Source organism: Salarias fasciatus, chromosome 16 (assembly GCF_902148845.1).
Source record: "Salarias fasciatus chromosome 16, fSalaFa1.1, whole genome shotgun sequence".
In the NCBI taxonomy this organism is placed as follows: Eukaryota; Metazoa; Chordata; class Actinopteri; order Blenniiformes; family Blenniidae; genus Salarias; species Salarias fasciatus.
The window spans coordinates 33,058,247-33,130,335 of NC_043760.1; the positions used below are offsets into that span (position 1 = coordinate 33,058,247).

Here is a 72,089-nt window from a genome sequence, read left to right on the forward strand (position 1 = left end):
ACTATTCGGACAGACCTAAAGCCATACCTACAAGATCCAAAGATTACAGATGAAACCTTGCTTGAAAAAATGACAGCAATTTACACTCTAGAATTGGAACGAAGAAACAAATTGGCAACAAATGCAAAAATGCGCACATTCAAAGTGGCAGCAGTAAGTGAGGGGCGTGAAACAGATGATCTGGAGAGTGACGTACACACAAAAAACCCCAAAGCTAAACAAAATGAGACACAAAAACGTGACACACTGATGGAAAAAGTGGACCAGGGTAACAAAGCAATATGTGAAGCTATTCAGAGTCTGACTTCCCAAATTGCTGGTCTCAGTCGTGCACACCATCCCCAGACACAGGGAGTAAATGATAGAAACAACAGGAGACCAAGACCAACATCTGGAACGGCATCAGCCAGACGGTGTCAGCAGTGTGAGTTGTCCAATCCAGAAGGAAAATGTTCTCATTGTTATAAATGTGGCAGTTCAGAACATTGGGCAGCGGGTTGCCGCAAGAGAACAACTCCAGCTAATGTCAACAAAATTGAACTCATTTCAGAAGAACATTCAGCTGGGTTGGGTCACCTCCAAACACAACTCACCGGCAAACAGCAGAAGACAGCCAAACTGGTGGGAAAAAGATGTCTGGTCCGAGCTTCTCTGGGTGGTGTGAGTACAACTGTATTATGGGACACAGGTTCACAGGTGTCAATTGTGGGAGCAGACTGGAAGAGGAAATACCTACCTGATGTGGAAGTGAGACCTGTAAAAGAGTTACTTGAGGAGGAAAATCTTGACCTGTCAGCTGCCAACGGAACCCATATCCCTTATGAGGGATGGATTGGAGTCGAATTCACTTTGTCCAAAAACGCTGTCTCCGGGATGAGTGAAAAGCCAGTCACAGTACCAATCCTGGTTGCCAGCACTGGATTTGACCGCCCTCTCATTGGGTTTAATGTTGTTGAAGAACTGGCACAAAGGGATGCGCCCCAAAGTACAGCCGCCTCAGGTTACATGATACAAAAACTATGCTCAGCTTTGGAAGTGGGCCGCAAGACTGCAAGAGCAGTTTTGTCTGTCTTAAAAATCCCGAAATCTGAGAATGACAACCACATCGCAAGAACAGGGAGACGACCAATCATCATCCCAAGAAACAAAGTCGTGAAGGTGGAGTGTGGACAACTGAATAAGCGAATGCTGAGTGGATCGCATGTGATGCTAGAACCAAATCAGGATGCACCATGGCCTGTGGGAATTACCATCAGAGAGCAGCTGATCAAACTTCCACAAGAAGACAATCAGAAAATAACACTCACTGTTGAAAACCTAAGTGACAGAGATCTCGCACTCCCTAGTCGCACAACACTAGGCTGGTTATACAACATTGAGGCAGTTCACCCACTGGAGATGAGACCGGTAGAGGACCAGCAGCATGAATCATCACCCCTCAGTGCTGAGCCTCCTGTGGAACAACCTCGCCCCATGCCCGATGGTGAGCTCTGGGACCCGCCAGTAAACCTGAGTCATCTCTCAGTGGAACAACAACGACAGGTACGTCAAATGCTCAGAGAAGAATGTGATGTTTTTGCAAAGGATGACTGGGACACTGGGTGCATCCAGGACCTAAACATGACAATTCAGCTGAAAGACAATATCCCTGTCCAAAAAACATATAATGCAATTCCCAGATATCTCTATCAGGAAGTTAAGACTCACATACAAGATCTGCTGAATAGAGGTTGGGTCCAGAAATCTCATTCTTCTTACTCTTCACCTGTGGTGTGTGTTAGAAAAAAAGATGGAAGCCTTCGTCTCTGCATAGACTACAGACAGCTGAATGAGAAAACCATACCTGATCGCCATCCAATACCCCGCATCCAAGAAATTCTAGAAAACCTGGGGGGAAATTCCTGGTTCACCGTGTTGGACCAGGGAAAAGCTTACCACCAGGGCTTCGTGAGTGAGGGAAGTAGGAAGTGCACAGCATTCATCACACCATGGGGGCTGTATGAGTGGGTGAGGATTCCATTTGGCCTGACAAATGCACCCGCCGCCTTTCAGCGCTACATGGAAAGTTGTCTGGGTGACCTACGAGATGAAATCTGCGTTCCTTATTTGGATGATGGGCTGGTGTTCAGTCATGACTTTGAGCAACACATACAGAATGTGCGGCAAGTGTTACAGCGTCAGAAGCAGTGTGGCATTAAGTTACGTCCAAAAAAATGTGACTTTTTCAAACAGGAGGTCTGTTATGTAGGTCGTGTGGTTTCAGCAGAGGGATACAAAATGAATCCAAAAGAAATAGAAGCAGATCAAGCCTTGCGACGTGATCCACCAAAAACTGTCAGAGAGGTGAGGAAGCTGATGGGATTCCTCAGTTACTACCGCCCTTACATCCCAGATTTCTCAAGAACGGCCAAACCTCTGTATGAGTTGTTAGCAAAACCAAAGTCTGAACAGAAAACAAACCACAAGACAAACAAAGTCAACAGAACGTCTGTTCAGTTAGCACCATCTCATCCAGTGACGTGGACAGAGGCACACCAAGAAATTCTGGATAACCTTGTCACACAGTTAACAAACCCACCCATCATGGCATACCCGGACTTGGAAAAACCCTTTGTACTCCATGTGGACGCCTCTGAGGAGGGCCTGGGTGCAGTGTTATACCAACGGCAGGACAGTATGCTCAGAGTGATCGCTTATGGCTCCCGAACTTTAACAGCTGCAGAGAGGAACTACAAGTTGCACTCTGGAAAGCTTGAATTTCTGTCACTGAAATGGGCAGTAACTGAGCGTTTTCGTGACTACCTTTTCCACGCACCCCATTTCACAGTGTACAGTGACAACAATCCCCTGACATACGTCACCAAAACAGCGAAACTCAATGCCACAGGGCACCGCTGGGTGGCAGAACTGGCTGATTACAGATTCACTCTCAAATACAGGCCTGGATCATCCAATGGGGATGCAGATTTTCTGTCGAGGAGACCAAAACCCATTGAAGAACTCATTCAGGAGTGCACGGAGGAGTGTCAACAGGAAGTCCTGGAATCTATTAGTCATGCCATGGGAGCGGAAGAAAGGGGAGAAATCAACTGGATCTCAGCGGTCACCTGCAATCCAGATGCAATACCTGAAGAGGGCACTGTTTCCACGCCAATTAAAGCAATGACAAAGGAGGACATCAGATCTGCTCAATCATCAGACCCAGTGATAAGAAGAGTCTTGACCCTGAAGAAAACACATGCCCAGTTACATCACAAACAGAAACTGGGAGAAAATGAGAAGGTCCGAGAGCTTCTCCGGGAATGGCCAAAACTGCAGATTGATGGAGATGGGATTCTGAGAAGAGAAACAATGTCCAGGAGTCAATTAGTTCTGCCTGAGTCTCTTAAACATCTGATCTACAAACATCTACACGAAGAGATGGGACATCTAGGAGCAGATCGAATGGTCGCACTGGCCAGGGAACGTTTTTTCTGGCCCAAGATGAGACAACAAATTGACCATCATGTCACCAGAGTTTGTTACTGCCTAAAAAGGAAAAAGCCAAACAGAACAACAAGAACACCAATCCAAACCATTGAGACTTCTGCACCTTTTGAGATGATCTCCATTGATTATCTACATTTGGAAAAATGCAGGGGAGGGGAGGAGTACATACTAGTGATTGTGGATCATTTCACCAAATATGCCCAAGCATACGCAACCAGAGATAAATCTGGAAAAACAGCTGCACGAAAAATCTTCGACGACTTCATCATGCGCTTTGGATTCCCATCAAAAATCCACCATGATCAGGGAAGAGAATTTGAAAATAGCCTGTTTCGCAAGCTCCAAAGTTATTCTGGGATCCACCACTCTCGTACCTCCCCATATCACCCGCAAGCAAACCCAGCAGAACATTTCAACAGAACCTTGCTGGGTATGCTACGCACACTTGAGGAGACTCAAAAATCAAAGTGGAAAGAACACCTCCAAAAAGTGGTTCATGCATACAACTCGACAGTGCACGAAGCAACAGGTTTCTCGCCATTTTTCCTCCTCTTTGGACGCGAACCAACTCTGCCAGTTGACCTACTCTTCCCCAAAAACGGTACAAAAGAAAGTCGCCAGTCATACAGTGGCTATGCAGAGAAATGGAGACAAACCATGGAAGAAGCCTACTCAATCGCCATGAAAAACATGAAAAAGAGTGCAAAAAGGGGACAAAGAAACTATAATCAGCGTGCATGGAGTTCCACACTCGAGCCTGGTGACAACGTCCTGGTAAGGAACCTGACACCTAGAGGAGGCCCTGGGAAATTGCGCAACTACTGGGAAGACATGATCTACGTGGTCAAAGAAAGAAAAGGCCCTGACAGCCCAGTGTATGTGGTCAAACCATCCCAGGGGGAAGGAAGAGTACGTGTGTTACACCGTAATCTCCTCCTGCCATGTCCTTACCTGGTTGAAAACCCGGTCGTCAGTAAACCAACCCTGAAAGAGAAGAGTGATCAGAACAATGCAGAGAGAAGGAGAAGCACTAACAGGAAACCAAACCTTGACACTGACCTGACAGACACCGATGAGTCCAGTGAAGATGAGTATCTTATATGGACTGCAGCAAAACAAAAAACCTCTTACCTTAATGCTGAAGCAGAAGAATTTCATCCCGAAATGAGGACACAGCAAGAAACATCTGAGGAAGTCTTCATGCCAGAGGAACACTCAGAAGAAGAGTTGACTGGACTGAGAAAATATGTGGGACCGCTTCTGGATGAACCTGCTGCTGAGCAAGAACCAGGGGAAGAACATGCAGATGCTGAAGCTGAGAGGGAAAGACCCGTGAGAGCAAGAAAGGCCAGGCGCATCTACACATATGATCAGCTTGGTCGGCCGACCTATAAGCTGCTGGAAGCCTGTGGGACTGAAGTGAGAAGCTCTCCAAACACGAGCCATGACCCCAACATCTCCTCCGTCATGTATCCTTTGACATAAGTATCATGATTTGGGAGGGAGATAAGCTCATGGGTGGCGTTTGAAGGGTTGAAAATGATCTAGTTAATGGTCATTGTTAGATGTAAGACAGTGTTATTCAGCATTATATGCATTTCAGGATTGCATAAGGTTAACACAGAGATTAAGAGAAAAGAAACTGTTATTTTGAGCATTTATTTTGAATAGAAATAGCACAGAAGTGGGTAAGACAGACTACTGAAGGAACTGTGATAAATCAGATCAAACTAGATGATCATTAAATTGTTGAGTGTGCGGATTTATACAGGAATGCAAGATGTATGGCATGAAAAAAATGTTGAATAATATGTTATAAGGATGGAAATGGTATTGTCCTTGTCCCTTTCTGAAGATTTGGGGGGCCCACCAATGCTTCGATGGACTGCTCATCCTTAAATACAAGTGGACTGTGATTTTGTGATCTTGTATTATTGCCATTTATTCTGTGTAATCGAATCAGAAGAGTCACACAACCCCATACAGTAACACTTAATCTCTGTAAAGATACAGTTTGTGTAATTGCAGCCTGAAAAGTTGTTCTATGCTCTAATGTGCAACAGTTTTATTATTTTTGGTGTGAAGAAAAATAAGAAATGTTTGGCAACATTTTTATTTTTTTTATTTTTTTAGTGGGGGAGGGTGTTGCGACCTGAAAAAATGTGTAAATTGTGCAGAAAATATTGTTCAATGCTGCGTTGTCGTTGGGTTGTTTTTGCTGGATATGCACGACACTGTTTTGCTTTATGCCTGCTGTCGGTTGCCTTGGAGATCGCAGAAAAAGGAGGGAACGCGACTCCTGTGTTGTGAAGCTGCGGTGTAGGAACGATGAATCAAATTACTGTTCCGGGGTGAATAAAAGTTGCAAGAAAGAAGAAACGGAGTCCGGGTTTTTTTCAAGAGTGCAACAGATTTTTAATAGATAGATTTTATTTTTGATTCCGAACAAGATTCATGACGTCTCCTCAGCTTCAACTGCTCTCCGACACTCTTAATGTGTAGTTCAAAGACGCTCGTTTTTCTGTGAGGCATTCAATGACATTCAGTGCCTTAAGAAACAATAAAATAAAATAAAATAAAATAAAAACACAGGATATGAATTAAACAAATATGGGGTGCCTACGAACAGCAAAAAACATTAACAATGGTTCACCCACTCTTGAAATAGCAAAAACTGTTCATATCTCTCACATATGCTTTTACTGTACAACCCTGATGAGCCACTTCCTCTTAAGAATCACCATGGACCCCTACAGATTGTGTGACCAATGACAAACTGAAATACTGTAACGTACTGATTAAAATGTGTTTCACATAATAATGACAAGACATGCAGACGTGCAAAACATCTTTATTTAATGTCTTCATTTTTCAGATACACCAATTCACCTTTTAAAGTTACCCAGCCCTGAAGATCACCCCTGTCTTTCCTTACTGTCTAACTATCCGGTACTTCCACTGCAACTACCGAGTACTTACCTGTAACTACTGCTCAACAACAGGGAACCGGGCCGTATTCTAAAGCGAACACTTGTCGGCTTCACTTACTGTGTAACTACTGAGTACTTTGCCAGTAACTACCTTCCCTACCTATGCAGGTACCGGGTACTTACACTCTAAGTACCCAAGACTTACCTGTACGGGTTCTGTGTTATTGCTTCCATTATTAAAGACATTTATTTTGAAAATGACCAATTCACAAATCAGAGTAAAATAATCAAAACATGATGCACTATTGATAACTTTTACTTTTAAGAAAAAATATTACATTTATTTAAACTAACAATTGGAAACTACTACAAAAGCTAAACCACTATATAAATGATATTCAACTACTATATATGAAAGTACTGCTAATTTTCACAAAAAACATTGTTGTGCCCAATTCAACAAAATAAAAGTGTCATACAAACTCCACTAAAACATAGAAAATTACAACTGCAACAATAGTTTTTCATTCACATAGATAGTCTACTTCTTAGACCTTTTCTTTTTTGATTTCTGCGTTTTCTTCTTTTTTTTTTCTCGGGCTTCTTCTTCTTGGCTTCTTCTTCTTCTTCCTTTTGTCCTCTGATGAGAAAGTTATTGACGACGATCTAGTTGAGATGTCTTTTGGTTTTGCTGTTGTGAGTAGAAATTGACCGATTTATCGGCCGGCCGATATATTAGGCCGATATTTGGACATTTTTCTCCATCGGCCATCGGCCGTATTTTCTTTTAAAAAGCCGATTTTTGATCCTTTGTATAAAATGACGCAATTTTTGATCAGGCACCGCTGCCGCTCAAGAAAGGACCCCTGTGGCACGCTGCTGCATTCAGTTACGTCAGAGCGGAGCGTGCCCGGTGGAATCCAAGCTGTGGGAAAAACCTGCATCTGTTGCATCTGCAATGAAGAATGGATTTGTTGAACATTTCAACGTTTTTGTGGCTCTATGGCTCCAGTCTGCAGCTTATCAGTGTTTACTGAAGAAAAAAAAGTTTAGCCGGGGAGCGCGTCGTGCCGCGGTGCTAACGCTGCTAATGCTGCCGTGTTCGACCGTCGGAGAGTTATTTTTTTCTTCTTTTTCTCCGTTGTCCGGTCGCCGCACAATTTAGCATGTGCAGGGAGCCCGGACTGAAAAGGTCTGGCAGAAACCCTGCATATTGTTAACTTCAGATGCTACTTTGTGATAAGTTTCAGCAGTAGAGATCAGCTGGTCTGAGCTGACTTTACTTGTGCGTGTTCAACCCTGTTGCTGAAAACACACCACAACTGTAGTTAACAACAGAACAAAGTAAATAGGAGGAAATGGCGAGAGTAAATAAAAGAGTAAATAATCAATCATGGGGCTTTTTCTGAAGCATGTATTAGCCACCTGCAAATTCCTCCACATAATGCATGACCGGAGTTATGTTTTTATTTGTATGTATGGCTTTTTTTACAGCCTTGTTTCTGACTGCTTTTGTTCAAATTACATTAAAGTTTAAATTTCTTTTTTGACACTTTAAGAAGAGTGTGAATTTTTACTACTGCTTGTTACATTGTGTGTTTACTCAGACAACATATTTCGTTGTTTTGAAAGCTGAATAAATGTTCAGAGGACTGGACACGACTTGTTGTAATAGATTTCTTTTAGTTGCCCAGAAATTGCTGCATTTCACAAAAATGTGATAAATATATATATTTTTATTAAAAAATCAGCCTAAATATCAAATTGGAAAAATCGGCTATCGGCTGCCCAAATTTGGGCAACATCGGCATCGGCCCCCAAAAAACCCATATCGGTCGACCTCTAGTTGTGAGTAGACTAAAATTGATATTTTCAGTACGGTATATGTAAATTTTAGCAGATGTAAAATGTCAGTCCATACGAAACACTCAGACTGTATAGTTTAAATTTGATTTAAGTCATTACAAAGATACTTTGGATATGACTGAAGAAGCAGCGTGTCTGTGTTTTTCCTTAACTATTCCTTTACAGGGTGTAACAGAAGCACACATACTTGTAAGCCTTAAACATGTGATGTGGTCATTGATCAAGTTGTAATACATTGATGACATTAATTAAGATGTATTGTTTTTTTCTACTCACAACTAGAGGTCGACCGATATGGGTTTTTTGGGGGCCGATGCCGATGTTGCCCAAATTTGGGCAGCCGATAGCCGATTTTTCCAATTTGATATTTAGGCTGATTTTTTAATAAAAATATATATATTTATCACATTTTTGTGAAATGCAGCAATTTCTGGGCAACTAAAAGAAATCTATTACAACAAGTCGTGTCCAGTCCTCTGAACATTTATTCAGCTTTCAAAACAACGAAATATGTTGTCTGAGTAAACACACAATGTAACAAGCAGTAGTAAAAATTCACACTCTTCTTAAAGTGTCAAAAAAGAAATTTAAACTTTAATGTAATTTGAACAAAAGCAGTCAGAAACAAGGCTGTAAAAAAAGCCATACATACAAATAAAAACATAACTCCGGTCATGCATTATGTGGAGGAATTTGCAGGTGGCTAATACATGCTTCAGAAAAAGCCCCATGATTGATTATTTACTCTTTTATTTACTCTCGCCATTTCCTCCTATTTACTTTGTTCTGTTGTTAACTACAGTTGTGGTGTGTTTTCAGCAACAGGGTTGAACACGCACAAGTAAAGTCAGCTCAGACCAGCTGATCTCTACTGCTGAAACTTATCACAAAGTAGCATCTGAAGTTAACAATATGCAGGGTTTCTGCCAGACCTTTTCAGTCCGGGCTCCCTGCACATGCTAAATTGTGCGGCGACCGGACAACGGAGAAAAAGAAGAAAAAAATAACTCTCCGACGGTCGAACACGGCAGCATTAGCAGCGTTAGCACCGCGGCACGACGCGCTCCCCGGCTAAACTTTTTTTTCTTCAGTAAACACTGATAAGCTGCAGACTGGAGCCATAGAGCCACAAAAACGTTGAAATGTTCAACAAATCCATTCTTCATTGCAGATGCAACAGATGCAGGTTTTTCCCACAGCTTGGATTCCACCGGGCACGCTCCGCTCTGACGTAACTGAATGCAGCAGCGTGCCACAGGGGTCCTTTCTTGAGCGGCAGCGGTGCCTGATCAAAAATTGCGTCATTTTATACAAAGGATCAAAAATCGGCTTTTTAAAAGAAAATACGGCCGATGGCCGATGGAGAAAAATGTCCAAATATCGGCCTAATATATCGGCCGGCCGATAAATCGGTCAATTTCTACTCACAACAGCAAAACCAAAAGACATCTCAACTAGATCGTCGTCAATAACTTTCTCATCAGAGGACAAAAGGAAGAAGAAGAAGAAGCCAAGAAGAAGAAGCCCGAGAAAAAAAAAAGAAGAAAACGCAGAAATCAAAAAAGAAAAGGTCTAAGAAGTAGACTATCTATGTGAATGAAAAACTATTGTTGCAGTTGTAATTTTCTATGTTTTAGTGGAGTTTGTATGACACTTTTATTTTGTTGAATTGGGCACAACAATGTTTTTTGTGAAAATTAGCAGTACTTTCATATATAGTAGTTGAATATCATTTATATAGTGGTTTAGCTTTTGTAGTAGTTTCCAATTGTTAGTTTAAATAAATGTAATATTTTTTCTTAAAAGTAAAAGTTATCAATAGTGCATCATGTTTTGATTATTTTACTCTGATTTGTGAATTGGTTATTTTCAAAATAAATGTCTTTAATAATGGAAGCAATAACACAGAACCCGTACAGGTAAGTCTTGGGTACTTAGAGTGTAAGTACCCGGTACCTGCATAGGTAGGGAAGGTAGTTACTGGCAAAGTACTCAGTAGTTACACAGTAAGTGAAGCCGACAAGTGTTCGCTTTAGAATACGGCCCGGTTCCCTGTTGTTGAGCAGTAGTTACAGGTAAGTACTCGGTAGTTGCAGTGGAAGTACCGGATAGTTAGACAGTAAGGAAAGACAGGGGTGATCTTCAGGGCTGGGTAACTTTAAAAGGTGAATTGGTGTATCTGAAAAATGAAGACATTAAATAAAGATGTTTTGCACGTCTGCATGTCTTGTCATTATTATGTGAAACACATTTTAATCAGTACGTTACAGTATTTCAGTTTGTCATTGGTCACACAATCTGTAGGGGTCCATGGTGATTCTTAAGAGGAAGTGGCTCATCAGGGTTGTACAGTAAAAGCATATGTGAGAGATATGAACAGTTTTTGCTATTTCAAGAGTGGGTGAACCATTGTTAATGTTTTTTGCTGTTCGTAGGCACCCCATATTTGTTTAATTCATATCCTGTGTTTTTATTTTATTTTATTTTATTGTTTCTGGAGGCACTGAATGTCATTGAATGCCTCACAGAAAAACGAGCGTCTTTGAACTACACATTAAGAGTGTCGGAGAGCAGTTGAAGCTGAGGAGACGTCATGAATCTTGTTCGGAATCGAAAATAAAATCTATCTATTAAAAATCCATCCTGTGGATCTTCATTGCCGGGGACTACAGGAGCAACACATATGTTCAGGAAAATTACACTGTCATGACAAGTAGCTATATGGCAAAACACAGGAAACTACCGTGTAAGACTTCAGAACTTACACTGTAAACACGAACGTAAGTACCCCATAAGAGTCTGTAAAATGTCATGCTACATTTATGAAAGTTACCCCCACACTTTAGGAAATTACCTATTAAGACACATCAAACTACACTGTAAGACAACCGCACTTACGCTGTCAGACACAAGTGTAAGTACTCCTCGGTTCCGCAAAATAACTTGTACATGTCCGACAGTTACCTTCACAGTTGAGGAAACTACACTGTAAGAGAAGGGAAGTTACTCTGTAGGATGCGGGCCGTATTATAAAGTGCTACCAAAGTGTCTTCTTTTTTTTCATTTTATTTATTTTTGTTCATTCATTTGTGTTTTAGGGAAGCAGTTCGTAGCTATGGATTATGGGATCAGCTGCGAACTGACTGTGGGAACGAGTTCCACCTGACCGTGTTCATGCAGGAGAAACTGGCAGCCTGCAGATACAGCACAGACCGACCACCATTTCTTCAGACACTGTCAACATTGGTAAGTTTGGTTTTGGAGTAAATGTACTGCGTTGTTGGGTAGAGCTGTTGTGATGTTTTGCTTCCATTCACGTTTATAAACTTAAACATAACTTTTCCTTGCTCAATTCCAGAACCATCGTATTGAGAGGATTTGGCCAGAGGTTTGTCTGTTCAAACAAAAGCTTTTTTCCATAGTGTAAAAACGTCTTTACCTTTTTCTACAGTTAGTAGTAGTTAGTAGTTAACAAGCACTACAGTGCAGGATTTTTTTTTATTTTAACTGGTAACATATAATAATACTGGTCATATCAATTCAGAAATTGATCTTTGACATCATGTATGCTTTCCTTCCTAGGTGAATAATAGGGTCAATTACCCTATTAAGGCCTGTCTGACTCATTTGGTGAATCAAGAGGTCATAAATATGGAAGACCAGACCATCAAATTCTGTGTCAGCTTTAGCGTGCCAGGTCGCTAGTGTCGGCCTGAACCGTTTTGTTGAGTCATGGAATGCCCACAGGGTGCCAGGTGCTCATATTCTCACACTCTCACTGTCAATCTTCCTCTCTGTACGTCTTTCTTTTTCTAATTTTGCATGCTGCATGTAGTTTTGGTATTGGAAATAATTAACTTGTAATTTGATACATACAGTATGTTTAATATTTTGCAGTTGCTTAATTGTTGTTATTCTCAGGAGTCTGGAATACAACTTAGTCTGAGGAAGGCTATCCCATTTTGAAATTTACCTACCTCCTATTTTTTTTAAGCTCTGGATCTTAATTTTTTTCCTTGTGCCAGTAATGTTTTGTGTTCAAATTTCTATCATATTGTAGGCAGAGGGATTCCTAATGCTTTGGCATCAGGTGGCTGTCCAGTCAGGATAGCTGGGGATCTCCTACCCTGCGCTTCAGATGCAGCTGATCTTTATGATGCGGAGAGAGGCTCATCATTGACCAGACAGTCCTCATTTGGGAGAGATCCTTTTGCATCTGACGAAGAGAGAGATCATGCACAGGGACGTTTCTCAGAAGCTTTTGGAGATCTCTCAGCATTGTTTGACCACACAGTCAACAATAATCCCGGGCCATTAGAAGATGCTCTGCAGCATCTTATCCGTGTTTCTATATAAAGTAAGTATGATACAGGACACAGCAATACAGATGTTTTACTGGAAGCAGTGGGGATTCATTCAATGACAGCTGAACCTCAACATTTCTTCTTCAAGGTTGTATTTTTCATTGTAATGTCGGAGCACCAAATCACAGTATATGATGTCTTTATTAATTTGAACTACATTGGCCGTCTTTGTTGTATTAATGTCATTTCAGCGGAGATGGAGGGCCCTACTCTCTCCCACCGCAGCCTGAAGAGCTGATGGTTGCCCAAAGTGCATGTCCCCTCTCAGCCAAGGCCAGACCGTTGCTGTGGCTGGCCTGTCAGAGGCCTTTGGCCATTGTTTGAGGCCTTGGCCACTGAGTGATGAAATCACTTGTTTTCCGTTTGTTCCTGTCACGTATTTTGTTTGGGTTTCTTATGCGCAGAAAGAAGAATTTCTAAAACAATAAACAATTACAAAAACAGCTGGAAAGGTCTCCGTTTACTTGGATCTGTTTGAGTTTATGAACATGTTTGATGTGAGCTATATTAGTAGTGATTGGGACACAAGGAGCAGTAACCCCCAAGCTGGGAGGATGGCTCCAGCAGATACCAGGAACAACATCTGAGATCTCTGTTCAAAAGAGTGCAATCCTAGGAACAGTTAAGATCCTGTGCAGAACCCTCAAGCTCCCAGGCCTCTGGTAGAGGACCCGAGCTTGAAGGAGACAGACACAATACAGCCGGGTGGGCGAGAACACTTTATATACAGTATATATATAGTCATTTTTTGATTTGTCTGATGCTGTAATTTCTTGCTGTAATGGGATCAATAAAGTAACACTCTACACTATCTGATTGCTCAGCAGAATTCTGAACATCATCAAGGACTGATCACATCCATTTCTTAACTTGTTGATCTGTTGCCCTCTGAGAGGCTTTACATATGTTTTAAAGTGAGGACGAACAGACTGCAAAACTGCTTCTTTCCAAGAGCCATCACCATCCTAAACTCTCACATGAAGCAACTGCTCAACAATATAATGCAACTCTGTCTCTGCTGCTGTTCACTTAGTCATATCCACTCAACCCCTGGAATACAGTCACACCTAAAGCATACAATCCACCTTTTTACATTGTTCTTTTTCTTTAAAATTCTTTCACATTTTTCCAAAAAATATTTATTCTTTGTGATATTTATATTCTATATTTGTAATATTGTTACATTTGTTGTGCCTGCACTGGAAAGGAGAAACTCTCTAATCTCCTAACAATAAGACCATTCTGACTGTAATGGCTCCAGTTTCAGTGTTCCTGTCATACGTGGAAATGATTTATGATGCATCTCTGTCAGAAGTACCGTTTGAAATATGTATTGAAACCTGCTTTTGTCCTGGATTTATTATATTTACATGGTAAAAACATGAAAATAATAATATAACAATCTGCATAGCGCCACTGTGTTTCTCCACTGATCACAGAAGATGAGGCTGCAGTGCAGTGAGGCTGGATTAATTAGAAAGAACCACATGAGATGTTTTTATTTTTCAGCATATCAACATTTCTATGGATTATTTTAGATTTAGATTTTAGATTTTAGATTTATTTAAAATTCGGAGTGATGAGGAGATCAATACAGGGCGACCCCTGCTGGTCATTTTTTTAACTACTTTCATGAAGTCGTGAATCGAAAAAACGCAGTTTTTGTCGACAATTAGAACCAAAGAGCAGTAAAGCACACAGTAATCATGTGTGCGCAGTGGTAGTATTACTACTATGAGATATTTACAGTCCGACAGGAGGTTGGAGCAGCAGTCACACAATTGCTGCTGTGTTGAGAACACTTTGAGCGGCGTAAGCCCCGCCCACCTGTCAAACAGGAAATGTGGAAAATCCGTTTTCGAAAAAAACGAGTTCAATTCTCGTTTTTTTTCTTCTTTTTTTCCATTAAACGAAAATACGTGAAAATGACCTATTTTATGGAATCTGATTATGTCAATTTAACAGGAAATCAAACTAACAAACGCCATGCTTTTACTTTGAAGGCTCGCTGAAGGCTTTTACTTCCTTTTTTTAATTTTCATTGTACAAGTTGGATAAGGGGAAAGCGGCCGCTTGGCGCCGCTGTGTTGTGCAGAATTGCAATTCACTTCATACGTCAGAGAAATAGGAAATACCCCTGAAAACGAGTGTTTTCTTTGTAGAGTGTGAACAACAACAATGAATTATACTTCATGCACGGACCGGGCGCCCTTGGCGGATTCCACGTGAAACTTTGAAACGGGCTGACATTCCGGGGTTGAGTGATACAGCACTAGAAATATCAAAATAAAACATCTTAATAGTTTCACAGAACCTCTTTCCAAAACCCATGAATTTTAAAGTTCGAAATAAGAGGGGATGTTCAATGGTGTCAAACGCTTTGTAGAAGTCCAGGAAATGCACCAAACTGTCTGAATCAATTAATTCACTATAATCCAGCATGTCTAATACTAATCTAATGTGATTGTGGATACTGCACCCTTTGACAAAAGCTGACTGACATTCATCAGTTTACAGTGGCAAAGCATTGTTCAGTCTGGTAGCAGACATGAGCCAAGATTTTATAGTCACTGCAAAGAAGAGTTATCGGACGCCAATTGTCCAAAATCAACTTGTCTCTGTTAGGTTTGGAGATTAATGTGAGAAGGCCTGATTTCATGGTAGGGGAGAGACTTTGTTCAGAGATACATTCCATCAAAGCAGAATAGAGTAGATTTCTAATGTCTTGCCAAAAAAATTTATAAAACTCAACAGTGAGACCGTCTACTCCAGGTGATTTTCCAAGTGGCACATTGCTTATTACTTTATCAAGCTCTTCAATTCGTAATTCTTCTTCCATGTTTTTGTGAAGGTTTTCATCAAAATCCTTTTGAAAATATTTGAGTTTTTCCATGAGGTAAGAACAGCTCTCTTGTGAAAAACATGAAGTGTAGAGTTTCTGGTAGAAGGTATGAATCTCTTTATCTACTGTCCCTTGATCCTCAGTAATGCCCGTACTGGTTTGGATTTTTTGAATTCTCTTTTTCATTTGACGCTGTTTCTCCGGATTAAAGAAAAATGAAGATTTTTTTTCCCCTTCTTCCATCCAGCGTGCTCTTGATTGGATAAATGCTCCTTTTGCTTTTTCTAGATACATGATATCAAGTTCAGATTGAAGGTTATTTAATTGGACAGATTCATCCTCTGATAAGTCAGATTTGCAATTTAAAATATTTATGCCCTTTACAATTTCAGATAGTTTGTGCTTTTTAGTATTTGATATTGGTTTACTGATCTTTACTGCTATGTGTTTCACCCTGAATTTAAACCATTCCCATTTTCCTGACTGTGATAATTCCATAGCTGTCACATCTACGACTAACTGTTTGACTTCATTGCAGAATTCAGCATTTTCCAAAAGATTATCATTAACTTTCTACATTAGATGACGAAAATTGTCTTGTTTTGACAGAGTTAACGTCAAAGAAATAGCACAATGATCCGTTAAAGGTGTTGCAGAAATTTCACTCTTAAGTACCCCATTCAAAATGCTGACTGAAATCATCCAGTAATCTATTCCAGAACTCAAACTGTTGGATGCATTGAACCAAGTATATTGTAGCTGCTTCACCCCGTCCTCCCAGCCGCTGCTCCTCGTTACCATCTGGTCTGTATCGATGCTGATCAATCAGGGACTCCAGAGCAGGATTCACTGTTGTTTATCAGTTTTGGGATACAGCTGTTGTTCTTATGAGTTCGTTTGTAAGCTGAAATGTGGTCAAATAAAACTAGACAGACGTATCTCTACAGTTAATCTGCATTCATTCATGTCTATGTGTAGAATTTTCAAGGACAGTTTTATGGTCACTTGTTAGATAGATAGATAGATAGATAGATAGATAGATAGATAGATAGATAGATAGATAGATAGGTAGATAGATAGATAGATAGATAGATAGATAGATAGGTAGATAGATAGATAGATAAAACTTTATTAATCTCCCAAGGGAGAAATTCAGGTGTCCAGCAGCACACAAATCATTCAAAAAAAAAAAAAAGAATGATTTAATGCCTTTAACAGACCAGCGTACAAAAGCCTGATCCATGAATGAAGGAGGAAAAACGGGATTTAATGCTATGGGCGCTAGTGTTGAATATGTCTGTAAACCAAAATGGCGCCTGAATTGAGTCCAGGTTCTTAAGCATGTTTTCACTATAATATTTTTCGTGTATGCGTTTACAGGGAATGTGGTAGGCGAATGAACCAGGGCAGCAAGAGACACCCCGCCACATGTATTGCTTTCCATCTTCAGCCAGACTGCGGACGAGTACCGTGACTGGGGCTGTAGCCAGAGTTGCATTATTTTCAAAGTAGCAGCCCAGTAGTAGAAACGGAAGTTAGGTAGAGCCATCCCCCCTGACTTTTTTGGCCGTTGCAGAAATTGTTTCCGTAATCTTGGTGTTTTTCTGTTCCAAATAAAATCGGAAATAATAGAATCAAATTTTTAGAAAAATGTTTGTGGGAGGAATATCGGAAGACATTGAAAAAAGTATAGAAATCTGAGGAGAATGTTCATTTTAATACTGTTGATACGGGCCGCCAGCGACAATGTCAAAATTGACCAACGGGCCAGATCCTCCTGTGTTCGAGTCATGAGGGGGGTAAGGTTAGCCGCGATCAGGTCTCTGTGTTTCTTAGTTACCTGGACCCCCAGGTATTTAAATTGGTGGTTGGCAATTTTAAATGGCAAATTGTGTGACGGGAAATCGTGAGCTGCCTTATTGAGAGGAAGTAATTCACTTTTAGTAAGATTTAGTTTATACCCGGAGATGGCCCCGAAGGAAGAAAGAAGTGAGAGGGCAGCGGGAATTGATGACGAAAAATCAGAGATATAGAGAAGAAGATCATCCGCATACAGAGACACTTTTTGTTCCTGGCCACAGCTGACAATGCCTTTTATTGGAGGATCACTGCGAAGAGCAATAGAGAGCGGTTCAATAGCTATAGCAAACAACAGAGGGCTAAGTGGGCAGCCCTGGCGGGTCGATCGATGTAGAGGGAAGTAAACAGACTGATTATCATTTGTCCTAATTGAAGCTGAAGGAGACGAATATAAAAGTTTGATCCAGGTGATAAAGTTTGTCCCAAAACCAAATTTCTGTAGGGTATAAAATAAGAAAGCCCACTCTACGCAGTCAAAGGCCTTTTCAGCATCCATCGAAATAACTGCTTGCGGTAAATTGGACGGTGGAAGGTTATAAATAGTGTTGAAGAGACGTCTCAAGTTAAAAAAGGAGTGCCGGTTTTTAATAAAACCTGTTTGGTCAGGGGAAATTATATGAGGTAGAACAGATTCCAATCGGGTTGCAAGCATCTTGGACAATAACTTTAAGTCTACATTTAGTAAACTAATCGGCCTGTAAGATGAGCAGTTCAAGGCATCTTTGTCCTTTTTCAGAATGAGAGAGATCGGAGCCTGGTTAAGTGTAGGAGGTAATTTGGAAGTAGCAAAAGATTCATTAAACATCTCCATCAGCACAGGTTCCAGCTTCTGCTGAAATTGTCTATAGAATTCCAGGGGAAAGCCGTCTGGGCCTGGACATTTACCAACAGGCATTAGTTTAATGGCTCCTGATAGTTCTGCTGCACTTAACGGTTTTTCCATTTCTTTACACCTGTCAGAAGAGACCTGAGGGATTTCCAAAGTAGAAAAGAATGATTCATATACTGATCGATCTGCATTAATTTCTGAAGAATACAAGTCCAATAGTTTTTAAATTCATTATTTATCTTTTTTGGGTCCGCAGTGATCCCTGATAATGTGTTAAGTTTTGGAATTTGATGCGAAGAGATAGTTTGACGCAACTGGTGGGCCAGGAGTCTTCCTGCCTTCTCGCCCTGCTCAAAGTATGTACTGCCTGTCTTTTGTATTAATTTAACGGCTTGGTCAGCAGCTAAAATGTTGAATTCAGACTGAAGGGTAATACGTTCTGCATAAATCTCTGGACTTGGGGAGATCGCGTACACCGAGTCTAATTGAGCAATGCGTTTGTAATGGTGGCAATTTTCTCTTTCTTTTTCCTTCTCTCATAACTCACATAAGAAATTATCTGTCCCCGGATATATGCTTTTAGTGTCTGCCATAAAACAGATGCCGAAATATCGGAAGTTTTATTAGTACTCAAGAACAGGTCAATTTGCTCTGAAATAAACTTATTGAAATTGTCGTCCGATAGCAAGCTTGGGTTAAAGCGCCAAGGAGCACGAGATCGAAGGTTATTGCTAAATCGGACGCTAAGAGTAACTGGGGAAAGATCAGAGATCACAATAGGTTCATAAGAGCAAGAGGCAGGAGTAATATTTGAAAGAAGGCGATTATCTAGTAAAAAATAATCTATCCGGGTGAATGTGTGGTGCACTGAAGAGAAAAACAAGTAGGTTTTACTCGTAGGATTAAAGAAGCGCCAGGGATCAGAAATTGAGAATTCATCCATAAAGGACCTTATCATCTTAGACGACTTTGACACTGCGGCAGCACTGGTAGAAGAACGATCTAAATTTGGACATAACCAGCAGTTGAAGTCTCCACCCATTACCAGCAGATGAGAGGACATGTCAGGGATCTTCGAGAAAAGCAGTCTAAAAAACTCTGCATCGTCCCATTTGGGAGCATACACATTTACTAAGAGCAGCAAAGTGCCAAACAGGGTACCAGACACAATTAGAAATCTACCGTTTGGGTCGGATATCGCAGAGGAACAAACAAAGGGGATTGATTTATTAATTAAGATGGCGACCCCTCTGGATTTTTTATGAAATGATGAGTAAAAAGTTTGTCCAATCCACTTGGATTTAATTTGAGGATGAACTGAGGGTTTAAAGTGAGTCTCCTGCAGGAAAATTATCTGTGCCTCCAGATGACGTAAATGGTTTAGTACTTTGGTACGTTTTAATGGTGAATTAAGGCCTCTACAGTTCCATGAGATGAATTTCAGCTCACCACCATCAGGGCCACGGTTTGATTTCAGCTGGGTCATTGGTCGTTGGACAGTGAGATATTGACGAGTGGTATGTGAATCATCCTCACTGCAGCTGTAGACATGCAGACGGCTGTAGGGGAAAAAAAAAAAAACACAACAGCAACAAAACGAGAACAGACACATAAAAAAACAACCTTAAACCGTCCCCCCACCCACCCGCCCCGGTGCCAGCATCCATCAACATGGATGCGCACAAACCTCCCCAGAAAAAAACAATGATTGTGGAACGTACCGTAGTAGCTCCAACCGAAACTGTGAAGAGCTGCCCGAGAGAACCTGCATAGTTCCAGCATGAGTGTCCTGAGTTATTAACAAGGTAAAAAATTATAATATTAAATTGGAAAGCCAGTATTGGGAGTGAAGAAAGGGGAATAAATAAATACATAAATAAATAAATTGAAAGAAAGATTTAAAAAAAAATAATAAATAAATAAATGAAATAAAAACAAAAATATTTTGTTGGGGGGAAAAAAATATAGATAAATAAAAAAATGTAAAAAAGAAAAGAAAGAAAACTCATCAATATGAAAGTAACAGAATTCTGTGCTTAAGAAAAAAAATAGATAAATACATAAAAAATAAAGGTGACCAAGCTGAGATGCAAAGTGAGAGTAGCAGAGATAAATTCTAAATCCATAAAAAAAGGGAATATATATATATATATATATATATATATATATATATACACTTATACATACACATATACATATACAAAGGAGTAAATACATAATTTTATTCAGCTTTCTATTTTATTTACATCCAAGAAGAGGAGAAAGAGAAAAAAAAAATGTGAGAACTGCAAAAGTGGTCCCAAGTAACCTCTCAAACATCAGATAGTAATTTCCCAACATTGGAATACTATACCAACGGAGAGGGGAGACACATAACAGACTTCCTCTCTTTTTTCCCCCTTCTTTCCCCCCCCTCCTTTTGTTCTCCCCTCTTTCCTCTCCCCATCCTCTCTTTCCTCCCTTTCCCCCCCTCTTTCTCCCCCCCCCCACCCCCAATACATGAAGAAAAACACGAGATAACACACTGAAGTAAGGCACTAACCGCTCACTGTAAGAGAGTACAGAAACAGTTCACCTTAAATTCTGTTCAATGAACTCAGCCACTGATGAAGGATCGCCAAACTGACGAGAGGTTCCGTCTGATAGAGTTATCTTCAGAGTAGCTGGGTAAAGCAAACCGTACTTCACCCCTGTGATGGAACGCAGTAAGCGCTTAACGGGCCCAAACGCTGCCCATTTCTTAGCAATGGAGGTGGTGAAGTCCTGAAATATAGAGATCCTCTTGCCTTTATACAGGAGTGGAGATGCCTCCCCAGCGCGCTGTAGAATCAGGTTCCGGACGTGGAAGAAGTGGACCCGGGAAACTATAGGTCGAGGTGGAGCTCCAGGCTTGGGTTTTTCGCGAAGGGTACGGTGAGCTCGATCCAGTAAAGGCTTCTCCATCAGACCTAAAGTCTCCTGCAGCATAGTGGCGATAAAATCTGTGATTCTGGCTCCTTCAAGATCCTCTGGAACACCAACCAAGCGGATGTTGTTCCTGCGTGATCTGCTTTCCAAGTCTTCGCAGTGTGCAGACAAACGAGTCACCTGAGCCGTTAGCATGCTAACATTAGCCTCGAGCTCACTCAGCCGGCTACTATGGTCGCTAGCGCTTAGCTCCAGGTCCTTTATGATCTTCACATGTGAGTCAACCAGTTGTTGGAGTGGCTCAATAGAAGCTCATCGTTTGCAGACTTAATTTCGGTGCAAAGCTTGGCAGCAATGCCATCCATTTTGGCGAAAACATCTACCTTTAGGGCGTCCATCATCGTTTGCAGGATCTTAGCATCCAGGGCGCCGCTAGCCGTCGATTCGGCCGCGCTAGCAAAGGCGGTCGGCAGGGCAGATCGGTCGGGAGAGAGCGGCGATGTGCGGCCTCCTTTAACGGTGTCTTTATTTCCTCGTGTGGGCATCTTTCTCTTGGCGAGTGAATCCAGTAACGATGCGGAGAGGTTCTCAGTGACTTCAGACGTCGTCAAGAAGATTACATTTGCAGAGTGTAAGGCTAATTAGTATGTAAAAGTCTGGTTCTCTCGGAGCACGTCTATCCACCCACACGCTCCATAGCGCCCCCCCTTACTTCCGCGAATCTTCTCCTCCATGTTTTTAACATGTTGAGAAGATGGACAGCGTCGCCCCGGCAACCAGCATAAACACATCCCACAGACACTGAGGTGATGATGTCATCCGTCGTGATGAGGTCACCAGAGCTTCTATCTCTCACCACTGCTTCCCTCTGCTGCTTTACTCTGCTCTTGGCCATTGTTCCAAAGACTCACTTGACGAAGGCAGTTTTCACAGGACAGAGAGACACGCAGTTTTCTCACTACAGAGGGAAACGCAGTTTCACAACAGAGGGAAACACCGTATTCAGACGACAGAAGCAAACACACACTTCATCTCAGATTTCACCAGCGTCAGCAGATATGGAAAAGCAATTAGCACCCGGATCCCTGTCGCACTTACTGTCTTTACAGGCCTCTGGTAAGAGATTTGAGAAAGTCCTGCTGACTCAGCAGCTTCACTTTGGTTCTCACACTGTTTAAAGGAAAACACAGTTCAAAGGCTGAGACTGGGAGACATTTGGGGAAGAAACTCAGTGAATCCAGGACACACAGCTGCAAACACCTGACCCCATCATGCAGCTGATGTTTCAGTTTCATATCTTATTGGATATGATGTTCATGTTAGGCACAAATCAATTGGTAAAGAATGGAGTCCAGCTCCTCAGTATGCTGGAGCCTCAAGAAGCTCAAACATCTCAAGATACTGAGATGTTTGAGCTTCAGATCTAGATTTGTCCTGATTCCAGTCTCTTTTTCAAAGCTGGGGTCAGCAGGGCGGCCTGTGTTCATCTCATCTCAGCAACACATGTTTCTTCAGCGTTAACACAGTTGATTTATTTGGACTGAACTCACTCTCTCTCTCTCTCTCTCTCTCTCTCTCTCTCTCTCTCTCTCTCTCTCTCTCTCTCTCTCTCTCCACACTGACAGCACCAGATTTTAGCCCGGGACAGATTATCTACAGCTTCAGACACACCTACCTGATCACAGACCTCATGGGGGAAGGCTCTTATGGGAAGGTTGTCAAAGGCCAGAAGCTGGACGACAAACGGAACGTGGCAATCAAGGTCTTGAAGAGGGATGGAGAGGACGTCTGGCGCGAGGTAGCTGTTTGGGCCTCTGGAGATATGTCCATGCTCACATTTCTTTTCCCACGGCACTATAAGAACTGGAATGTGTTTTTTTTTTCTTTTCGTTGGAATCATTGACATATTTTCCTCTTTCCTCCCCAGCTGAACGCATTAAGAACCATAGCAGTGCTGGATGCGGACCTCTGCAATGTGGTGCAGTTTTATGAATGCTTTAATAGCATGGGCCGCCCCTGCATGGCCTTTGAAATGCTGGACTTGGATTTGTACCAGTTCATGGGAACACGGAAGTGGGCTCCCATGCCTTGTAGTGAAATCCGCCCGATCGCCAAGCAGGTTTGTATTCTTTGTGCCAATAATGAGAAAAGAGTGAGTCCTCATCCTTGTCAGCATCACTAACCTGACCTCTCATGCTTTGTTTGTGCAGCTTCTGGTGGCTCTGGACGCTCTGGCCAGTCTGGGTGTGGTCCACTCAGACGTCAAGACGGACAACGTAATGCTGGTGGATGCAGTGAATCAGCCACTGAGGGTGAAGCTGATCGATTTCGGGCTGGCTCGATCAGCCGTCACAATACTGCAAGGAGAGTTGCTTCAGGCTGTGGCCTACAGGTAGGTTGACCCTGCAGGGTCCTGGTTCAGTCCACGCTTCACGCGTTCTTCTGAACCTCACTGTTCTGTGGCTGCTCTCAGTCAGCCAGTAGATCTGACAGATTGTGCTCCTGTCTTTCCTCCTCAGGGCCCCGGAAATCTGGCTCGGCCTCCCCATCACCGAGGCCATCGACATGTGGGGGCTGGGCTGTACGCTGGCCTTCCTCCTCCTGGGAATCAACCTCTTCCCGTCACACTGCGAATACCAGACGGTAGGTCTGCTTCCTCAACATGTCTCCACAAGCAGGTAGAAACCCTGGAAAGAGTCTAAGCTCGTGTGTGTGTGATTTGTGTCTGCAGGTGAGGTTCATGGTGCAGATTCTGGGCCAGCCAGAGGACCGGCTGATCCAGGCCGGGATGTTCTCCCAAGCGTTTTTCGTCAGGCAGTTTGCTCCAGGCCGTCCACGCTTTAGGCTGCGGGTAAGTTCACCTGTCCTCTTCCACTGAAGCTGCTTTCATCATTTTCCTTGAAGAATTCTAAAACTGTTCTTTTCACTCTGTTTCTTCAGACACCAGAAGAATATTTTGCGGGCACCGGCTACCAAACAACAGCGTGTTCCCCCTTCACGACGCTGAGCTGCCTGGACCAGCTGGTTCATGTAAGTCTCCTCTGCTCTGCTCTTGGACCTTCTTCCCTTCCTCAGTTCCGGTCACTTTACAACCTGCCCCAGTCACCCACACCGACACTTCACCCAGGCCCTGCTCTGGACTGTTCATCACAGCGCTTTGAAATCTTCACTGCTTCTATTCTATTCCATGTCTTCTATCTTCTATATCAGTCAGCTAAAAGATATAAATCAATGAACTAATGAAGCATAAAGGAAAAAAAAAAATCCTAGATTGGAACAATACGAAGTTTGATCCAAATACATCTCACTGAGCTGATTTCATGTCTGAAAGAAGTGAAGCCCTGGAGGTGTGGAACCTTCCATTCCTCTTCCTGTGCTTCACCAAAGGAATGCTGTGAAGAATCAGACCAAATCCCCTGATCTGACTGTGTTTCCTCATCCAGATCCATCCACACCACCACGACAGCGAGCTGGAGGACAGGAAGGCTCTTGTGGACCTGCTGAAGGGGATGCTGGATCTGGACGGGCGTCTCAGGCTGAGGCCTCACGAGGCTCTGCAGCACCCCTTCATCTCCATGAGCCACCTGAGGCAGGATCCCCGCCACACTCAGTAGTAAGTTTCTGTTCGAGTCTCACCTGAGAGCTGCTGCTGCTTCTGACCAATCACTGACTGTCCTTCTTCTTCCAGCCTGATCGCCTCCCAGCAGAACCTGGAGGTCTCTGCAGTCAAGGACTCCATCCAGGGACAGATGCCATTTGTGGCCCCCAAGGACTCTCTCAGCCCCGACTGGCCTGTGGCCCCCAAAGAGTCTCTCAGCCCCGACTGGCCTGTGGCCCCCAAAGAGTCTCTCAGCCCCGACTGGCCTGTGGCCCTCGGAGGGGCTTCTCGCCCCGACTGGCCTGTGGCCCCCGGAGAGGCTTCTCGCCCCGACTGGCCTGTGGCCCCCGGAGAGGCTTCCAGCCCCGACTGGCCTGTGGCCCTCGGAGGGGCTTCTAGCCCCAACTGGCCTGTGGCCCTCGGAGAGGCTTCTAGCCCCGACTGGCCTGTGGCCCTCGGAGGGGCTTCTCGCCCCAACTGGCCTGTGGCCCTCAAGGACTCTCACAGCCCCGACTGGCCTGTGGGCCCCAAAGAGTCTCTCAGCCCCGACTGGCCTGTGGCCCTCGGAGAGGCTTCTAGCCCCAACTGGCCTGTGGCCCTCGGAGAGGCTTCTAGCCCCGACTGGCCTGTGGCCCTCGGAGGGGCTTCTCGCCCCAACTGGCCTGTGGCCCCCATGGACTCTCACAGCCCCGACTGGCCTGTGGCCCTCGGAGAGGCTTCTAGCCCCAACTGGCCTGTGGCCCTCGGAGAGGCTTCTAGCCCCGACTGGCCTGTGGCCCTCGGAGGGGCTTCTCGCCCCAACTGGCCTGTGGCCCCCAAGGACTCTCACAGCCCCGACTGGCCTGTGGCCCTTGGAGGGGCTTCTAGCCCCAAGTGGCCTGTGGCCCCCAAGGACTCTCTCAGCCCCGACTGGCCTGTGGCCCTCGGAGAGGCTTCTCGCCCCGACTGGCCTGTGGCCCCCAAGGACTCTCACAGCCCCGACTGGCCTGTGGCCCTCGGAGAGGCTTCCAGCCCCGACTGGCCTGTGGCCCCCAAGGACTCTCTCAGCCCCGACTGGCCTGTGGCCCTCGGACAGGCTTCTAGCCCCAACTGGCCTGTGGCCCTCGGAGAGGCTTCTCGCCCCGACTGGCCTGTGGCCCCCAAGGACTCTCACAGCCCCGACTGGCCTGTGGCCCTCGGAGGGGCTTCTAGCCCCAAGTGGCCTGTGGCCCCCAAGGACTCTCTCAGCCCCGACTGGCCTGTGGCCCTCGGAGAGGCTTCTCGCCCCGACTGGCCTGTGGCCCCCAAGGACTCTCACAGCCCTGACTGGCCTGTGGCCCTCGGAGAGGCTTCTCGCCCCGACTGGCCTGTGGCCCCCGGAGAGGCTTCTCGCCCCGACTGGCCTGTGGCCCCCAAGGACTCTCACAGCCCCGACTGGCCTGTGGCCCTCGGAGAGGCTTCTAGCCCCGACTGGCCTGTGGCCCCCAAGGACTCTCTCAGCCCCGACTGGCCTGTGGCCCTCGGACAGGCTTCTAGCCCCAACTGGCCTGTGGCCCTCGGAGAGGCTTCCAGCCCCGAGCCGTCAGTGGCCCTCGAAGAGGCTTCCAGCCCCGAGCCGTCAGTGGCCCTCGAAGAGGCTTCCAGCCCCGAGCCGTCAGTGGCCCTCGAAGAGGCTTCCAGCCCCGAGCCGTCTGTGGCCCTCGAAGAGGCTTCCAGCCCCGAGCCGTCTGTGGCCCCCGTGCAGTCTCCAAGTCCCAAGCCGCCATTGGCCCTCAAAGAGGCTTCCAGCCCCGAGCCGTCAGTGGCCCTCGAAGAGGCTTCCAGCCCCGAGCCGTCAGTGGCCCTCGAAGAGGCTTCCAGCCCCGAGCCGCCTGTGGCCCCCGAGGAGGCTTCGAGCCCTGAGCCGCCAGTGGCCCTCGAAGAGGCTTCTAGCCTCGAGCCGCCAGTGGCCCTCGAAGAGGCTTCCAGCCCCGAGCCGCCTGTGGCCCCCGAAGAGGCTTCTGGCCCCGAGCCGCCAGTGGCCCTCGAAGAGGCTTCTAGCCTCGAGCCGCCAGTGGCCCTCGAAGAGGTTTCCAGCCCCGAGCCACCTGTGGCCCTCGAAGAGGCTTCTAGCCCCGAGCCGCCAGTGGCCCTAGAAGAGGCTTCCAGCCCCGAGCCGCCAGTGGCCCTCGAAGAGGCTTCCAGCCCCGAGCCGCCTGTGGCCCCCGAGGAGGCTTCTAGCCCCGAGCCGCCAGTGGCCCTCGAAGAGGCTTCCAGCCCCGAGCCGCCTGTGGCCCCCGAGGAGGCTTCTAGCCCCGAGCCGCCAGTGGCCCTCGAAGAGGCTTCTAGCCCCGAGCCGCCAGTGGCCCTCGAAGAGGCTTCTAGCCTCGAGCCGCCAGTGGCCCTCGAAGAGGTTTCCAGCCCCGAGCCGCCAGTGGCCCTCGAAGAGGCTTCTAGCCCCGAGCCGCCAGTGGCCCTCGAAGAGGCTTCCAGCCCCGAGCCGCCAGTGGCCCTCGAAGAGGCTTTCAGCCCCGAGCCGCCTGTGGCCCCCGAGGAGGCTTCTAGCCCCAAGCCGTCTACCGAGCCATCTGTGTACCCCGAGGAGTCTCCCAGCCCCGAGGAGGCTTCTAGCCCCGAGCCGTCAGTGGCCCGTAAAGAGGCTTCCAGCCCCGAGCCGCCAGTGGCCCTTGAGCCAATTCTACCGCCCGAGCAGTCTGAGGCCCCTGAGTCGTCCGAGGCCCCTGATTCCTCTGTGCTCCACCATGGCCGTTTCAGGACATTCATCAAGCGGATCCACAGAGTCTGCAGGAGGATCAGGACTACTTTCGGTCGCTGCCTCCGTCCCCAGGTGGAGGAGGACTAATTCTGTGTGCCTGCCTCAAGGTTACGATGCACAACAAGAAAAAAGAAAAAAAAGGGGGGCAGAGAGGGAGATGGTGGCTTAAAACCGGCTCCTGCAAGTCCCGGACAAATCAGCACCACAAACGGAGCAAACGACAAACACCAAAACTCCCAAACAAACAAGAAGAGCTGGCTGTGGAAGAGGACTCGGCTGACGGAGACATGCTAACAGCTAGCAGCGCAGCTCTACACCAAGGCTACGTAGCATAAAAAGCGAGATAGGAGAGCTCAAACAACACAGGAAAAAGGAGCAGACCACGTTTAAGGAGGAACTCAAAGTGTCACAGAGCGGGATGGAAACACCCACCCAGGCAGACAGGCAGATTTGAACTTCTTTACTTCCAGGAATGCAGGAACTAAACAACGCAGGACTGAGCTGAGCTGAGCTGAGCTAAGAAGATGAGCGAACATGAGAAGAACATGAAAAACAGACAAACAGTTGAGACAGGGCATTTAAAAACAATAAAAAAATAATCACTCAGAACATCCAGGACTTTGGGAGCTTTCTTGTGTACATCGACACCTGTGAGCTGCTTTCAGCACACAGGGTAGTGCGGGGGGGGCAAGCTGAAACTGTCCTGCATCCCGAGAGTCACACCGCGCTCCAGCTGAGCGTCAAAAAACCCACACGCGCTTTTTACTGTAAAACACAGTCCATTCCTCATTATTTGCCATATTGAACTCTGCCGAATTATTAGAAAAATCACGAGGAAAAGGCACAAATTGAAATAAGGAACGCAAATACGACAAAAATGAAAATGAAACTTAAATCATGTGTTTTGCTGGTGCAATGTTTCGACTCGCTGGGTCTTTTTTGGGCGCTGAAACCACGCAAAAAAAGTACCGTATTGGCCCGAATATAAGACGATGTTTTTTCCCAGAAATTGCATCCTCAAAAGTGGGGTCGTGTTATAATCGCGGACTTACGGTAGATGGTCAATACGCATCCGCGCCGCTAGATGGAGCCAAAGTATCACTGAGCAGAGAGCGAGTGGAGCGATGAAATGAGATCAAATGATCTGATGAAAAATGGTGGATCATCTGGAACAAAGGGGCTGAACGCTGGACAACTGAGCAAACAACAGAGGAGAAGTTATGATACCAACTTTAAACTGATGGTGATCAACGCAGCAGAGTCATCAAACTACTGCCAAGCCGCCAGGAGGTCTGGTGGAGCAGAGCCTCGTTCTTATTGGAGAGCACAGAAAAAACACTACAGATGCTAACGCTATGAGAAAAGCTTTCCGTGGTCCTGAGAGACGCTTCAGAGAGACTGATAGAAGGGTGAGAGAATACGTCTCTGAAAGACGGACAGACATAATGTCCACCACCAGAGCCTGATTCAGCTGAAGGACCTGGGAAGTTATTTACATCATTTATGCAGTTTGGACCCCTTGAGGTTCTTATTTGTTGCTTATTGTTTCTTATTTTGAGAAAGAGAATATATTTTTTATTCAATACTCTATATTTTTTCATTTTATATCTCGTGAAATGTTATTTCAGTTGTGAGTTTTTTAGTTTATAATAATAGTATCGTAAAAAGTTGTTTTATGAGTGACCTTATTGTCTTCAGCATTTTTTTTTTTTTCACAAAATGATCTTTGAAAAATAGGGGTCGTGTTATAATCGGAGTCGTCTTATATTCGGGCCAATATGGTACATGTTCCTTCAACACACAATCGGGCTTAATAAGGTAAATATGAGGCACAATTCGGCGTGACTGAATTTAGGCTGTCTTCTGTGTCTGAGGCTCAGAGACAGAATGAAGTTTGAGGAAGTGGCCTCAAAAGAAACTTAAATTTTTCATCTGCTCTGCTGTTGGTGGTGTGTGTATTTGTGTGTGTGTGTGTGTGTGTGTGTTGGGGTCACAATATTGGTAAAGATTGGTATTTTAAGCTATTATAAATGATATTTGATGAATTGTAAAATTATTACACACACATTTTGAATGGCCTCGGTAAACTTCAAATGAGCCATTTTAATCGCGATTAATCGCGATAACTCCAGGATTGGGATGCGCTTAATCGCGATTAAGAAATTTAATCGTTGCCCAGTTCTAATTTTTTTCATCTCTGCTGGGAGCCAGTGATGCTCAGGACCCGGAGCAGGCTGTGCATCTCCTGCTGGAGCGTGAAGAGGCTGGGATATGGAGAACTCAGGGGGAGCAGTCGGAGGTGGAGCAGATGGCCACACAGAGGTGGTTGTAATAATAATAATAATAACAATAATAATAATAATAATAATGATAATAATAATAATAATAATAATAATAATAATAGTAATAATAATAATAATAATAATACAATTCATTTCACAGTGCCTTTCTAAACCCCCAACGACACTTTACAAAAGATTAAAACACATTACAAAAAACTACAGAAAACATAACAACAGTGAATTAAAAGAAATAATGAGGTTACAAATGATAGGCTGATTAAAACAGAGTTTTGAGTCTGGATTTGAACTGAGATAGAGAATCGAGGTTGCGGATGTCTGGAGGAGAGAGTTCCAGAGTTGGAGAGCAGAGCAGCTGACTGCTCTGCTCTCCATGGTGCTGGGGGGGATGGGGGCACAGAGAGGTGGAGAGAGGAGGACCTGAGGGAGCATGAGAGGGGGCCACGTGTATGAGATCAGGCAGATTGGGGGGGGGGGGGGGGGGGGTTGTGGATGGCTTTAAATGTAAACAGAAGTATTTTGAAAATGATCCGGAAATTCACAGGGAGCCAGTGGAGCTGCTGGAGGACGGGGGTGATGTGCTGAGAGGAAGGGGTTTTGGTGACGATACGAGCTGCTGAGTTCTGAGTTCCAGTTGGAGCTGATGGAGGGATTTGTGGGGGACGCCAAAGAGGAGTGAGTTGCAGTAGTGGAGGCGGGAGGTGACGAGGCTGTGGACCAGGATGGCAGTGGTGTGAGGGGTGAGGGAGGGGCGAGAGAGGGGTGAGGGAGGGGCGGAGACGGTTTATATTGCGTAGGTGGAAGTAAGCAGACCGAGTGATGTTATTAATGTGGGAGTGGAAAGAGAGTGAGCTGTGAGGACGACACCCAGACTTTAACCTGAGGGGAGGGGGACACTGTGGAGCTGTCCACTGTGAGGGACAACCTGTTTGATTTGGAGAGTGAGGACTTGGTGCCAACAAGAAGAAGTTCAGTTTTATCACTATTTAATTTCAGGAAATTTGAGGTGAACCAGGATTTGATTTCAGCGATGCAGAGGGTGAGAGAGGAGGGTGGGAGAGTGGAGTTTGGTTTACTGGAGAGATAGAGCTGGGTGTCGTCCACGTAGCAGTGAAAATTAATACCGAACTTCCAGAAAAAGTTACCGAAGGGGAAGGAGGTATATGATGAAGAGGAAGTTGTTGGGATCTGAACCAGGTTTCTTCAGGATGGGGCTGACAGCTGCAGATTTAAAAAGAGCGGGAACAGTTCCAGAGGACAGCGAGGAGTGGATGATGGCTGATATGAGGGGGAGTAGAGAGGGGAGGCAGGATCTGACCAGGACTGTGGGGAGGGGGTCCAGCTGACAGGTCGAGGGCTTGGACTTGGTGATGAGGACGGAGATATCAGAGGCGGGAGGGAGTTCAAAGGTGGAAAGTAGATGAGATGGCGGGAGAGGTTCAGAGGAGGGGAGAAGAGAGGTAGTGGAGCTGAGATGTTGGTGGATTATCAAAACCTTGTCATTAAAGAACTGGAGGAGAGAGTTACAGGACTCTGCAGAGTCCAGGTGGGGGGGTAGAGAGTCAGGGGGCTGGATGATGCTGTTGAAAACCGAAAAGAATGTCTTACTGCTGCTTGCATTGGAGCAGATGAGATCGGAGTAAAATTCTGATTTAGCTTGGGAAATTGAGTCCTTATAAAGAGATAAATGAGCAGTAAACATGTCTTTGTGAATGTTGAGTCCAGATTTACAAAAGGGTCTTTCAAGCTGACGATTTTTGGATTTCATATTACGGAGAACAGGAGTAAACCAGGGAGCACACCGGGTAAAGAAAACAGAGCGAGATTTTTCAGGAGTGAGTGAGTTGAGGATGTGAGTGAGTCCATTATTGTCCAGGGAGACAAGGTCATCGGGGGTGGAGGAAGAGTCCAAAGTCAGGGTGGAGATGCAGGGGGAGAGGGAGTCCATGTTAATATCCTTAATGTTGCGGAATGAAATGACACGGGGGGTCTTGGAAACGGAGAGACGGAGGGGGACATTAAATGAGAGAAGAAAATGGTCTGTAATATGAAGGTGAACAGCAGAACAGTTGGAAGGAGTGAGACCGGAGCAGCAGGTTAAGTCCAGGGTGTGTCCTTTGACGTGACTGGGGAAATCTGCAAACTGCTGAAAACCAAAACTGCTGAGTGATGAGGAGAAGTCCTTGGTAAGGGGAAGAGCAGGATTGTTCATGTGTATGTTGAAGTCACCCAGCAGAATGACATTTGGAGAGAGAGTGGCAAGGTGGGTGAGAAGGACAGAAACTTCGTTTAAAAAATCGGAATGGGGCTTGGGGGGATGGTAGACTGTGGCGATGATAGCAGGAGTGGCGCCGGAGATCTGACAAGCAAGGCATTCCAGGGACGAGAGAGCAGGCAGAGAGACGGGGAGGACCTTCCACTTCTCACGGTGTAGTATCGCGAGACCGCCACCGCGACCCGAGCCTCGAGGTTTGTTGATTTTAAACAAACCCCGGCGGAGTAGCATCGTTCAGCTGGGAAAAGTCACCAGGAGGTTGCCACGTCTCATTTAAACAAAGACAGTCAAACTTACGGTCCATAAGATGGTCCCGAATGAGTTGTCCTTTGCCCGTGAGGGAGCGGATGTTCAGCAGACCGAAGCTGACGTCGGTGTTGTCGCTGGAGAGCGGAGCAGCTGGAGCATTAGCCGACCTACCCAGGCAGGCTAACATTCTGTGGTTAACAGACCGGCCGGTGTTTCTGGAATGACGGCGAGTAGAAGACTAGATGGAAGGAATCCCTTTGGAGCAGCCGAAGAGAAAGCCCCGCCGAGAGCCACGGTGGACGTACCTCGGGTGAGGCTGGAAGCCGATGTCCAGGTGGAGCTTCAGAGCTGCTGGTGGAGGTCCGGACCGGTGCGAGCGCAGCCGGAGTAGCTCTGCCGCCGAGTACTGCAGGATTCCTTCCACGGGTAGATGGAGGAGTGACAAGACAGTCCAGGCCAATATGGACCACACAAAACCCCTACAGGCCCACACCGGAAGGCGTTGAAGAGAGGCAATGACGTGGAGCCAGGTGAAGAGCAGGTAGCCAGTTAGCTTGCGGTGAGCAGCGGCAGCAGGATGCACCAGCATGCCGGTGAGCAGCGGCAGCAGAGCGCGCCTGCGTTCACTCAGCCAGAAACTCCGCTTGGTCTGTTCGTTGTAGAGGACAGGGGATTAGAGGAGCTGGGGATGAGGCTGATGATGTCCTGGACTGCAGACAGCTCAACACTTCATGAATGACAATGGATTGTGAGACTGTCAGTGACTATGAAGCGTTTCAACAATCCCATTGAAATGAGCCGGACGCCACCGTGCTGCTGCTACATTACCTTGCTGACATGTTTTGGCCTAGAACGGGGGTGGGCATTAGAGGTGGGCGATACTCCAAATTTTGGTATCGATCCAATACCAAGTAAATACTGGGCCAGTATCGCCGATACCGATACCGATACTTTTTACTAGGCTTTTTTAAAAAAATGTTTACATTTTTATTTTTATTTTACATACATCACAGGTAGCAGTTTCGCTGTCTGATACTCTGAAGTCGCTCCTAACAGTTCCTGCTCCTCTTCCTCATCTTAATGTTGCCATTAAATGAGCTTTTCTGGCAGTTTGTGTTTAAAATCGCTTTGGAGCAAATTGTTTGTATTCAAGTATTTTGTATGTTCCTGTCGCTGGCACGGCTTTATGATTACTGCTACTGTAGTGTGATCTGAAAATGTTTTATAAATTGTGTTTGTCATTTTAAATGCATATTTCATCACATCGTGCTATCACAGGGATCATTGTCAGGGCTGCAAAAAGCGTCATCCTCAGTACAGCACTGAGAAAAAGCACATCCAGGGGATTGTTGGCAATTATGTTAGCTAATTCAGCTAATTCAGGAGTTATATGTCTAATGCTGGAAATGCTGATTACTGTTGATCACATTTTACTTGAATGACCTGACAGGCAGTGACAGTATTCAGTGTGTGAATGAGTCCTGGGTTCTGTGTGTTCATGAAAACATGTGACACATGTTCTGGACGGCTGGCCCATCACAGATCGGTCAGTATGGATGAAAGAAACAGCGTTTAAAGCTCGTGTCCGCAGTTTCCGTTCGTTTCCAACGTATGTATCATTTTTTTTTTTACAAGGTTTCTTTATTAATTTGCAGTGCATCTTTAACAATTTACAATCATGTAACTGTGTTTTACGAAAATGCGTACAGAAATAAAGTAGGCCAACTATATAAAATAAATGAATTAAATAAAATACAATAAAGCACCCCCCCAACCTCATATATTAATGAACTTATCAATTGGGAGACAAAAAACAGGGAGTTAAAAAAAAAAAAAAAAAAGGGTGAGACAGAGTAAAGTAAAGCAAACTGTAGTTACAATTTCCAGAGGTCAAACTCAGAACATCAAAAGACATATGGACACAGGGTACATTTCAGGCAATCCTCCAGCTTTTCTTCGGAGCTTTTTGTTGTATTCATAGACCCCCTGGGGCTATACATCCACAAAATTATCAGGACTTAACATCAATTTGACTGAGAAAAGGTTGCTGTGACACACAAGTGCCACCGCGGGTCGGCTAGACACGAGTGGAACCACAGCCAGTGAGTTTGAACTTCCTTTATTGTCCAATCAGTGGGCCCAATCCCCACCCCTCAATTTGGCGGGCTTCTCGAGCCGCCGCCGCCGCCACACCGTGCAGACCTCGATCCGGGTCGCTCCAGTCTTCAGCCTTTCCAGGCTGGCGTGCGCGTCCTCTCCAGTCTGCTGCTCAGTTCAGCTCTGCTCCTCTCTCTCCTCTCCGCCCGGTCCAGCACACTACTCCAAGCAGGAGAGAGTAATCACATCAATTGCCAGCACCTGCTGCACCTTGGACACCGGCTCCCTGAGCAGCTTCCCCGCCTCCTTCTCTCCTGCAGCCGAGAGCAAACCACGCCCCTCCTCCACAGTTGCCATATCATTAAGAATGTGTCGGCTGACCCCCTTATTGTGTACTTGATTTTCTCTAACTTAATAAAATAAAGCATGTCTCTAATCCACTGTTTGAATGTTGGAGGGTGGAGGTCTTTCCATCTAATCAAAATCTGTCGTCTAGCTATTAGTGTGGCAAAAGACAAGAGGTTTTGGGAATATTTATTAATCGCTACCTTTTGTGTCACCACCCCAAAGAGAGCGAGAAATGCAGATGGTTCTAATACGAGTCCTATAGTTTCACAAAGTAACTTAAAAATCAGTGACCAGTAATTAGACAGACTAGGACGTCCCCAAAACATGTGGATCAAAGTGGCTTGGAATCATTTGCAGCGATCACACATGGGGTTTATGTTTGGCACAAACCTTGACAATTTAACCTTGGTCCAGTGCAATCGATAGAAAATTTTGAACTGCATAACAGTGTGTTTCATACAAATTGAGGATGTGTATATTTGTTTGATCATTTCCAACCATACAGACTCAGAAATTTCTGTACCAAGATCTCCTTCCCATTGGTTTTTAAGGGCATTAAGGGTTATGGACTCTTCATTTACTAATATGGAATATATATCCCCTGTTTTGCTCCTTCGAGATGATATGAGATTATTAATAGAATTTATCAGTGTCTGTGAGGGTTTTGAGGGAAAATGAACTATATTAGATGAGATGAAGCTACGAATCTGTAAGTATCTGAAGAAATGGGACCTGGGAAGACCAAACTTCAGCATAGCCTGCTCAAATGATGCAAACACCCCATCAATGAACATGTCATTAAAAGAACAGATCCCATATTGAGGCCATGTACTAAATAAACCATCTGTCAGAGGGGGTGTGAAAACAGGATTTCCTAAAATAGGGGAAAGTAACGAGAAATGACAGATATTGAAATGCTGTCTAAACTGTTTCCAAATTTTTAATGAATGGATAACAACAGGGTTGGATGTATATTTAGACAATGGGTCGGGGAGTGGAATGCTACAGCATAATAAAGCGTTCAATGAGACATTACAGGAATTTTGTTCTAAAATCAGCCAGTCAGGAGCACCTGCTGTTCCTTTGTTTTGCAGCCAGTAGGAAATCATTTTAATATTTGCAGCCCAGTAGTAAAACTGAAAATTCGGTAAACCTAGTCCTCCCTCCTGGCGAGGTCTCTGTAATATAGCTTTGCGTATCCGGGGTTTCTTTTTATTCCAAATAAAAGACAATAGATTTTTGTCTAGGGAAATGAAAAACGTTTTGGTTAAAAAGACTGGAATGCATTGAAACAAATATAAAAGTCTGGGCAAAAGAGTCATTTTGATGGTATTAATCCTACCTGCCAAAGATAGTGGTAGCAGGCCCCATCGATCTATATCCTCGTTAAGGGAGGACAGGAAAGATGGAAAGTTTGCATCAAAAAGATCTTTAAATTTGTGTGTGACCCAGACACCCAAATATCTTATCTTTTCCCTGCAAATCTTAAAGGGAAATGCATGTACAAAGGATTGTTCTTTTATAGTTAAATTTACCGGCATCAGTTCACTTTTTTGTTTGTTTATCTTATACCCAGAGATCTTACCAAATTTATCTAAGAGATCTAAGGTAGGGGGAAGAGAGGAGGATATGTCAGACAAGTAAAGCAACATGTCGTCTGCATATAGCGAGATTTTGCATTCCAACCCTGCTCTTGTAATACCTTTAATATCCTTGTTGCTACGTAAAGCTAAAGCTAGTGGCTCAATAAAGATTGCAAAAAGGAGAGGGGAGAGTGGACATCCCCGCCTAGTCCCACGAGTTAGTGCAAATAGAGTGATATATTATTGTGGGTCCGTACTGCTGCCATTGGAGAACTGTATAAGGTTTTAATCCATGATAGAATATTGGGCCCAAAACCACATTTTTTGAGGGTATAAAATAAAAAGTCCCACTCCACCCGATCAAAGGCCTTTTCAGCATCTAGTGATATGACCACTTCAGATGTGTCGGGTGGAGAAGGATTATAGATTACACTGTACAACCGCCGAACATTTGTAGTAGAATGGTGGGTCTTTATGAAGCCCGTCTGATCTGGCGAGATTATAGTTGGGAGGACTGTTTCAAGGCGACGAGCAATCATTTTTGAAAGAATTTTACTGTCCACGTTGAGCAAGGAGATGGGGCGATATGATCCGCGGTCCAGTTTATTTTTTCCCTTTTTTAAAATAAGTGATATAGTAGCTTGTCACAAAGTTTCAGGCAGCACGCCTGTTGAAAGGGATTCAGCATACACAGAATGTAGTATAGGAGCTAATTTGTTTGAAAACATTTTGAAGAATTCTGTTGGGAACCCATCTGGGCCAGGAGATTTTTCCGTTTTGCATACTTTTAATGGACAATTCTATTTCTCTGATTGAAAATGGGGATTCTAGTTCAGTTGCTGATGCAAGGTCTATGTGAGGAAATTTAATATTTTCAAAAAATGAATCGAATAAATTGTCACCTTTCAGCAATTCAGATGTATACAAACTCTCAAAATATCTTGCAAAGCATGCATTAATAGTTTGATGGTCCGTATGAATCTCTCCTGACTCATTTCGAATTTCTGGTATTATCTGACTTGCCGCTTTCTGCCGAAGCTGGTGTGCGAGAATCCTTCCTGCTTTCTCCCCGTGCTCATAATAGGCACAACCAGATTTAATTAAGAGATTTTCCACTTTTTGAGAAGACAAAAGGTCAAATTCTTTCTGAAGTAGTAGACGTTCTTTAAAGCCATCATCTGCTGGAGACCTGGCTAACTGCAAATCAAGACTGGCGATCCTGTTCATGAGTTCAGTAATACGACTGTTTCTAATTTTGTGTAATTGTGCGTTGTATGAAATGATTTGACCCCTAAGATATGCTTTTAGTGCTTCCCATACCATTGATGGTGACATATTTGGTGTTTGATTAATTTCCAAAAAGAAATCAATTTGGGAAGAAATATAATCTGAAAATGTTTTGTCTGACAGCAGCCATGCGTTCAGACGCCAGGGTCTGTAAAGAGGTTTTATGGTTGGTAGATTAAGTTTTAGCCGATGAGGAGCATGATCGGAGATTACGATTGCATCATAATCACTTTCTTGAACTAGTGGAAGAAGACGCTTATCCATCAGAATGCAGTCAACTCGAGTAAAGGTTTTGTGAACCGCTGAAAAGAAAGAATATTTGCGCACTGTTGGGTTTAAAGTGCGCCAGACATCTGCTACACCATAAGTGTCAAGAAACTGCCTGATTGAAGTGGCTGTCTTGGAACTTGGGGTCATCTTAGAAGAACTTCTGTCCAAGCAGGGAGATAACACACAGTTCAAATCTCCACCTAATATCAAGTTGTTTTTATTTAGGTCGGGAAGGCGAGAGAATAGATTTGTCAGAAATGCTGTGTCGTCTCAATTCGGGGCATAGACACTCACTAAAGTGACAGGCTTGCAAAAGAGTTTACCAGTAACAATTATGAATCGGCCCATGGGGTCCGCATCAACGTGAGAGGAAGCAAAAGGCACATGTTTACTGATAATCACAGCAGCTCCCCTTGATTTGGACCGAAACTTTGAGTGAAAAACTTCCCCAACCCAACTAGTGCGCAGGCGGAGATGGTCAGATAGCCCCAGGTGAGTCTCCTGAAGAAAAGCGATATCTACCTTTAAGTTTTTTAGGTGTGTGAGAACTTTTTTGCGTTTTATGGGATGGTTCATCCCCTTAACATTCCAGCTCACAAATGAGACTGGACATGAAGCTGTTATTCCTGTGTTCACAGTCTGAGCCATAGTCCAAAACAATAAGTATACATGAACACAGTGGCGGACCGTGCATTTCACACTAAGGCCTTCAGAACAGATCCGCCTGAATCAATCCACCTCTCAATAACTATTTTGTCTACAAAAAAAATCTTATTATGCAGATATGCACATAAAGAGTTGTTGCACAGCAGATAGATACTTGTGCAGCCAGAATAAATGCCTTTGCTGAAGTGCACAATTCTCCTACTACATCTGTGCACATACAATGAGCATCAACTTAATAAAACAGCAATATTATTTAGGAAAAGAGGAACATTTTACTCACCAAAATCCCAATCATTTGTAAACAAAATCCATCCTCCTTTCCTTCCTCAAAAAGAGTTCAACTGCTCTGTCATATAGATTATCCAGCGTTTCAGTTCCATAAAGCCAGGGCTGAAAGTCCAGCTGCCCTGTGGGATTTCTGGCGTAAGTTTTATTTCTCTTCAGGTCTTCTTCTTCTTCTTCTTCTTCTTCTTTGGAATAATTGAGGTAGGCGACCAACAACTTAGGTGCATAGCGCCCCCTACTGTATCTCTTGGTGAATGTAGATCAGAAGGCCTGGATCTGCTGTTGTTAGTGTAGCTAGCTAGAAGGCGCTGAGTCGCCAACTCGAAATCTGATTGGTTGAAGCAGCTGTCTGTTTGACGCTTCACTTTACTTCACTGCGCCATCAGGAACGGATAGCGAAGGCCTCGGGCAGATTTCTTTGACCCTAGCAACAGATGATGCCTGAAATCTGATTGGTTAAATGATTTAATATGAAAAAAACATGTCTGGAAGCAGCGCGACCACGGGAAAACTATGAAAGGAACTGGAACATACCGTTTGGAATCATTTATTAATTATTTATGGACAAAATATAATTTACATCAGTCTGTAATTCAGATACTTTTAAGGCCAGCAGAGAAGGCCTTGCAGGCCCTGACGGCCCACCACTGCATGAACATAAATAATAAAATGCACATCAGACCTCTTCTATTACATGTCTCAGGTAAAGAAAGAAAAATAAGTAACGAAACCCACAACTGAACAAATCCCACAGACTCCCTTTCCCCCCTTCCCACCCACTGATCCATAAACATTGGTCAGATTCAAACTTTCTCCCCAAAATATCAAAATCCACACTATGTGCTTGTAACCCTCCCTTCGCGTCTGCACCAGGTTTAGGTGTGGTTTAGGTTCGGGAGGGAGTTTGATTGAAAATCTCTGATATATCTTTTTAGTTGGATCTTCTGTCCTTAATTCAAGACACAATGACAACAAATGGCAGTTCAAAAATATATTGAAGGAACAACACAAGAATCAACAAGAATCAACTATTTACAACAATAATTTCGCCCACATCTTTTTGTTTCAGTCAAGATAAATGTCCAATACACACTGGCCGGCCAGGCAATCAAAACCAGAAAACCAATAAAGAAAAAAACTATTGAGTGCACTCAGAAAAATCCTACCGCCCCTTTAAAACGAGTGTCCATGGGATGGCCCAAGATGGTGGAGATGGGGGATGGAGACGATGAAGAAGGGGACGAAGATGGACATCACCCAGAGTGGCAGCTCTGAAGAATGGGGTCGCTGAACGGGATCCAAAAAAACCAGCCTGCACAGATGTGCAGGGCAATAAATCACACAAATATATAACTATTCTTTTCAATAAAGTCCTCATTATTTCAGTCTTTCTTTTGCCATTTCACAACAGTTCAACAATATGGAAGGATTCAGCAACACATAAAATGTCTGATCACATGGAAAGTCTTTTACAATCTGCACACGTGCAACAATGATCATCACAGTAAAACAGCAATCATAAAACAGAGCAACACAAAATACTAATCAACACCAACAGAAAGATAATTAATTCCCCTCAAATATATCCCGACTGGTTTTGTTTTTAAGACGAGCTCACGTTTTTTTTTCCTCATCATTTTGTAGTAGTCAGCGTGCTAAGACAACTCTGAAAACACCATAACTCACCGGGATATCTGTTCACACGGGGTTCAATGGGGGTCTGGTGCATCTGGTCAACTCCTGCAGTCGATCTCGGTCACACAAATAATCAGAATCTTATCTTTAAAGAAATCTTCAGCTCCAAAAGTGTCTGTATGGTCTGGCGCAGGCCAAGGAGAGACAACCAAGATGGCGGATCTCAGTGAGATAGCCACTCCCAGCTTTTTTCGTGCACTAGAATCTCTTTCTAGAGACAATGACAGCTCTCTACTGACACCTAGGCTGTGTCCGAATGTGCACCCTATTCCCTACATAGGGCACTACATAGTGAAGACGCCATTTTTAGGGGTGTCCGAATGTCCAGATAGCAAAAAAGTAGGGCACTAGAATTTTCCCACAATGCATCTTGAAAAGTAGTGAACATCGATGCTCCCTAGACGGCTCGATATTACCCATCGTGCATTGCGAGTCTCTAGCAAAATGACGGCGGAAGAGCGGCAGCGTGAAGTGGGAGCCGGAGCTGTGACATATAAATGTAAGTATTTCATTACAATATTGTTACTTTGCTGGGCATGAACACATTATAACAAGGTAAAGGTTAAAGATGTGTAAAGTTTCGGCCACTGTGAACGTATATTTGACCCATTGAAGTTGAAAGTTAGCCCTGGTGCTAATATTTAGCCTGTGTTAGCTACAGTGCATCGATATCTTCGGCATTTTCTAAAGCAAATACTTAACAATTAACAGTTCATCCGATAATATGTCAGGTGTAGTGACACCCAGGGGCTTATATCTGAGTGTGATATATACGCGTTGTGTCTTTGAAGGGACAGACGAGGATGTGGAGCGGCTGGTGCGGCTCCGCTGCTGCAGTAGCTTCTTCAGCGGGAAGAGGTTCGCCTCGGCCGCCGGCTGGGAGTAAGCTTATTATATTATACTAATTATACTAATTCTATTGTGCCCGTTTGTGTGCTGTTACATAATATTGCGTGGTTGCATGTAATTGTGGAACTATAACTCTTTTAAGGCCAATCCGTGTGCTATTGCATAATACTGTGTGGTTGTGTGTGATTACAGAGCAATAATCGAGAACATGGGGCTTGGCTGCCTGGTTTCCCCTGCCAGAGCAGCCAAAAAGTGGGAAAACTTAAAAAAAACCTTCAAGGTTAGTGAGGTTTCTATTATTAATGCTGTTCGATAGGTGTCATGTAACAGTTGCATAAAATGAATGTTTGCAGGAGGAGCGGATGAAGGAGGGCAGTCAGTGGAAGTGGCTCTCCCTCATGGAGGAGGCGATAGGCGGCAGACCGTCTGTGCGGCCTCCCTGCCTCATCGCCACCTCTGGAGAGGAGAGCCCTTCCACCTCTGCAGCATCCTCAGAGCCACAGGATGAGGATGAGGGAGAGAGAGAGGGAGAGAGCAGCGCCCCAGCAGCCAAGAGGTCCAGGCAGAGTGTGCTGCAGTACTTGGAGAGAGCTGAGAAGAGGGAGGAAGAGAGAGAGAAGAGAGAGGAGGAAAGAGAGAAAAGAGAAGAGGAGAGACAGGAGAGACTTTTGAAACTCCTGGAAATAATTGTGAAAAAAAATTGAGTTTGGTTTGTTTTTGCTGTTTTTTATGTTCACTGTAAAGTTCCAAAATTTAACAATTTTATAATAAAGAAATGACATTAGAACAAGGATGATTGATGAAGAAAAATTGATACATTACTTACGTTTTAGGATAGACAATTAAATGAACTATTTACATAAACTATTTACATTATATTAATCTGTTGCTGTACATATTAACACTTATTTTAGAACAAACGTGAACTAAATGGCACAAGTAGAGTCTGAAGTCTGTGGTCTGAAGGCACAGCTACCTTAGCAGGTAGCTGTGGAAGGCACCAACAGTGTGTTCATCAAGTCAGTAATCATGGTCCCGGAGTGCCTGATGCCTTTCCCTCGGAGCAGACAATGCCGCTGCCATGGCTGCCCGCAGTGACTCCCCGCTCTGCTGGCCCTGGTTGTCCTGCTCATGGTGGACAGCCTCTGTCTCCGGCTCCTGGACTGGCTCCGGCTCCAGCAGGTCCCCGTGGCGAAGGCAGAGGTTGTGCAGGACAGCGCAGCAGGCGATGACCTTCACAGCAAAGGTGGGTTGAACCTCCAACGCCTTGAAAAATATGGCCCGCCACCTGGCCTTCATGATGCCAAATGCTCTCTCCACCACAGATCGTGCCCTGGAGTGGTGCCTGTTGAACCGGGCCTCAACAGGGTTCCTCACAGGCTGCCTGTACGGCGTCAGGATGGTGATGGGCCGTGACAGGCAGGGGTACCCACCATCACCAAGGAGGACGAAGCTGGCGGGAGGATACAGCTGCTCCTTGTAGATGGGGCTGTTCCTCAACACGCGGGAGTCATGCACCGAGCCAGGGTAACCGGCGAAAATGTCTAAAAATCTCCCTTGGTGATCAGTCACTGCCTGAAATTGTACCGAGTGGAACAGCTTTCGGTTGAGGTAGCACTCGGCGTGCTCTGCGGGGGGTTTAATTCTCACATGGCAGCCATCTATTGCCCCCACAACCCTCTGAAAAGAGGCACACCCACCCAACTGCTGGAAACCAGTAGAAATGTCTTCCAGTTCCTCTGCAGGTGGAAATGAGATCAGGCGTCTCCGTATGCTGAGGATCTGGTCTGCCACCCGGTGGGCAACATCGCAGACTGTGGACCTGGGGATGTCAAAGGCCCTCGCTACCACCCGGTAGGAGGTTCCACTGGCCAGCCAGAAGAGGAACACCAGGGTGTCCAGGTGCCTCCCCCAGCCCTGGTGATCTCTGGGCCAGAGCAGGTCAGTGAGGGCCGAGACGGTGGTGCGGTGCAGCCGGAAGTCTGGCCGGAGCTCTGAGTGGCCATCAAAGTACATGGCCAACAGGGGAACCTTCCTGTTGACCACACAATACAGGGCCAGTGGTGTCTGGGGGGGGGGGGGGGGGGGGGGGGGGAAGGTAGGTTAGTTTGTTTTAATGACTAACCTAGAACCACTTTGCAGCTTTAAGCTCCTGAAAATGCAACTTCTCATGGTAGCATTTGTGGAAGTTTAAAGCTGTGCAACATGGTTCTATTTTCTTGTTTTGTAGGTTTATCTTTTGCACTTCAATATTATTATGTCTTTCTTCTGTTGTTGCCTTAATAAAAACTAAAACACAAGGTTGGTGACTTTGCATGTGTTTCTTAAGGGTAAGTGCTTTATTCACAGGTTGAAATCTGGATTTTCAGAGGATTTATTCCTTCCTGTATGTATTCCTGTTATCATAATTATGCAATATAGTTAACACATTAAGTCAGAAAGGATGTTGTCAATGAAAAACCTGTTTTCCCCCTGTATATGGTCATTTAGTTTGCCAGTTTTTTTTTTAACAATCAGCTCATATCAAATGGGCTTACAAAAAGTGTTTACATATGGAATAGCTGGTTTTTGGTAGTTACTGTAAATAGCTGAAATGGGATATGTGCTAGATCAAGTCATACATTGATTCCTATTCATAAATGAGATTAGTCTGCCAAAGCTTAAAAGCAATCAATTAAAAATGAGGACTATAATACCCTTAATTTTCCCCAGCAGATGGCGTGATATTGCAAAAAAGGGAATTAACCTATTTACTTACGCGGTGTCTTGCCGAAGCAATGAGAGCCTTTCTCATTCGCCGTCTCCTCCTCAAGGCCTCTCTCCTTTGTCTCCTCGCCTTAATTTGTGTCATTTTGGCCAGTAAAAGTTGAATTAAAGAGAACAAAAACACAGAAAAGTTGACGATGGGGGCCATTTCGCCGGTGGATGAGATTCCCGCGGCAGGTGAGTGGCGCGAACATCAAAGAACATAACGTATTAATGTAATACTTTACAATAATTTCACTGAATTTAATAATATATTTTTATTTATTCCTCAATGATTAGAAACATGACAAGGAAAGTAAAATGCAGTATAGGAGCACATTTAAAATAAAATATTACGTCTTGGCGAGCAAGTGCGTGTGGTTACCATGGTACCGTCCGAGGGTCACGTGATCAGCGCTGAGGGGAAAAAGTAGGGAGCTGAGTGTCCGAATCGCCAACGGATTCAGGGCACTATGTAGTGCACTACGTAGTGAACACTATGTAGTGCACTATGTAGTGAACACTATGTAGTGCACTATGTAGTGATTGAGGGGTTAGGGCATAGGGTGCACATTCGGACACAGCCCTAGTGACCAACTTGAAGCACTAATTTTGAACAATCAATGGGAAATCAGAAATATACAAGAACAGACACAATAATTAACTTGGGGGTCATTAACCCTGGTTACAATTCTCCCCCTCTGAACTGCATGAGTCCCTGCATGCGATTTAAACTTCACAAGACACTTGGTAAGAGTTAGGTATTTGAGAAATATGAACTTGCAGGCTTTCAATGAATGAGTGAAGAGCCAGAATCAGGGGTTTTCCCAACTCATCATAGGTAAATTTGGGTGGGGGGTGTCTCTCCCTGTTGGAACGTCTTGGTTGAACTGATGCAGTCTCTGGAGTGACATCAACTTCCTCTTGATGTTCCTGAGTAACAAGCACATGTTCCTGGTCAGACAGAGTTTTTTCAGTTTCTTTGTTAACTGTCAGAGAATCTTTGCTCCTCTCCTCTTCAAGTGATGTGTCACACAGACTGTTTTCTGGAATATCCACGATGACATGATCCCGTGACTGAGCAAGAGGTTGATCCACTCCTATGCCTGACCCAGTCAGCAACTCAGCAGAAGAATGTGCTTCGAACTCCGGGGCGTCAGGGTTCAGTTGAATCAGAGGTTGTGTCAGTGGTGTGCTCTCCACCTCCTGCACATAAGGGCCCCACACAGCAGGCTGCAGATGTCTGTCTGGGAATATGGGAATGTCTGGGAAATATCAAAAATCCGCACTATGTGCTTATGGAGGGGAAGCTACTGAGCTAGGAGCTGAGCTCAACAGATGTATAAACATTTTAGGCAGTAAAGTAAAAAAGTAATATTTTCTGAGAAAATTATATTGGAAAACATCTAACCGGTCATATGAAACTTTTTATCACTACAACCAGATACATAAACTGGTGTCTCAAAGTAACATATCATAAGAAGACATGAACGATGAACATACATTGGCAGGCTGATTTTGGCACGTCACGGCAAAGTGTGGCGCACTATGCATGCTTAGGATGTATGTGCTAACAGGAGTATAATAGCATTGGCTATAATTATCACTGGTTAGCAGCATCATGACAGTCTGTGCAGAATGCATCAATTTCACTATGTCCGTCACTGAGTCGCTGCACCTGTTTTAGTCATGTTTTGCGTGATGTACCTCTGGGCTTCTTCCGGAGAGGAAAAGACCTTCTCCACTCCGTTATGAGTGATGCGAAGACGGGCCGGGTGAAGTATTCCAAAGCCAACTCCCTCGATCTCCCGCAGCTGTTGTCTGATGCCGTTGTAAGCCGCCCGTGCACGAGCAACTTTTGCCGTGTAGTCCAGATACACCGAGATGGTTAAATCCTTGACCTTCACTCGTCTCAGTTTTCTGGCGTGGCGCAGGATGTTAGCGCAGTCGTGGAAGTAGTGAAGGCGAGCAATGACGGCTCGCGGAGGTGCTCCCTGTTTTGGCGGTGGCTGCAGGGTCCGATGCGCTCTGTCCAGTAGCGGAGCCTTTTCCAGCTGGAAAGCTTCTTTCAGAAGTGCGGAGATTGCAGTTGTGCTGCAGCTGCCTTGATCTTCGGGTACGCCCAATATTCGAATATTATTACGTCTAGATCTCCCTTCTAGGTCTTCGCATTTACTTTCCAAAGCAGCCACCTGAATTGAAAGTTGTTTTACAGTGTTCTGTAGCTCGGTTACATCATCCGAGCATCCAGAAAGTCCCCGCTCCATCTCCTTCGTTGTGTTTTCCATCCCCGTCACCTGGGTCTGCACAGCCGTTTTAAAGCTAAGAAGCTCCGTCTTGGCGGCTTGAATTTCAGTCTTGATGACCGACATTTCACTCTCAAAAACCATCCGGATTTCGTCTTTGAGAACGGCCACAAAATCCGATCGGAGCGTTGTTAGCAGCTCCTCTTTGAAGGCAGTAATTTCGGCGGAGGTCGCTGAAGTTGGAGCTGCTGTAGCCTGGGCACCTGAGCCACGCGAGGTCGCGGGCAGCGATACGAGGGGGTACCCAAAAAAAAAAACGGAATTTGGTCAGAAAACAATAATAATAATGAGTTCCGACTTCTGGCCGTCAGATGTGCTGCAGGTAAGCAAATTTGAGCTCCGAGAGTTACACTGACGCCTGTCAGGCGCTATTTATAGTAACAGAGTGCAGCGGCGGTCTGCGATTTTTTCCAAAATGGCGACATTGACTGGGAAGCCAGAGCAGCGCAAACATTAAATTCTGCTTTTTGCTGGAAAAACAGCAGCAGAAACACTCAGCTTGTTGCAGCAAGCCTACAAGGATGCTGCTCTGGGGAAGACTCAGGTCCATGAGTGGTCCGGGGGTTTGAGAAGGGCCAGATGTCGGCGCGTCAGGTCCACTCAGCCGTGAAAACAATGCTGAGCTGCTTCTTGGCTGTCCAGGGTCTCGTCCACAGCGAGTCTGTCCCTCCAGGTCAGACTGTAAACCAGGACTACTACAGGAAGTCCTCAGACGCTCCGTGAGGATGTGAGGAGGAAGCAGAGCGTCGTGGCGGAGTGGAGCCGGTTGATCCACCACCACAGAGCGCCAGCGGACACGGCGCTGCGCCTCACGCAGTTTCTGGAGAAGAATGAGATGAATCTCCTCTCCCATCCGCCTGATTCTCCAGATGAAGCCTCCAGTGACTTTTTCTTGTTCCCCAGGTTGAAGAAGCAGCTGAAGGGACAGCGGTTTGCAGATGTGGAGGAGGTGACAGACAAATCGCAGCCGGCAAAAAATGGCACTTTTACGCACGGGTCTGACGACGCATTGGTGAAGTGGGAGACACGGCTGGAGCGCTGCATTAATGCAGATGGAGATTATTTTGAAGGCGACGGTGGTGTTTTATTTTGAAATGTCATAAATAAAAAGTTATAATCAAATTCCGTTTTTTTTTTGGGTACACGGTCCGTGCATGAAGTATAATTCATTGTTGTTGTTCACACTCTACAAAGAAAACACTCGTTTTCGGGGGTATTTCCTATTTCTCTGACGTATGAAGTGAATTGCAATTCTGCACAACACAGCGGCGCCAAGCGGCCGCTTTCCCCTTGTCCAACTTGTACAATGAAAATTAAAAAAAGGAAGTAAAAGCCTTCAGCGAGCCTTCAAAGTAAAAGCATGGCGTTTCGAAGACGGCGCAGTTTAAGGAGAAGACATGAAAAAGCACAGCAATATCCTACAGAATTAACACAAGTCGTAACTAATATGCCAACAGTGTCCCACGCTATTGGCATCGGAAGACCACCGAAAGGACATGGTTCATTACTTTTGTATTTCCTCTGTTGTGCCGTGATAACGAGTTAATTTCAGTGGTTTTCTCGAGTTCTCGAGTTATTTTTCTCGCTATCTCGAGAAAATGACAATCTTACAGTGAACCGGAAATCCCAGACTTTGGCCAGGACAGTGACGCTCTGCTGCCAAGGACCACAGACAGAGGTGAGTTCAGCCGGTTACTCATTTCTGAATGACTTATGTGATGCACTCAAATCAAAAACTATCAGTCCAGCATCTGCACAGTGGAACTGCGATATTTACCCTCCTAATTCAGGGGACCTGTGTGTTTTCTAGTGTCTGACCCAGACCTTCTGTCTGTGTTTTGGAGCAGGACGAGCTGCAGGTTTTATGCAGCTCAAAGAACTGCGACAACTACACCAAATTCACCAGGTAAGCTTTTCTATGCTGCTTTTTGCAGACAGACACGTGACATCTGAGAAAAAAAATAGTTGAGCAGTGAGTTAAAAGCTGATGGTGATAATATCAGAGACAGCAAGCAGACTGGTGGAGAAACTTGTTCCAGGAGTTCTAATCAGTGGAAAACTTCAGTGGGAACGTGGTTGACAAGGGTCTCATTCAGTTCTGCTTTCTTTCGTTTTCCCCCCAATATTTTTTATTGGTTTTCAAGTTTTATAGTGAAAGGTAAATAAAACTAATAACAGCATAAGAACACAGCTTAAAACACAAACACGTCCATTAACACCTGATGATAGACCTGCATCAAATTACACATACAATATATGCATATACATGTACACACATAACATGCACAAAACACTGATGACAAGAAAGAAAACAGTAGTAGTTTGAATGTCATGTCCAGTTCTGCTTATAGTTCATAAAGGTAACATCGCCTTTCATTAACTCACTCACTCAAATGCTTACTTACTGTCATTTACTTGCACATTCACTTTTATTGATGTTGTGTCTTTTTCATTTTACAGAAAGAGGCTGGATGTCGTGATGAGAATGTGGAACACCCATGGGATCCAGCCAGGCACTAAAGGATGCGATCCGTTCCTTGGAAAACCTTTGATCATGTATCATGTATCAGAACTTTACCAAGCTCAGGACTCTCTCCAGCCTGTGGACTGTGACAGAGTGAACATTGTCTCGAAAGCAGACATCTGTCTTTGGAAAACTGACTTTGTCTGTGATCCAGATATTCACAAGCTCTGCCTTGTTGTCATAAACAAACTGAATCTTGAGGCAGGTCATAATGGGGTGTCTTATAATGAAGGACTAGATTGTCGTTACACATCTGCGCCACTAGATGGAGCCAAAGTACCGGTGACCAGCAAGTGAATGAAGCGTCACTGAATGCATGCTTGTTTTCTTGCAGTCTAGAATTTTATTTTTTAGACTGAATTGTTAATATTCATGAAGTTGAATGAAAATTGGATTTGATGGTTACAAAGTTATTTTCCATCATTAATGCAGTTATTGAACCTTTGAGGGTACTTATGTGCTGCATATTCACTGAGTCATAGCCTCAGATTTTGAGAAAGATAGTATTTTTTATGTAATACTGCAGTGATATTTCTTTATCTTAAGCCACATGAAATGTTATCTCTGAGTTTTCTGAGGATAATTGTACAATAAAAAGTTGTTTTATGAGTAACCTTATTGTCTTCAACATGTTATTTTCACAAAATCATATTTGAAAAAAAGGGATCGTCTTACAATCAGAGTCGTCCTATAGTCGGGCCAATACAGTAGTTTGTATGAAACATACCATGGATGCACTGGAACATATGAGTTCAATTTTAATGTTGGATGTTTGCATGTCATCTTTACACAGTGCTCATATCAAACATGTTGATAAGCTCAAACAGATCCAAGTAAACAGAGTTTTTTTATTGTTAGAAATTCTTCTTCCTGCACATAAGAAACAGACAACACATGACAGGATCAAACGGGAAACAACATGACTTCATCACTCTGACACTTAGTGGCTGAGGCCTCGCACGATGGCCAAGGCCTCTGACAGCCCCGCCACAGCGACGGTCTGGCCTTGGCTGAGAGGGGACCTGCACTTTGGGCAACCATCACCTCTTTCTAGGAGGATTGCAATGCAGTCCTGACAGCCTATCAGGCTGCGGCAGCAAAGGGAGAGAGTAGGGCCCTCCATCTCCGCTGAAACGACATTAACACAACACAGAAGGCCAATGTAGTTCAAATTACTTAAATGATATGTGTAAACAAGAAATGTAAAAAAAGCATTTTAAACATCAATTACTTTTGTTCTTTCAAATTAATGTGAAAGCTAGAAAAAAAATGAGGTCAAAGATCATAAAGGGCAGATAGTACTTACCTCTGCATATTAAACAGCAGAATGTGGCCCTTAGGGTCTCCAGCTGTTCCCTGCTGAGACTCATGCGCCCAACTTCCCTCATCTCAGCTGCCACAGTGGGGAGAGTCTCAGCCACCTGGATGAACTCTTGAATGACCCCCGCAACACCAGTCAGGTCATCATTACTGGATCTGTTTTTTTTTTAAAAGACATACATGTAAAGCAAATTGTCAAGTTGTGTTGTCACAAATGTCTTCAATCCAGCTAATTGAATTCTCATGTAAAAAGACAATTCAAATCCAACTTCTGCACTGTGCAGCTGTTTGAAATTAGTGTACAAAATGTCATAAAAGCATGCAACAGGCCAAGAGATAAAATGATTTGTGAGCAACTGCACTGAAATACCTCCTTCTTTTGATCTTGCAGAACTGGTCGAATAAATCTTGCCGGAAAGCCACGATCTTCCTTGCCCCTCTACGCCAAAAATCCAGCCCTTTTGGGAGTAAAACATATTATTAGTTCTACCATACATCTAAGTCTTAAAATATATTTATAACCAACCAGATGTTCCTGGGGAGGACAGTATGCGTCGCCCACTGCCATCCGTTAAAATGACATCCAACTCCGTGTCCAGTGCTGATTTAACAGCATTTGCAATGCCATTCACATTGGCCTGTTCCTCGGTGAATGACACACTAGTCACAATGCTGTTGAGGTTGACCTGGCCGTTGATCATCTGGGCTACAGCGACAGGTCTTAAGCAAAGACAATAAGAGGAGAAACCATGTCACACATATTTTTGCTGAAATGTTTAGATGTAATTACAGAACATAAACTGTTTTGGCTTACCGTGAATACTTTTTTGGAGGAGGAGGAGGAGGAGGACGGGCAAGTGCACTCTGAGGGGGGAAATGAAACCGGATGCCACTGCCTGCACCTGCCCTGGCTGGGACTGGGGCTGGCATGGCAGGAGCTGGTGCCAAGTGGTCTTGACCCTCAACTTTGTATGTCGCGCCAGTGGACAGGTCAACATGCGAGAAGTAGTCATGTGAGGGAAAGACTACATCGGCAGTGTCCCTCTCCATAAGATAAATGGTCTGGGGATGGATCTAGGCAGGAAGGTAGATGCAAAGAAAGAACAAATCAACAGAAATGTTAAACATTTCTTGCTGAAAAAGCAAGGAGAGAGAGAGAGAAAATACACATTGCTGCTGGAGTCTTCTGTGTTTCAGTGAACCAGCATGACAGAGCATTAAGTAATACTAATATGTAAGGAAAAGGAAAATAAGTCCGGGTGATTTGGAGGTCAGGATTTTATGGACAATAATTGGTGATGTAAGTGGATTACTCTTTGAATGCATATTGTTTCTGCTTTTTTCCATTATCTAACTGGCCAGAGATACTTCATGCAACGTTGTGCAGAAGAAGTGTTTCTAAGGATCCATTAGAGTTTGTTGGAGCCACAACTTTTCAAACTATTTCCCGCCAACTATTTCCCGCCATCAAGCACGGTTGTTAACTAGTTTAAATGAATCGCCTAGACGATCCATTGAGCGATAGCCAATGTGGCCCTTCAGAAAAGCTAATTACCCACCCTTGTTCTATCTAGGGAGTGCTTTATGTAATCTGACATTATAATATTGACATTTTATGTTTTAATGTGTGCTTAAATGCTAGCAAGTCAGTAGTCACTGGACATGAGGCATCACAATTGTTCTATTTTGTCATGACAATCAATTAACATATACTACCTGAAAGATCCGGGAGAGGTTCGCCACGGTCATATCCATTGCTCGGACTGTACAGGTCTTGGCAGCACGCATCAATGTGAATCTTTCTCCATCCATCTTGCCATGTGCCGAAAGACCGGATATGCCATGGTATTTATAGATTAATGCACGCGTGCACCATCTGCAGGTTGCGTTGGAGTATTGCAGGATATACAATGTAGGCAGCCGAAGCCAACGTAGTTCTTATTGATCGCCAAGTGTTGTGGTCTACAGCCGTATACAGGGGGCGCTACTATGGCAGATAATGTCATAGAAGAAGATACACTGCAGGTTTAAACCAGAGCGGGAAACCCAGAAGAGGGAGATGAGTTTTCCAACGTTAGAGCCGCATCATGGAATAATCAGAAGTATGAAGCAAAGTGGAAGCTCTTACCATGAAATCTCATTAGCACTCGCAGCTGTTGGTGTGGAGAGGGGAGCCTCGGTGAGCAACATAAAAAAATATTGTCAAGAATTCGGTCTGGTGAATCAGATGTGGGGGAAGACAACAACTCATCAGCTTGAAGTTGCTGTGGAAGAAGCTGTACAACAGGTACAAGTCCTATAATTCTAATAATAATTATTATTACTATTAGTAGTAGTAGTAGTTGTTGTTGTTGTAGTATAGCCTTTATTGAGCAGACTGCTGCAGTAAAGCTCTGTTACTATTGGTGTATTCTCTCTATTAACGCTGAGGCATTTGTGGCTGGATTATTTGTTTAGTTTCTGCAGTGAGTTGGCAGGGGAAATGATAGCACAGTTAAAATCGTGTTCTTGGACCGATGTGCTCTTATTTCTCAGGTCGGGCCAATGTTTGGGAGGAAAATGATGACGGGATTCCTGTCCTCCAGAGGCATTCATGCGAGTGAAGAGCGAGTGGGAGCAGCTTTCCAATCTGTCCGTCCGCAGTACCATGAAGCCCGCCAACAAGTATGCCAGAATTTCTTTCAGATTTGACAACATAACATGAAAGAATGAATGATATTAACAGAAAGAAAATGTTGGAGAGATCAAATTGTTTTTTCTCGATGAGCATGGTTGATCACGAATGTCATGATGATTATTATGAAGATATGAATATCTTTATCTATTACAGAATTTCCCAGTTTGAGATCAATAAAGTAACTCTCTCTCTCTCTCTCTCTCTCTCTCTCTCTCTCTCTCTCTCTCTCTCTCTCTCTCTCTCTCCTTATTCTTCTTATTATTACTTTTCATGTCTTCTTAGGGTGCCCGGAACCTGAATCCCCACCCTTACTGTGCAGAATATTTTGGCCAGAAACTTCACATGGACCAAAATGAAAAGCTGGTCATGTTTGGTGTGACTCATGTGGTAGCCATTGATGGCTATAGTGGAAAGGTGGTTGGCTATTCCACAATGCCCATAAAAAATAACCTCACCATCTATGGAGAGATTTACAGGTATGCCTGCAATGTTGAGTTGTGTGTTGTGTTGTGTATATTATTTCATAGCTTTTGCAGTTGTGTAATTTAGGTGGGTTGAAGTAGAAAGAAAGATTTCGCTGAAAAAGACAGAACAATTTAACCCAGAATAAATCATCTTCTAAGTATACATAGTATTCTTAGAAAAGATCATGAATGACTATTTAAAATTCAGGTCAAATTGCAACACATAAATTATAGAGCTAAATGGTTCTGCTTTGATTTCAGTATAGAACCATCGATCGATCTATTCAATTCAGATCTATTTAAAACCTGTTAGGGAGAAAAGTGTCGGTAGCACTTTATAATACGGCCCGCGTCTTACAGAGTAATTTCCCTTCTCTTACAGTGTAGTTTCCTCAACTGTGAAGGTAACTGTCGGACATGTACAAGTTATTTCGCGGAACCCGAGGAGTACTTACACTTGTGTCTGACAGCGTAAGTGCGGTTGTCTTACAGTGTAGTTTGATGTGTCTTAATAGGTAATTTCCTAAAGTGTGGGGGTAACTTTCATAAATGTAGCATGACATTTTACAGACTCTTATGGGGTACTTACGTTCGTGTCTTACAGTGTAAGTTCTGAAGTCTTACACGGTAGTTTCCTGTGTTTTGCCATATAGCTACTTGTCATGACAGTGTAATTTTCCTGAACATATGTGTTGCTCCTGTAGTCCCCGGCAATGAAGATCCACAGGATGGATTTGTAATAGATAGATTTTATTTTCGATTCCGAACAAGATTCATGACGTCTCCTCAGCTTCAACTGCTCTCCGACACTCTCAATGTGTAGTTCAAAGACGCTCGTTTTTCTGTGAGGCATTCAATGACATTCAGTGCCTCCAGAAACAATAAAATAAAATAAAATAAAAACACAGGATATGAATTAAACAAATATGGGGTGCCTACGAACAGCAAAAAACATTAACAATGGTTCACCCACTCTTGAAATAGCAAAAACTGTTCATATCTCTCACATATGCTTTTACTGTACAACCCTGATGAGCCACTTCCTCTTAAGAATCACCATGGACCCCTACAGATTGTGTGACCAATGACAAACTGAAATACTGTAACGTACTGATTAAAATGTGTTTCACATAATAATGACAAGACATGCAGACGTGCCAAACATCTTTATTTAATGTCTTCATTTTTCAGATACACCAATTCACCTTTTAAAGTTACCCAGCCCTGAAGATCACCCCTGTCTTTCCTTACTGTCTAACTATCCGGTACTTCCACTGCAACTACCGAGTACTTACCTGTAACTACTGCTCAACAACAGGGAACCGGGCCGTATTCTAAAGCGAACACTTGTGTTCTTCACTTACTGTGTAACTACTGAGTACTTTGCCAGTAACTACCTTCCCTACCTATGCAGGTACCGGGTACTTACACTCTAAGTGTCTTCTTTTTTTTCATTTTATTTATTTTTGTTCATTCATTTGTGTTTTAGGGAAGCAGTTCATAGCTATGGATTATGGGATCAGCTGCGAACTGACTGTGGGAACGAGTTTCACCTGACCGTGTTCATGCAGGAGAAACTGGCAGCCTGCAGATACAGCACAGACCGACCACCATTTCTTCAGACACTGTCAACATTGGTAAGTTTGGTTTTGGAGTAAATGTACTGCGTTGTTGGGTAGAGCTGTTGTGATGTTTTGCTTCCATTCACGTTTATAAACTTAAACATAACTTTTCCTTGCTCAATTCCAGAACCATCGTATTGAGAGGATTTGGCCAGAGGTTTGTCTGTTCAAACAAAAGCTTTTTTCCATAGTGTAAAAACGTCTTTACCTTTTTCTACAGTTAGTAGTAGTTAGTAGTTAACAAGCACTACAGTGCAGGATTTTTTTTTATTTTAACTGGTAACATATAATAATACTGGTCATATCAATTCAGAAATTGATCTTTGACATCATGTATGCTTTCCTTCCTAGGTGAATAATAGGGTCAATTACCCTATTAAGGCCTGTCTGACTCATTTGGTGAATCAAGAGGTCATAAATATGGAAGACCAGACCATCAAATTCTGTGTCAGCTTTAGCGTGCCAGGTCGCTAGTGTCGGCCTGAACCGTTTTGTTGAGTCATGGAATGCCCACAGGGTGCCAGGTGCTCATATTCTCACACTCTCACTGTCAATCTTCCTCTCTGTACGTCTTTCTTTTTCTAATTTTGCATGCTGCATGTAATGTAATGTAATGTCGGAGCACCAAATCACAGTATATGATGTCTTTATTAATTTGAACTACATTGGCCGTCTTTGTTGTATTAATGTCATTTCAGCGGAGATGGAGGGCCCTACTCTCTCCCACCGCAGCCTGAAGAGGTGATGGTTGCCCAAAGTGCATGTCCCCTCTCAGCCAAGGCCAGACCGTTGCTGTGGCTGGCCTGTCAGAGGCCTTTGGCCATTGTTTGAGGCCTTGGCCACTGAGTGATGAAATCACTCGTTTTCCGTTTGTTCCTGTCACGTATTTTGTTTGGGTTTCTTATGCGCAGAAAGAAGAATTTCTAAAACAATAAACAATTACAAAAACAGCTGGAAAGGTCTCCGTTTACTTGGATCTGTTTGAGTTTATGAACATGTTTGATGTGAGCTATATTAGTAGTGATTGGGACACAAGGAGCAGTAACCCCCAAGCTGGGAGGATGGCTCCAGCAGATACCAGGAACAACATCTGAGATCTCTGTTCAAAAGAGTGCAATCCTAGGAACAGTTAAGATCCTGTGCAGAACCCTCAAGCTCCCAGGCCTCTGGTAGAGGACCCGAGCTTGAAGGAGACAGACACAATACAGCCGGGTGGGCGAGAACACTTTATATACAGTATATATATAGTCATTTTTTGATTTGTCTGATGCTGTAATTTCTTGCTGTAATGGGATCAATAAAGTAACACTCTACACTATGGTACACTACATGGACGATGTTACCAGTCTTCTTCAAACAGCAGCATGCACATCTCGACTACTGAAAAGGTTGGACGAGTTGACATCATGGGCCAGAATGAAGATCAAGCCCTCCAAGTCCCGTAGCCTGTCACTCAGAAAGGGAGTTAGAAACGACAACACCACCTTCGTCATTGGGGGAGAGAAAATTCCTCTCCTTTCCGACCAACCCATCAGGAGTTTGGGTAAGCAGTACTCTGCCGAGCTTTCGGACAAACGCATGGGGAGGGCCGTTATGAAACAGCTCACAGATGGTCTGACAAGGATAGATCGAAGCCAACTTCCAGGGAAGTACAAGACCTGGTGTTACCAGTTCATACTATACAGAAGGCTGATGTGGCCCTTGAAGATGAGTGAGATCCCCTCATCTACCGTGAGGAAGATGGATGGAAAAGCTAACTCATTCATCAGGAAGTGGTTGGGGCTGCCACGGTGCCTCTCCGAGTCAGGTCTTTTTGGGAAGAACACACTGCAACTGCCATTTCAATCTATCAGTATGGGCTATATGCAGGAGAAGACCAGGCTGGTTCTCGAGTTGAGGGAGTCTACGGACCAGTCAGTAAGAAACGCCAACGCAGTGGTTCCTACTGGCCGAAAATGGAAAGTCCAAGCAGAAGTAGATCAAGCTGTTAGTAGGCTGCAACACCAAGAAATCGTGGGCAGAGTCCAGGTGGGCAGAGCAGGACTAGGATGGGGAGAAGCAAAGCGGTTCTGGTCCAAAGCGTCCCGCAAAGAAAGGAAGGAGATGGTAGTGGCGGAAGTAACGAGGATGGAGGAAGAGCGCTACAAGATCAAGGCGGTGTCACAAGGCCGACAAGGAAGCTGGACAACTTGGGAGGAAATTGTCAGCCGAAACATCAGTTGGTCCGATCTGTGGAAGATGCCACAGGCAAGGCTCAGCTTCCTTATTCGCTCAACTTATGACACACTCCCCTGCCCACGAAACCTCCATCAATGGTTTGGGAACGAGGAAGCTTGCCCACTCTGCAACACACCCAACGCAAGCCTGTTGCACATCTTGTCAGGCTGTAAGGTGGTGTTATGGCAATTTTATTTAATAAAGGGCTTCCGCCGGTGAGTTCGTTTTGGTATCTTTTATTATGCTGTACAGCAGGAGAAGTCACGCAGTCAACAGAGTAACAGAGTGAGTTCTGCCCTCGCAGGGGCGTGCAAGCCTCTAATAACTATCTGCTACGATCACTCCCAGGGGCCTTGACTGCACCCAGCCATAGACTGGACACAGGAAGACTCCCACGAGTGCCGCAGCTGCTACGCTAAGATTATCAGGAAAAGTAAATTCTAGACAAAGCATTCACGGTTCCCCACACATCTGAGTGTGTGAGCTACGGTTGTTTACAAAAATACCTCTGTGAGCACTACAAGTGAGAAAAAGCATGCATACATGAGAAATTTCCATTACAGTGGCACTCTCTCAGGGCCGATATAGATGGCGCCATGACCAGGTCCTGAGGAAGCTGGCGGAAGTGATGGAAGAGCGTAGGCAAGGCGGCAGGCAACCGTCACCAGCAGAGAACCACCCCAGCTTTGTCAAGGAAGGGGGAGGGAAATATATTAGGCCAAAAGAGACACCAAGGCCTTTCTCCCCTGACCAGGAGTGGGATATGAGAGTGGACCTGAACACACAGCTCCAGTTTCCCACCGAGACCACAACCACATCGCTGCGCCCTGACATAGTTGTGTGGTCCACGGAAGCAAGGGTCGTGCACCTCATCGAACTAACAGTACCATCAGAAGAAGAGATCGAGGCCGCCTTTGAGCGCAAGAGAGCCAAGTATTCTGAGCTGGCTGCTGAATGCCAGGAGGCTGGATGGAAGACCACCATCTACCCTGTGGAGGTGGGATGTCGAGGCTTCGTGGGGACATCAATGACTCGCCTCCTGAGAGACGCTGGGGTAACTGGAGCGAAACTGAGGAAGGCGGTCAAAGACCTGTCGGAGGAGGCCGAAAAAGGCAGTTTTTGGCTCTGGCTGAGGAGGAGAGACAAGAGCTGGGGAAAGAACACCTAACCCCAACAGCAGCTGCCGGGGATACCATCTGTCAGCTGCAGGGGGTGGCAGGGAGACGTCCCTGTCACCGCCCCGCCACCAGGAGACGTTCCAGGTTTAAAGGGGCGAAACGTTGGTGAATGGTGGTCCCTGGCTGACGACCCCGCAGCTGACCCGGCAGCTGTCCCATGGGCACTGGAGGAGGTGCGACAAGCAGCAATGCTCAGCAGGAAGCTCCATCTACCTGTATACTCAACATCTGATTGCTCAGCAGAATTCTGAACATCATCAAGGACTGATCACATCCATTTCTTAGCTTGTTGATCTGTTGCCCTCTGAGAGGCTTTACATATGTTTTAAAGTGAGGACGAACAGACTGCAAAACTGCTTCTTTCCAAGAGCCATCACCATCCTAAACTCTCACATGAAGCAACTGCTCAACAATATAATGCAACTCTGTCTCTGCTGCTGTTCACTTAGTCATATCCACTCAACCCCTGGAATACAGTCACACCTAAAGCATACAATCCACCTTTTTACATTGTTCTTTTTCTTTAAAATTCTTTCACATTTTTCCAAAAAATATTTATTCTTTGTGATATTTATATTCTATATTTGTAATATTGTTATATTTGTTGTGCCTGCACTGGAAAGGAGAAACTCTCTAATCTCATAACAATAAGACCATTCTGACTGTAATGGCTCCAGTTTCAGTGTTCCTGTCATACGTGGAAATGATTTATGATGCATCTCTGTCAGAAGTACCGTTTGAAATATGTATTGAAACCTGCTTTTGTCCTGGATTTATTATATTTACATGGTAAAAACATGAAAATAATAATATAACAATCTGCATAGCGCCACTGTGTTTCTCCACTGATCACAGAAGATGAGGCTGCAGTGCAGTGAGGCTGGATTAATTAGAAAGAACCACATGAGATGTTTTTATTTTTCAGCATATCAACATTTCTATGGATTATTTTAGATTTAGATTTTAGATTTTAGATTTATTTAAAATTCGGAGTGATGAGGAGATCAATACAGGGCGACCCCTGCTGGTCATTTTTTTAACTACTTTCATGAAGTCGTGAATCGAAAAAACGCAGTTTTTGTCGACAACTAGAACCAAAGAGCAGTAAAGCACACAGTAATCATGTGTGCGCAGTGGTAGTATTACAACTATGAGATATTTACAGTCCGACAGGAGGTTGGAGCAGCAGTCACACAATTGCTGCTGTGTTGAGAACACTTTGAGCGGCGTAAGCCCCGCCCACCTGTCAAACAGGAAATGTGGAAAATCCGTTTTCGAAAAAAACGAGTTCAATTCTCGTTTTTTTTCTTCTTTTTTTCCATTAAACGAAAATACGTGAAAATGACCTATTTTATGGAATCTGATTATGTCATTTTAACAGGAAATCAAACTAACAAACGCCATGCTTTTACTTTGAAGGCTCGCTGAAGGATTTTACTTCCTTTTTTTAATTTTCATTGTACAAGTTGGATAAGGGGAAAGCGGCCGCTTGGCGCCGCTGTGTTGTGCAGAATTGCAATTCACTTCATACGTCAGAGAAATAGGAAATACCCCTGAAAACGAGTGTTTTCTTTGTAGAGTGTGAACAACAACAATGAATTATACTTCATGCACGGACCGGGCGCCCTTGGCGGATTCCACGTGAAACTTTGAAACCCATGAACCCATGAATTTTAAAGTTCGAAATAAGAGGGGATGTTCAATGGTGTCAAACGCTTTGTAGAAGTCCAGGAAACGCACCAAACTGTCTGAATCAATTAATTCACTATAATCCAGCATGTCTAATACTAATCTAATGTGATTGTGGATACTGCACCCTTTGACAAAAGCTGACTGACATTCATCAGTTTACAGCGGCAAAGCATTGTTCAGTCTGGTAGCAGACATGAGCCAAGATTTTATAGTTGTAACCAGGGTTAATGACCCCCAAGTTAATTATTGTGTCTGTTCTTGTATATTTCTGATTTCCCATTGATTGTTCAAAATTAGTGCTTCAAGTTGGTCACTAGGTGTCAGTAGAGAGCTGTCATTGTCCCTAGAAAGAGATTCTAGTGCACGAAAAAAGCTGGGAGTGGCTATCTCACTGAGATCCGCCATCTTGGTTGTCTCTCCTTGGCCTGCGCCAGACCATACAGACACTTTTGGAGCTGAAGATTTCTTTAAAGATAAGATTCTGATTATTTGTGTGACCGAGATCGACTGCAGGAGTTGACCAGATGCACCAGACCCCCATTGAACCCCGTGTGAACAGATATCCCGGTGAGTTATGGTGTTTTCAGAGTTGTCTTAGCACGCTGACTACTACAAAATGATGAGGAAAAAAACGTGAGCTCGTCTTAAAAACAAAACCAGTCGGGATATATTTGAGGGGAATTAATTATCTTTCTGTTGGTGTTGATTAGTATTTTGTGTTGCTCTGTTTTATGATTGCTGTTTTACTGTGATGATCATTGTTGCACGTGTGCAGATTGTAAAAGACTTTCCATGTGATCAGACATTTTATGTGTTGCTGAATCCTTCCATATTGTTGAACTGTTGTGAAATGGCAAAAGAAAGACTGAAATAATGAGGACTTTATTGAAAAGAATAGTTATATATTTGTGTGATTTATTGCCCTGCACATCTGTGCAGGCTGGTTTTTTTGGATCCCGTTCAGCGACCCCATTCTTCAGAGCTGCCACTCTGGGTGATGTCCATCTTCGTCCCCTTCTTCATCGTCTCCATCCCCCATCTCCACCATCTTGGGCCATCCCATGGACACTCGTTTTAAAGGGGCGGTAGGATTTTTCTGAGTGCACGCAATAGTTTTTTTCTTTATTGGTTTTCTGGTTTTGATTGCCTGGCCGGCCAGTGTGTATTGGACATTTATCTTGACTGAAACAATAAGATGTGGGCGAAATTATTGTTGTAAATAGTTGATTCTTGTTGATTCTTGTGTTGTTCCTTCAATATATTTTTGAACTGCCATTTGTTGTCATTGTGTCTTGAATTAAGGACAGAAGATCCAACTAAAAAGATATATCAGAGATTTTCAATCAAACTCCCTCCCGAACCTAAACCACACCTAAACCTGGTGCAGACGCGAAGGGAGGGTTACAAGCACATAGTGCGGATTTTGATATTTTGGGGAGAAAGTTTGAATCTGACCAATGTTTATGGATCAGTGGGTGGGAAGGGGGGAAAGGGAGTCTGTGGGATTTGTTCAGTTGTGGGTTTCGTTACTTATTTTCTTTCTTTACCTGAGACATGTAATAGAAGAGGTCTGATGTGCATTTTATTATTTATGTTCATGCAGTGGTGGGCCGTCAGGGCCTGCAAGGCCTTCTCTGCTGGCCTTAAAAGTATCTGAATTACAGACTGATGTAAATTATATTTTGTCCATAAATAATTAATAAATGATTCCAAACGGTATGTTCCAGTTCCTTTCATAGTTTCCCCGTGGTCGCGCTGCTTCCAGACATGTTTTTTTCATATTAAATCATTTAACCAATCAGATTTCAGGCATCATCTGTTGCTAGGGTCAAAGAAATCTGCCCGAGGCCTTCGCTATCCGTTCCTGATGGCGCAGTGAAGTAAAGTGAAGCGTCAAACAGACAGCTGCTTCAACCAATCAGATTTCGAGTTGGCGACTCAGCGCCTTCTAGCTAGCTACACTAACAACAGCAGATCCAGGCCTTCTGATCTACATTCACCAAGAGATACAGTAGGGGGCGCTATGCACCTAAGTTGTTGGTCGCCTACCTCAATTATTCCAAAGAAGAAGAAGAAGAAGAAGAAGAAGAAGACCTGAAGAGAAATAAAACTTACGCCAGAAATCCCACAGGGCAGCTGGACTTTCAGCCCTGGCTTTATGGAACTGAAACGCACGGATAATCTATATGACAGAGCAGTTGAACTCTTTTTGAGGAAGGAAAGGTGGATGGATTTTGTTTTCAAATAATCAGGATTTTGGTGAGTAAAATGTTCCTCTTTTCCTAAATAATATTGCTGTTTTATTAAGTTGATGCTCATTGTATGTGCACAGATGTAGTAGGAGACTTGTGCACTTCAGCAAAGGCATTTATTCTGGCTGCACAAGTATCTATCTGCTGTGCAACAACTCTTTATGTGCATATCTGCATAATAAGATTTTTTTTGTAGACAAAATAGTTATTGAGAGGTGGATTGATTCAGGCGGATCTGTTCTGAAGGCCTTAGTGTGAAATGCACGGTCCGCCACTGTGTTCATGTATACTTATTGTTTTGGACTATGGCTCAGACTGTGAACACAGGAATAACAGCTTCATGTCCAGTCTCATTTGTGAGCTGGAATGTTAAGGGGATGAACCATCCCATAAAACGCAAAAAAGTTCTCACACACCTAAAAAACTTAAAGGTAGATATCGCTTTTCTTCAGGAGACTCACCTGGGGCTATCTGACCATCTCCGCCTGCGCACTAGTTGGGTTGGGGAAGTTTTTCACTCAAAGTTTCGGTCCAAATCAAGGGGAGCTGCTGTGATTATCAGTAAACATGTGCCTTTTGCTTCCTCTCACGTTGATGCGGACCCCATGGGCCGATTCATAATTGTTACTGGTAAACTCTTTTGCAAGCCTGTCACTTTAGTGAGTGTCTATGCCCCGAATTGAGACGACACAGCATTTCTGACAAATCTATTCTCTCGCCTTCCCGACCTAAATAAAAACAACTTGATATTAGGTGGAGATTTGAACTGTGTGTTATCTCCCTGCTTGGACCGAAGTTCTTCTAAGATGACCCCAAGTTCCAAGACAGCCACTTCAATCAGGCAGTTTCTTGACACTTATGGTGTAGCAGATGTCTGGCGCACTTTAAACCCAACAGCGCGTAAATATTCTTTCTTTTCAGCGGTTCACAAAACCTTTACTCGAGTTGACTGCATTCTGATGGATAAGCGTCTCCTTCCACTAGTTCAAGAAAGTGATTATGATGCAGTCGTAATCTCCGATCATGCTCCTCATCGGCTAAAACTTAATCTACCAACCATAAAACCTCTTTACAGACCCTGGCGTCTGAACGCATGGCTGCTGTCAGACAAAACATTTTCAGATTATATTTCTTCCCAAATTGATTTCTTTTTGGAAATTAATCAAACACCAAATATGTCACCATCAATGGTATGGGAAGCACTAAAAGCATATCTTAGGGGTCAAATCATTTCATACAACGCACAATTACACACAATTAGAAACAGTCGTATTACTGAACTCATGAACAGGATCGCCAGTCTTGATTTGCAGTTAGCCAGGGCCCCAGCAGATGATGGCTTTAAAGAACGTCTACTACTTCAGAAAGAATTTGACCTTTTGTCTTCTCAAAAAGTGGAAAATCTCTTAATTAAATCTGGTTGTGCCTATTATGAGCACGGGGAGAAAGCAGGAAGCATTCTCGCACACCAGCTTCGGCAGAAAGCGGCAAGTCAGATAATACCAGAAATTCGAAATGAGTCAGGAGAGATTCATACGGACCATCAAACTATTAATGCATGCTTTGCAAGATATTTTGAGAGTTTGTATACATCTGAATCGCTGAAAGGTGACAATTTATTCGATTCATTTTTTGAAAATATTAAATTTCCTCACATAGACCTTGCATCAGCAACTGAACTAGAATCCCCATTTTCAATCAGAGAAATAGAATTGTCCATTAAAAGTATGCAAAACGGAAAAATCTCCTGGCCCAGATGGGTTCCCAACAGAATTCTTCAAAATGTTTTCAAACAAATTAGCTCCTATACTACATTCTGTGTATGCTGAATCCCTTTCAACAGGCGTGCTGCCTGAAACTTTGTGACAAGCTACCATATCACTTATTTTAAAAAAGGGAAAAAATAAACTGGACCGCGGATCATATCGCCCCATCTCCTTGCTCAACGTGGACAGTAAAATTCTTTCAAAAATGATTGCTCATCGCCTTGAAACAGTCCTCCCAACTATAATCTCGCCAGATCAGACGGGCTTCATAAAGACCCGCCATTCTGCTACAAATGTTCGGCGGTTGTACAATGTAATCTATAATCCTTCTCCACCCGACACATCTGAAGTGGTCATATCACTAGATGCTGAAAAGGCCTTTGATCGGGTGGAGTGGGACTTTTTATATTATACCCTCAAAAAATTTGGTTCTGGGCCCAATATTCTATCATGGATTAAAACCTTATACAGTTCTCCAATGGCAGCAGTACGGACCCACAATAATATATCACTCTATTTGCACTAACTCGTGGGACTAGGCGGGGATGTCCACTCTCCCCTCTCCTTTTGCAATCTTTATTGAGCCACTAGCTTTAGCTTTACGTAGCAACAAGGATATTAAAGGTATTACAAGAGCAGGGTTGGAATGCAAAATCTCGCTATATGCAGACGACGTGTTGCTTTACTTGTCTGACTTATCCTCCTCTCTTCCCCCTACCTTAGATCTCTTAGATAAATTTGGTAAGATCTCTGGGTATAAGATAAACAAACAAAAAAGTGAACTGATGCCGGTAAATTTAACTATAAAAGAACAATCCTTTGTACATGCATTTCCCTTTAAGATTTGCAGGGAAAAGATAAGATATTTGGGTGTCTGGGTCACACACAAATTTAAAGATCTTTTTGATGCAAACTTTCCATCTTTCCTGTCCTCCCTTAACGAGGATATAGATCGATGGGGCCTGTTACCACTATCTTTGGCAGGTAGGATTAATACCATCAAAATGACTCTTTTGCCCAGACTTTTATATTTGTTTCAATGCATTCCAGTCTTTTTAACCAAAACGTTTTTCATTTCCCTAGACAAAAATCTATTGTCTTTTATTTGGAATAAAAAGAAACCCCGGATACGCAAAGCTATATTACAGAGACCTCGCCAGGAGGGAGGACTAGGTTTACCGAATTTTCAGTTTTACTACTGGGCTGCAAATATTAAAATGATTTCCTACTGGCTGCAAAACAAAGGAACAGCAGGTGCTCCTGACTGGCTGATTTTAGAACAAAATTCCTGTAATGTCTCATTGAACGCTTTATTATGCTGTAGCATTCCACTCCCCGACCCATTGTCTAAATATACATCCAACCCTGTTGTTATCCATTCATTAAAAATTTGGAAACAGTTTAGACAGCATTTCAATATCTGTCATTTCTCGTTACTTTCCCCTATTTTAGGAAATCCTGTTTTCACACCCCCTCTGACAGATGGTTTATTTAGTACATGGCCTCAATATGGGATCTGTTCTTTTAATGACATGTTCATTGATGGGGTGTTTGCATCATTTGAGCAGGCTATGCTGAAGTTTGGTCTTCCCAGGTCCCATTTCTTCAGATGCTTACAGATTCGTAGCTTCATCTCATCTAATATAGTTCATTTTCCCTCAAAACCCTCACAGACACTGATAAATTCTATTAATAATCTCATATCATCTCGAAGGAGCAAAACAGGGGATATATATTCCGTATTAGTAAATGAAGAGTCCATAACCCTTAATGCCCTTAAAAACCAATGGGAAGGAGATCTTGGTACAGAAATTTCTGAGTCTGTATGGTTGGAAATGATCAAACAAATATACACATCCTCAGTTTGTATGAAACACACTGTTATGCAGTTCAAAATTTTCTATCGATTGCACTGGACCAAGGTTAAATTGTCAAGGTTTGTGCCAAACATAAACCCCATGTGTGATCGCTGCAAATGATTCCAAGCCACTTTGATCCACATGTTTTGGGGACGTCCTAGTCTGTCTAATTACTGGTCACTGATTTTTAAGTTACTTTGTGAAACTATAGGACTCGTATTAGAACCATCTGCATTTCTCGCTCTCTTTGGGGTGGTGACACAAAAGGTAGCGATTAATAAATATTCCCAAAACCTCTGGTCTTTTGCCACACTAATAGCTAGACGACAGATTTTGATTAGATGGAAAGACCTCCACCCTCCAACACTCAAACAGTGGATTAGAGACATGCTTTATTTTATTAAGTTAGAGAAGATCAAGTACACAATAAGGGGGTCAGCCGACACATTCTTAATGATATGGCAACTGTGGAGGAGGGGCGTGGTTTGCTCTCGGCTGCAGGAGAGAAGGAGGCGGGGAAGCTGCTCAGGGAGCCGGTGTCCAAGGTGCAGCAGGTGCTGGCAATTGATGTGATTACTCTCTCCTGCTTGGAGTAGTGTGCTGGACCGGGCGGAGAGGAGAGAGAGGAGCAGAGCTGAACTGAGCAGCAGACTGGAGAGGACGCGCACGCCAGCCTGGAAAGGCTGAAGACTGGAGCGACCCGGATCGAGGTCTGCACGGTGTGGCGGCGGCGGCGGCTCGAGAAGCCCGCCAAATTGAGGGGTGGGGATTGGGCCCACTGATTGGACAATAAAGGAAGTTCAAACTCACTGGCTGTGGTTCCGCTCGTGTCTAGCCGACCCACGGTGGCACTTGTGTGTCACAGCAACCTTTTCTCAGTCAAATTGATGTTAAGTCCTGATAATTTTGTGGATGTATAGCCCCAGGGGGTCTATGAATACAACAAAAAGCTCCGAAGAAAAGCTGGAGGATTGCCTGAAATGTACCCTGTGTCCATATGTCTTTTGATGTTCTGAGTTTGACCTCTGGAAATTGTAACTACAGTTTGCTTTACTTTACTCTGTTTCACCCTTTTTTTTTAACTCCCTGTTTTTTGTCTCCCAATTGATAAGTTCATTAATATATGAGGTTGGGGGGGTGCTTTATTGTATTTTATTTAATTCATTTATTTTATATAGTTGGCCTACTTTATTTCTGTACGCATTTTCGTAAAACACAGTTACATGATTGTAAATTGTTAAAGATGCACTGCAAATTAATAAAGAAACCTTGTAAAAAAAAAAAAATGATACATACGTTGGAAACGAACGGAAACTGCGGACACGAGCTTTAAACGCTGTTTCTTTCATCCATACTGACCGATCTGTGATGGGCCAGCCGTCCAGAACATGTGTCACATGTTTTCATGAACACACAGAACCCAGGACTCATTCACACACTGAATACTGTCACTGCCTGTCAGGTCATTCAAGTAAAATGTGATCAACAGTAATCAGCATTTCCAGCATTAGACATATAACTCCTGAATTAGCTGAATTAGCTAACATAATTGCCAACAATCCCCTGGATGTGCTTTTTCTCAGTGCTGTACTGAGGATGACGCTTTTTGCAGCCCTGACAATGATCCCTGTGATAGCACGATGTGATGAAATATGCATTTAAAATGACAAACACAATTTATAAAACATTTTCAGATCACACTACAGTAGCAGTAATCATAAAGCCGTGCCAGCGACAGGAACACACAAAATACTTGAATACAAACAATTTGCTCCAAAGCGATTTTAAACACAAACTGCCAGAAAAGCTCATTTAATGGCAACATTAAGATGAGGAAGAGGAGCAGGAACTGTTAGGAGCGACTTCAGAGCATCAGACAGCGAAACTGCTACCTGTGATGTATGTAAAATAAAAATAAAAATGTAAACATTTTTTTAAAAAAGCCTAGTAAAAAGTATCGGTATCGGTATCGGCGATACTGGCCCAGTATTTACTTGGTATTGGATCGATACCAAAATTTGGAGTATCGCCCACCTCTAATGCCCACCCCCGTTCTAGGCCAAAACATGTCAGCAAGGTAATGTAGCAGCAGCACGGTGGCGTCCGGCTCATTTCAATGGGATTGTTGAAACGCTTCATAGTCACTGACAGTCTCACAATCCATTGTCACTCATGAAGTGTTGAGCTGTCTGCAGTCCAGGACATCATCAGCCTCATCCCCAGCTCCTCTAATCCCCTGTCCTCTACAACGAACAGACCAAGCGGAGTTTCTGGTTGAGTGAACGCAGGCGCGCTCTGCTGCCGCTGCTCACCGGCATGCTGGTGCATCCTGCTGCCGCTGCTCACCGCAAGCTAACTGGCTACCTGCTCTTCACCTGGCTCCACGTCATTGCCTCTCTTCAACGCCTTCCGATGTGGGCCTGTAGGGGTTTTGTGTGGTCCATATTGGCCTGGACTGTCTTGTCACTCCTCCATCTACCGGTGGAAGGAATCCTGCAGTACTCGGCGGCAGAGCTACTCCGGCTGCGCTCGCACCGGTCCGGACCTCCACCAGCAGCTCTGAAGCTCCACCTGGACATCGGCTTCCAGCCTCACCCGAGGTACGTCCACCGTGGCTCTCGGCGGGGCTTTCTCTTCGGCTGCTCCAAAGGGATTCCTTCCAACTAGTCTTCTACTCGCCGTCATTCCAGAAACACCGGCCGGTCTGTTAACCACAGAATGTTAGCCTGCCTGGGTAGGTCGGCTAATGCTCCAGCTGCTCCGCTCTCCAGCGACAACACCGACGTCAGCTTCGGTCTGCTGAACATCCGCTCCCTCACGGGCAAAGGACAACTCATTCGGGACCATCTTATGGACCGTAAGTTTGACTGTCTTTGTTTAAATGAGACGTGGCAACCTCCTGGTGACTTTTCCCAGCTGAACGATGCTACTCCGCCGGGGTTTGTTTAAAATCAACAAACCTCGAGGCTCGGGTCGCGGTGGCGGTCTCGCGATACTACACCGTGAGAAGTGGAAGGTCCTCCCCGTCTCTCTGCCTGCTCTCTCGTCCCTGGAATGCCTTGCTTGTCAGATCTCCGGCGCCACTCCTGCAATCATCGCCACAGTCTACCATCCCCCCAAGCCCCATTCCGATTTTTTAAACGAAGTTTCTGTCCTTCTCACCCACCTTGCCACTCTCTCTCCAAATGTCATTCTGCTGGGTGACTTCAACATACACATGAACAATCCTGCTCTTCCCCTTACCAAGGACTTCTCCTCATCACTCAGCAGTTTTGGTTTTCAGCAGTTTGCAGATTTCCCCAGTCACGTCAAAGGACACACCCTGGACTTAACCTGCTGCTCCGGTCTCACTCCTTCCAACTGTTCTGCTGTTCACCTTCATATTACAGACCATTTTCTTCTCTCATTTAATGTCCCCCTCCGTCTCTCCGTTTCCAAGACCCCCCGTGTCATTTCATTCCGCAACATTAAGGATATTAACATGGACTCCCTCTCCCCCTGCATCTCCACCCTGACTTTGGACTCTTCCTCCACCCCCGATGACCTTGTCTCCCTGGACAATAATGGACTCACTCACATCCTCAACTCACTCACTCCTGAAAAATCTCGCTCTGTTTTCTTTACCCGGTGTGCTCCCTGGTTTACTCCTGTTCTCCGTAATATGAAATCCAAAAATCATCAGCTTGAAAGACCCTTTTGTAAATCTGGACTCAACATTCACAAAGACATGTTTACTGCTCATTTATCTCTTTATAAGGACTCAATTTCCCAAGCTAAATCAGAATTTTACTCCGATCTCATCAGCTCCAATGCAAGCAGCAGTAAGACATTCTTTTCGGTTTTCAACAGCATCATCCAGCCCCCTGACTCTCTACCCCCCCACCTGGACTCTGCAGAGTCCTGTAACTCTCTCCTCCAGTTCTTTAATGACAAGGTTTTGATAATCCACCAACATCTCAGCTCCACTACCTCTCTTCTCCCCTCCTCTGAACCTCTCCCGCCATCTCATCTACTTTCCACCTTTGAACTCCCTCCCGCCTCTGATATCTCCGTCCTCATCACCAAGTCCAAGCCCTCGACCTGTCAGCTGGACCCCCTCCCCCAGTCCTGGTCAGATCCTGCCTCCCCTCTCTACTCCCCCTCATATCAGCCATCATCCACTCCTCGCTGTCCTCTGGAACTGTTCCCGCTCTTTTTAAATCTGCAGCTGTCAGCCCCATCCTGAAGAAACCTGGTTCAGATCCCAACAACTTCCTCTTCATCATATACCTCCTTCCCCTTCGGTAACTTTTTCTGGAAGTTCGGTATTAATTTTCACTGCTACGTGGACGACACCCAGCTCTATCTCTCCAGTAAACCAAACTCCACTCTCCCACCCTCCTCTCTCACCCTCTGCATCGCTGAAATCAAATCCTGGTTCACCTCAAATTTCCTGAAATTAAATAGTGATAAAACTGAACTTCTTCTTGTTGGCACCAAGTCCTCACTCTCCAAATCAAACAGGTTGTCCCTCACAGTGGACAGCTCCACAGTGTCCCCCTCCCCTCAGGTTAAGTCTGGGTGTCGTCCTCACAGCTCACTCTCTTTCCACTCCCACATTAATAACATCACTCGGTCTGCTTACTTCCACCTACGCAATATAAACCGTCTCCGCCCCTCCCTCACCCCCCTCTCTCGCCCCTCCCTCACCCCTCACACCACTGCCATCCTGGTCCACAGCCTTGTCACCTCCCGCCTCCACTACTGCAACTCACTCCTCTTTGGCGTCCCCCACAAATCCCTCCATCAGCTCCAACTGGAACTCAGAACTCAGCAGCTCGTATCGTCACCAAAACCCCTTCCTCTCAGCACATCACCCCCGTCCTCCAGCAGCTCCACTGGCTCCCTGTGAATTTCCGGATCATTTTCAAAATACTTCTGTTTACATTTAAAGCCATCCACAACCCGCCCCCCCCCCAATCTGCCTGATCTCATACACGTGGCCCCCTCTCATGCTCCCTCAGGTCCTCCTCTCTCCACCTCTCTGTGCCCCCATCCCCCCCAGCACCATGGAGAGCAGAGCAGTCAGCTGCTCTGCTCCCCAACTCTGGAACTCTCTCCTCCAGACATCCGCAACCTCGATTCTCTATCTCAGTTCAAATCCAGACTCAAAACTCTGTTTTAATCAGCCTATCATTTGTAACCTCATTATTTCTTTTAATTCACTGTTGTTATGTTTTCTGTAGTTTTTTGCAATGTGTTTTAATCTTTTGTAAAGTGTCGTTGGGGGTTTAGAAAGGCGCTGTGAAATGAATTGTATTATTATTATTATTACTATTATTATTATTATTGTTATTATTATTATTATTATTATTATTATTATTATTACTATTATTATTATTATTGTTATTATTATTATTATTACAACCACCTCTGTGTGGCCATCTGCTCCACCTCCGACAGCTCCCTCGGAGTTCTCCATATCCCAGCCTCTTCACGCTCCAGCAGGAGATGCACAGCCTGCTCCGGGTCCTGAGCATCACTGGCTCCCAGCAGAGATGAAAAAAAATTAGAACTGGGCAACGATTAAATTTCTTAATCGCGATTAAGCGCATCCCAATCCTGGAGTTATCGCGATTAATCGCGATTAAAATGGCTCATTTGAAGTTTACCGAGGCCATTCAAAATGTGTGTGTAATAATTTTACAATTCATCAAATATGATTTATAATAGCTTAAAATACCAATCTTTACCAATATTGTGACCCTAACACACACACACACACACACACACACACACACACACACACACACAAATACACACACCACCAACAGCAGAGCAGATGAAAAATTAAGTTTCTTTTGAGGCCACTTCCTCAAACTTCATTCTGTCTCTGAGCCTCAGACACAGAAGACAGCCTAAATTCAGTCACGCCGAATTGTGCCTCATATTTACCTTATTAAGCCCGATTGTGTGTTGAAGGAACATGTACCATATTGGCCCGAATATAAGACGACTCCGATTATAACACGACCCCTATTTTTCAAAGATCATTTTGTGAAAAAAAAAAAAAAATGCTGAAGACAATAAGGTCACTCATAAAACAACTTTTTACGATACTATTATTATAAACTAAAAAACTCACAACTGAAATAACATTTCACG

At 44.3% G+C, this 72,089-nt stretch overlaps 1 protein-coding gene across 1 annotated transcript; it reads left to right on the top strand.

Moving 5' to 3' along the window:
* Window positions 1–22,777: 22,777 nt before the first annotated feature.
* On the top strand, window positions 22,778–41,360 carry LOC115402735 (homeodomain-interacting protein kinase 1-like). The gene is made up of 10 exons (XM_030111261.1): window positions 22,778–22,885; window positions 23,015–23,206; window positions 23,298–23,479; window positions 23,607–23,730; window positions 23,819–23,938; window positions 24,028–24,117; window positions 24,531–24,700; window positions 24,776–24,953; window positions 27,201–27,294; window positions 41,266–41,360. The coding sequence occupies exons 1-10, from the start codon at window positions 22,778–22,780 to the stop codon at window positions 41,358–41,360; spliced, it is 1,353 nt and encodes a 450-aa protein (XP_029967121.1).
* The last annotated feature ends 30,729 nt before the right edge of the window (window positions 41,361–72,089 follow it).

Bases quoted from the DNA above. Each gene is read 5' to 3' on its own strand.
- LOC115402735 (XM_030111261.1), top strand. From the start codon at position 22,778: ATGGGGGAAGGCTCTTATGGGAAGGTTGTCAAAGGCCAGAAGCTGGAC. The intron at 23,731-23,818 runs GTAGGTCTGCTT...TTGTGTCTGCAG, and splicing joins CACACTGCGAATACCAGACG to GTGAGGTTCATGGTGCAGAT. The intron at 24,118-24,530 runs GTAAGTCTCCTC...TTCCTCATCCAG, and splicing joins GCCTGGACCAGCTGGTTCAT to ATCCATCCACACCACCACGA.